General features: G+C 40.7%; 3 protein-coding genes across 5 annotated transcripts; 1 reads left to right on the plus strand and 2 right to left on the minus strand.

The window, feature by feature from the left end:
• The first annotated feature begins 3007 nt into the window (after window positions 1-3007).
• rnf26 (ring finger protein 26) lies at window positions 3008-6958 on the plus strand. The gene has a single exon (XM_066662957.1). The coding sequence runs from the start codon at window positions 3750-3752 to the stop codon at window positions 5070-5072; it is 1323 nt and encodes a 440-aa protein (XP_066519054.1). The 5' UTR covers window positions 3008-3749; the 3' UTR covers window positions 5073-6958.
• A 9182-nt stretch (window positions 6959-16140) lies between these two features.
• On the minus strand, window positions 16141-20636 carry c1qtnf5 (C1q and TNF related 5). 2 transcript variants are annotated; one of them, XM_066686157.1, is made up of 3 exons: window positions 20503-20636; window positions 18095-18344; window positions 16141-17069 (listed from the first exon to the last, which is right to left on the minus strand). In XM_066686157.1, the coding sequence occupies exons 1-3, from the start codon at window positions 20503-20505 to the stop codon at window positions 16549-16551; spliced, it is 774 nt and encodes a 257-aa protein (XP_066542254.1). In that variant the 5' UTR covers window positions 20506-20636; the 3' UTR covers window positions 16141-16548. The 2 variants fall into 2 exon arrangements, with proteins under 2 accessions (XP_066542254.1, XP_066542263.1); XM_066686166.1 differs by having other exon boundaries at window positions 18095-18330; window positions 20503-20619.
• A 4786-nt stretch (window positions 20637-25422) lies between these two features.
• kmt2a (lysine (K)-specific methyltransferase 2A) lies at window positions 25423-60478 on the minus strand. 2 transcript variants are annotated; one of them, XM_066662993.1, is made up of 35 exons: window positions 60085-60478; window positions 50302-50374; window positions 46592-49962; window positions 45990-46167; window positions 45675-45900; window positions 44488-44552; window positions 43907-44392; window positions 43751-43827; window positions 43410-43649; window positions 43027-43173; window positions 41829-41918; window positions 41608-41728; window positions 41415-41528; window positions 41065-41249; window positions 40245-40418; window positions 39959-40069; window positions 39785-39858; window positions 38671-38867; window positions 38478-38578; window positions 38010-38147; window positions 37711-37869; window positions 37490-37607; window positions 37315-37393; window positions 37071-37231; window positions 36826-36969; window positions 32148-36657; window positions 32009-32062; window positions 31837-31919; window positions 31521-31679; window positions 30838-30912; window positions 30544-30718; window positions 30281-30388; window positions 30101-30184; window positions 29862-29991; window positions 25423-29739 (listed from the first exon to the last, which is right to left on the minus strand). In XM_066662993.1, exons 1-35 carry the CDS (start codon window positions 60316-60318, stop codon window positions 29464-29466), a joined length of 12717 nt encoding a protein of 4238 aa, XP_066519090.1. In that variant the 5' UTR covers window positions 60319-60478; the 3' UTR covers window positions 25423-29463. The 2 variants fall into 2 exon arrangements, with proteins under 2 accessions (XP_066519090.1, XP_066519079.1); XM_066662982.1 differs by having other exon boundaries at window positions 41829-41921.
• Between the last annotated feature and the right edge of the window lie 470 nt (window positions 60479-60948).

Below are 60948 nucleotides of genomic sequence, written 5' to 3' on the forward strand. Positions count from 1 at the left end.
AATGTATGAATTTTTTTTATATTAAAGAATTTAACTGTTATAGAGCCTTTATATTAGGTTCCAGGTAATTCATGCTCAAAAAACATTTCTGAAAGGACACTTTTTTAAGAGTGATGTATTATCTTGGTATTTTGGTCTATTTTTAAACTAATGTGACTTTGAATATGCCTTCATTAACTTACTTAAAGGAACAGTTTAATAAAAAAAATGTAATCTGACATAATCTACTCACCACCCCTCACACACACACACACACATTTTATATGTAGTTGATTAGTGAAGAGATGTATGCTTCTTGGTTCTTTGGTTTTGCATTGGAGATACAGTTTAAGTTGTAAACATCTAAGTAAAATTTGTGTGATAATTACACATTTACATGGAACAAGGTGGTGCACCAGGTAGTGAGGAGTTTCGTGTGATCTCCCTGTGTCTGTGTGGGTGTCTTCTGTGTGCTCTGGGTTCCTCCCATGGTCCAAAAACACACGTTGGTAGGTGGATTGGTGATTCAAAAGTGTCCAGATGTGTGCCTTGCACATACTGTTACGCTTTACATGAGCCTCAGAGCCCCAGAAACTTTGGACACTAAATGTGTTTTGGCTGATCAAGTTTGGGGTGAGGGGGGAAGCTGGGTACATTTGAGTTTTGAGGTAAGAATTCCTTTTACAAACAAACCCTACAAGGTTTTTTGTAACAAGAAAAGGTTTCAAGGGTTTATGAGAGTACAATAACACACACACACACCCACACACACAGTGGCTTTGTCTGATTGACCCAGAGATCTGTTCTGTCAGTCTTTGTTTAACAGTGAAGTTTATTTATTGTCCCAAGAGCCTTCGAGTTGAGAATTAGTGTTTGGCTTTAACCCAAGGTTAAAGATGGCGTGATCTGTCAGCACTAAAAAAATGTCAAACATGGAAACAATTGTGTCCCGTCTCATCAGATATGGTGTGTGTGTGTGTGTGTGTATGAGAGAGAGAGAGAGAGAGAGAAAGAGAGAGAGAGAGAACGAACTGGGCTTGATTTTTCCACTGGCAAAAATAAATAATAAACTTTGGAAGCAGCTCAGTATTGGTAGGTAATGCTAGAAGCTAATGCTAATATTCTTTGAAATTTGGCGAATTTCTTTAACTGCCTCAAAATAGCACAATTTTAATGTAACAGCTTTTAAGAGTTTCTTAGACCAACTGTTGTTCACAGACACTCTACATTCATCTTCTCAAACTGACAGCGAAACTTCTGTCAAATTGTTCATTTATTGACTTTTAAGTGAGAAGTTTTCAGGACATTGAAATGTTTGGAATAAAATCTTTTAAGCTTCAGATGCAGTGTTCCTGGAGTAGATTGGCCTCCACATTTTTCCTGTTTTCAAATCAGTTTTGTTTTGTTTATCACTTACGTTTAAACTGGACTAATAGCAAATGGGCAAAGCTTCTACTGAACCAGGGTGGGAACTGCTGTTTCCATACTGTCACTCTCCAAAAGGATACAGGAAAAAGCAAAAATATAATGAATGTTTAATATAGTTTAAGAAACAGCTGATGTGTTCAAGTAGAAAAATTAAAAACTAGACATAACTGAGATGTTTTTTATTTATTTATTTATTTATTTGTTTAATGAGATGATATTTTAAAACAACTATTTCTATCAGAATCATAAAGCAACAAAAATATAATGCTTCACAATAATGACTCCTGCTCCCAAGCAATGCTCTTAATTTAATCATAAAATCTGTAAGTGGTTACTTAGAGAAAGTTTACAATGATGTCTACAATTAAGTCATACATCTTGTGTTGACTGAAATAATTCAAAATAGACTACCAAATTAAATCCAATTATTCATTCATTCTCTGTAACCACTTATCCAATTCAGGGTCGCGGTGAGTCCAGAGCCTACCTGGAATCATTGGGCACAAGGCGGGAATACACCCTGGAGGGGGCACCAGTCCTTCACAGGGCAACACAGAAACACACACACATTCACTCACACACTCACACCTACGGACACTTTTAAGTCGCCAATCCACCAACCAATGTGTGTTTTTGGACTCTGGGAGGAAACCGGAGCACCCGGAGGAAACCCACGCGGACACGGGGAGAAAACACCAACTCCTCACAGAGATTTATACTTGGATTCACATATTTCTAGTGTCGCAGTCACACAGCTCCAGGTTGTGGGTTCGATTCCCTCTCCAGGTGACTGTCTGTGAGGAGTTGGCGTGTTCTCCCTGTGTCTGCGTGGGTTTCCTCTGGGTGCTCCGGTTTCTTCCCACAGTCCAAAAACACACGTTGGTAGGTGGATTGGCGACTTAAAATTGTCCGTAGGTGTAAGTGAATGTGTGTGTGTGTCTGTGTTGCCCTGTGAAAGACTGGCTCCAGGGTGTATTCCCGCCTTGTGCCCAATGATTCCAGGTAGGCTCTGGACCCACCGCGACCCTGAACTGGATAAGCGGTTACAGAGAATGAATGAATGAATGAATGAATCCAATTAAATGCCATTTACTTTAAAGTAACAGGACTGAATAGGTAGTTCTGTCTAAATATGATGTTCAGTATGTTCCATCACGACAATTTTATTCTTAAAACTGTCCTAAAATTACATATATGAAAAGTTCTCAATCTGCCCAAAATAATGAGGATGCATTCGTGACTTGCCACACCTCCGGGTGCTCTGTTTCCTCCCACAGTGCATACAAAATATGTATTAATGCACGAATTGTTCAATTAATTTATTCATTATAAAAAAATGTTAATATTTATACGTGGGGGAAAATAATTTGTGAAGTGTTGAAAAAATATTTTTTATTTACATTTGAAGATAATATAATCGAGTACAAACAGAAATTAATTAACACAAATATTCTGAATATTAATAGAATAATAATAATAAAGTATTTCTAAGTTGTTCAGTGATTTTTCTTTGTATGACGCTTGTTTGACTGGCGATTACCCACAATTCCGCGCTTTGTTTTTTGGTCGGTTCTGCGCAATTGCAGCGCGGCTTTGATCCGTTCTAACATGGCGCTGTGTATCGGGAGCTGAACACTGTTTTAAAGAGAAAGTGAATAATGAGAACGGTTAGGAATTTATCTTGCGCTCATTCAGACGGTGTGTTTGAGCGGGGAGCGGTCATGTCGTGGAGGTTTATCGCTGCGTGTGTGGTGACTTAAAGAGAGACGCTAACCGTGTGCTGACTGTTAGCTCTGTCTGACTGAGCATTTCAAACATAAACATCCGCCGAGCGCCTGCCCCAGAGAAACAGCCTCCCGCTGCTCCGGTCACTTTTACAGACGAGTCCACTTACCTGTCTGAGATTAAAGAGTTGCATGAGCTCTTCAGCACAACCCCTAACACAATGTCTGCTTTAAGCTTTTGGACTTTTCTAAGTTACTTGTTGACACCGCGCAGAGTTCAGTTGTCACAGCGGCTGCTAGTTGTTTAGCACCTGGTCCAGGTTTGGAAATGTCCACTTGATATCTTTGCTGAATAATACAGCTAGAGTGACTATAATACGACTGTTAATGCTATTTTGACGAAGAAATCCACTTAACACGTCCTTTTTCGGGCTTAAGCACTGGACATAATGTAACACAATCTAGAAGCTCTGTAAACCTTAACAGTTAAGCCTTGTTTGTTTGGCTAAATGTCGACTGTCCAGCTGGTTCTAATTTCCTCATCCTACAAGATCTAATAAGACAAAACCACTGATGATAGTTGTCTGACTCTAAGGGGTCAGCAAAGAGATTCTTAGAATGGGTTTGCTGCACTTGCTCTTCAGCTCCATTGGAAAGTGCATTGACTTATTTTGCCTCCTGCTGGACTTAAATTTTGTGATTGTGAACTCCATAGTTCGGTTGTTGGTGGCTGTAGTCTCCTTCATTGGGAGTTTACCCATGTTGCTCACAAGTTCACTGGTGGAGTGTGTGAATGTCACTCTGTTCTGTCTCATCACAATGATGGATGGTGTAACGGTGGTGACCCACAATATGATCGGAGGCTGGATGCAGCTGCTTGGTGGTCTGCTTGAAAGCTGCAAGATGGTGGGCTATCTGTCCTCGCATTTGTTGCTGCGCACAAAAGAGCTCCTGCACCGGGGACTTTTATCGGGACACGGTTTGCTGCGGCAGGCCTGTGAGGGCCTTGGCATTCTGTTCAGCCTTCTGCTGTACTTCATCAACACCATCATCAACCTCCTGCTCATTGGCACACAGAACCTGTACGGCCTGATGGTCAGCATGGTGGAAGCTGTGTCCAGCCCCCTGCAGAAAGCCCTGGAGCTGACCCTGACTGTCTTCACCTTTTTCTACAGCACAATAGTGGGCACCTCCATCCTGCTCTGGACACCGTGCAGACTGGCTATGGAGTTTCTGGGCTCTCTAGCACACATTTTCATCAGTGTCTTCTTACTAAACTCCTATGGGCTCCTGCTCACACTGGTCATAATCGTAAGTGCTACCATCTACCTGAACCCTGCCCTTTCACACAGAGGAGTTCAGTGGATAATAAACTATGTCAACACAGTTCCCACACTACAACGTCTCCAGAGGACCTTACAGCGCCTCTACATACTCGAGAGGAACTTATGGCAGAGGTTTTCCTGGCCCCGCAGCCGTCTCGGCCTCTGGACAACAACTGAAGCGAGGGAAGCTCTAGGGACAGGAGATGGAGATGTTGAGCAGCACAATGGCGAGGAAGAAGCTCATCAGGATGACGAGGCTGGACAAGGAGGAGAAGGAGATGTGGCTGATCGTGAAGATCAACCACAAGCCCTCCCTCCAGTGCCCGATCTGCCACTTCCAAGCTCCAGCACTCAAAGACCTTTGCAGAAGATGCCATCAGAGGAAGATTCCAAAAGCAACCCTGCTGATAATCTTCTGAATCTACTCCAGGAGCAGGAGGAGAGGAAAAAATGTGTCATCTGCCAGGACAGCACCAAGACTGTGGTGCTCCTGCCCTGCCGTCACTTGTGCTTATGTCGGGACTGTACCAACATCCTGCTTCGCCAACCCATCTATCAGCACAACTGCCCACTGTGCCGCCACATGATCTTGCAGACCATGGACGTGTATCTCTAAGGGGGACATGTATCTCAGATGTAATTCTGTGAATCTCAGGTGTAATTAAGCAAGACTGTTTTCTATTGGTGAACTCTCAGCTGTAAAGACTGTAGGTCACCTTTTCGCTGTCAATCTTTTGTCCATTCCACTGTGCTGAAACCTTTGCTACTGTCAAGTGTTAATACTCATTGTCACGCTCTTTTCTACGTTTGAGAGCTGTTCTCAGCTTAAGTCAAGGCTTGCTACTACAGTATCTTTCATATGGTGTTTTTTTTCTATTATAATTGAGCTTTTGTATTGATACACACTAATCTTTTATACCACAGTGTTGATGTGAATGTGAGCTTTACATGTAGTATCAACTACAGAGTTATATTCCTACATTGCAATCCAAAACAATATGCACTATGCAGTGGACTGGCATTGAGATAATATTGGGCACATGTATCTGTGTGATGCAATACTCTAGCCTTACAATGTGAAAGATAAAAATTGCTCGACAAAGGTTAAATGGGAACATTTTGTTGCTATGATTAATAGATTTATTCTTAGTGTTGGCAGTGTTTTGCTTTGCTGGCCTTTAACTCCTTCCATCTGATATGCACACATGATCCTATTTCTAGATTTTAGGGTCTCATATTAAATAGCTCATATGGTTAATCTGCTTTAGAAAGAACAATGATGTTTTGTGATGGTGCTTTCTCTAGCGCTCGTGTCCTCATATAAATGGTATTGATCCCTATTCCTTGAAATCCAAACATTAGGCCTCAGTTCTGCTGCACAATTTTACAATTTGGCTCCAAATTCAATTCAGCAAAGGGTATTACAGTGTATCCTAATGCCCAGTGGCACCAGAGGAAAAACCTTTTAGCAGGCACTTAGAGGATGTTTTAAGAGTTTTTTTATGTGATGCCCTTTTCTCAGCTCCTTAACACACTATGCCAAGGCAGGAACATTCTTCATCACAGTGTTGACTTGGAACTTGTGAACTACAAGTCAGAATCTAGCATTTTCTTTTACAACATTGTAAAAACGAATGCTCTTTCAAATCAGTGCCAAATGAACAAACAGTAACACCAATAACACAATCCTGGTCTGTATTAGAACTGCACAGTTTACATTTAATTAAATGGCTGGTTATTTTTTTTACAAAAGACAATGCAGCACAACATCAGGGAAATAAAATCTCTTTATCCAAAATGTAAAAGTTGCCAAATGTTGTCAACAGCCAATAACATGTTGTGTCAGATAGTTTTAACACAATTACATATTTTTCAGCCCCTCGTTGTTGGGTTATGGATGGTGTATGCATATTGTCTGAGGATGATGATGGATGTGTGCTGGTGTTTGTATTGTTATCTGTATTCTCACTAGTCGGCAGAGATGAGTTTCAGGTGTGAGTATGAAACACAGTAAAAGAATAAATGAGTTTGCTTCTTACTTTGGGCTCCACTTATGTCTGACACCTGTACATCCAACATTCCCCCCCCCCCCCCCACATATTGTTGCTGAAGGAACAGCTTCCTGAGGCTTTAGACTAGATGTCAGCCACAACAATAACAGTGAAATCAGTTTGATGTTGGGTGATGAATCACAAAAGCCACTAAAACTAGAGCATCTGTAGCCCAGTGATAGAGGCCTGATAGTCCACATTTGGCATATTACTACCACCTCTGCTACTACTACAACTAGTATTATTGCTAAGTGTTTTCCTAAGGAGATAATACAAGCTGTGGCAGCACAAATAAATGTTTCTACAGTGAGTGTATTTTAAAATGACTGAAGTCACTAATCTTAAGCGGTGTTTACAAACTTTTGGACATACGGTGTAGTAACAAACTTTTTTTTTTAAAACTGACAACTTTGGCTTTAATTTACATTGTGTTTGGAATGGACCAATAGAAATGATCTGCAATTGTTTAGAATAAAATTGTTACAGTGACATACTCTGATGTATCAAATGTTTTCTTTTTCACATATTAATTGTTATTGTTATAGGTTATATAATCATTGGTTTGGATAAGAGCTAAACTCCTGTAAATTAGGTGCCACAGAGTATAAACAGATATTTTATAGTTTATATCAAAAGCATTGTTTTTGATTCTTCACAATTTAGAAATGCACAATAATCAATTATTTGGGAAGAGTCATCTCAGTACTGGCAAATACCTGTTTAAAATGATATGATCAGCCATAACATTATGACTACTACTTTACTTCTACACTCTTGGTTGTCTTAGTTCTGCTGACCACAGAAGAGCACTGTGCAGTTCTGCAGGGTGAGTCAAAAGTCGCAGGATACCCTTTTATCTGAATACCCCAGCAAGTATTGGGTGAGAGGGCCTAACTTTTAGGCTATGTCCAGAACAATGCTGCCAACTTGAAAGCCATTATATTAGCTTTCCAATTGGAAAGTGTTCATGTAGCATATCTAAGAAATAAAAAGGTGTCCTGCGAATTATGACTAATCTTTGTAGAACACTTGTTCTTCTTTGATTCATCCTTGTAGAACACTCTGCCTTCTTTGTGCACCCCCGTTCACAGTTTTTCCTTTGGCCAGGAACACCGCAAAACAGGTATGATTTGGGTGGTTGATCATTTTCAGCTCTGCAGTGATACTTACGTCGTGCTGGTGTTGCACTGTATGATTGGAGCAGACACAGCAGTGCTGCTGGAGTTTTTAATCTCTGTGTCTACTCTGTTAGACACTTCTACCCCATTGCTCCACCTTGGAGATATAAAGTCAGAGACAGTAGCTCATCTGTTGCTTCACAGTTTGTGTTTGTCGTCCTCCCATCCTTCATCAGCAGACACAGGATGCTGACTGCTGGGTGTTTTTTGGTGGACAATTTTCAGTCCAGCAGTGACACCAAAGATTTTAAAAACTGTTCATAACACTGCAGTGTCTGAACAATGCTTTCATATTTGAATAATTTTAAAAATGTATCTTAAGCAAATTGTTTATAGATGCGAATAACCTCATGGTCCTAGATATATTTTGAAATTGTAACACGAGTGCTAATTCTCATTCTCATATTCATTTCTTGTTTATAATTATTTAAAAAATGATTTATGTTCTTAGTTTCTTGAACACGCGTATGTAATGTTATGAACACTTCTCTTTTGAAGTTAAAGATTAAGAGAAAGGAGGTTTTTGGGGCTTTTTTGCAGAACAATTATACACTATTGTAAAACATGCACAAGCAAAATATAATATATAAAAAAATATGGAAATATAAATAGGCATTTTGAAATTAAACTATCATGTTGTTGCTGTTAGTACAAAAGCAAAAAAGTAAAAATTTCATTTCAGGTGAAGGGAAAAGAAACAATATCAAAATACTTTTTGATATTAAATATGAATTTGCATTGACTTATTTTAAAGATAGGAATGTTTTGTCTGTTGAAACAATGGTGATGATATGTTTGAGAAACCGTAGGGTGTGAATAGGACATCAAAATTGCATGTTTAATCTCCTGGGTTCAGCAGCTGAGAGGGTGGGTGTGGGAGCCGATGATGATGGACTGGAATGGAGTCCATTTCCTTCCATTCCTGATTAGTCCTCAGAGAAATGTGTGACACAGCTGAGTTGGTCCCCATTCTTCAGCTCAATAGCAAATTTTACAGAGGCAAAATCTCTAATGGCTCTCTGCTTCCTGCGTAGGGTCATGACACTGTGGCGTCTACAGCCCAGAAATGCAGACTATGAAGGGAAATTGCCTTCTGTTTTATATATATATATATATAGGAAGACATTTGATACAGAGCTTTTAGAAGGAGACTCCTGTTTGATCGCCACAAAATGGATACTACTTCCATTAAATTGTAAATCCTTTTTCTTGAAACACAACCTTATATCTCCATTTTTGGCATTTTTTTTGTCGGACCGCCTACAATGTTTGAACCATTGGATGCACATGGTCCTCCAGAATGGTTTGGTAGTCCTTGGCAGTGGGCCAAGGGAATGCCATGAAATGGCAGCCCAAACCATCACTGATCCACCCCCATGCCTCACTCTGGGCATGCAACAGTCTGGGTGGTACGCTTCTTTGGGGCTTCTCCACAAACAACAGTAAACAGTAAAGGGGAAAACAGTAAAGGTGGACTGATCAGAGAACAATACATGTTTCACATTGTCCACAGCCCAAGATTTGCGCTCCTTGCACCATTGAAACCGACATTTGTCATAGGCATGAGTGACCAGTGGTTTGGCTATAACAGCCCGGCCGTGTATATCGACCCTGAGGATCTCCCGACGGACAGTTCTGGTGGAAACAGGAGAGTTGAGGTGCACATTTAATTCTGCTGTGATTTGGGCAGCTGTGGTTTTATGTTTTTTGGATACGATCCGGGTTAGCACCCGAACATCCCTTTCAGACAGCTTCCTCTTGCGTCCACAGTTAATCCTGTTGGATGTGTTCTATCCTTCTTGGTGGTATGCTGACATTACCCTGGATACCGTGGCTCTTGATACATCACAAAGACTTGCTGTCTTGGTCACAGATGCGCCAGCAAGACGTGCACCAACAATTTATCCTCTTTTGAACTATGGTATGTCACGCATAATGTTGTGTGCATTGCAATATTTTGAGCAAAACTGTGCTCTTACCCTCTGCTAATTGAACCTTCACACTCTGCTCTTAAAGGTGCAATGTGCAATTAATGAAGATTGGCCACCAGACTGGTCCAATTTAGCCATGAAACCTCCCACACTAAAATGACAGGTGTTTCAGTTTCGTTGTCCAACCCCTGTACCTCACAGAGAGAGGATTGCTGAATTTGTCTTATTTCACATTAGTGTGTGTCTTTGACTGAAATAGTGTAAAAGGAAGTGGTGGGGAGACATTTTTTGACCTTAGTGTGTTTATAAAACTCAGAGCTGCCTCCTTAAACTTCACATGCTTTAATCTCAATATTTGAATAAATAAGTAATTGTAATTCTTAAAATCAACAAAATGCCCTTGGTCTTTGTTCTTTGGTGGTAGATAATCTCATTTTTAAATAAAATGAACAAGAAAAACACTGATGCTATGTTATATGTTATGAACAAAACACCTTTTTTCATTTCTGCATTTATTAGTCCTGCCCTCCATATTTTCTGTAAACACAATCACATAATCAAAGCCACATGAAAACAAAGACATTGATATGAAGCAGCAAACTTCTCCAGATCTTCCAATGACAAGGGAATGGAGAGAGATTAGTCCCAAAATACTTTACAAATGCGTAAATGTTAATACACAAATAAAACACAAGTAACATATGTTTGTTTAAATTTACATAGCATATATTTGTAAAGTCGAAATCTCGAATTTAAAATGTTTTGTGAAGTGTTGAATCTGCATTTGTGGCTCAAGTCACTCACGTGTTTTCAGTGACTAGTATTTGTTAATTTCCTCTCGGGCGTGTTTGAATGTTGAGACTTTCCTTTCGCATTGCACCCGATCCAAATACAAATGCAGCCTGATCCACAAATGTGGCCAGGAGGCGAACAAGCCACTGTTGTTTTAGGACGTGTGGGGCCAACTGAAATGGAGACGCATTTGCGCAACTTTTAATGTGGAAGTTCGAACAAACAGCCGCCCAAGCCGCTGAATTCAGCTAAATATCACAGACAGTTAGGAGTGAGGGATCACTGTGCAACACTTTTGAAGGTGCCCTAAGGAGAGGGGCAAATACCCTACGGCCCCTAAACAGAAATTGCGCTTCTCATTGGTCATCACTTTTATTTAGCCAATCCACAGCCAGAGTTAGCTGTCCATCATTTATGGCAGCAGCCAATGGACTCACAGTCCCGCCTACAGGGGGTTTAGCTGCGGCCCTGAGAGCAACAGATCAGTCCTGAAACAATGGGGGGAGATAACAGTGCCACCTAGCGGTAGATCGTTCTCCTGCTGGCCACATTTGTGGATCAGGCTGCATTTGTATTTGGATCGGATGAAATACGAAAGGAAAGTCTCAAAAACCCGCGAAAGGAAATGAAAAAATACACGTCACGAAAAACACGTGAGTGCCTTAATCCACAAATGCAGATTCTACATTTTACAAATAAATTTTAAATTCGAGACTTTGATTTTATAAATATATTCAATGTAAATTTAAACAAATGTATTTATTTTCGCATAAAAATATGATATATTTATGAAAACCAAAAACATGTATTTATGAATGTAACTATTTGTACAAATTGCCGACCGTGACACATAGATTGAAATGTATTCATTTGTGAATAGTGAAACAGATTTGTGACTTTGTGGATTACATTTACGCACTTATGAAGTATTTTGAGACTAATCTCTCCATATTATTTTGGGCTTTCTTGTATTTGAAACACCTCTGTGACAAAGGCTATATGGCTAATGGCGGTCCAGCTAAACTAGGCTTGCCTAGTTTTCATTTTTCTTGTTTATTATTATTATTATTATTATACAAAATTGAACAGTTCTGCCCCTTACATCGAATAAAATCCTTTACACCTGCCCATCCCTCATTGCTGTAAGAACCATGTATATTCTTATGTGTTATACCTAGAGGTTGGAAAGATACTGTGAAGATTTGTTGGCACTGAGCTGTGGACATGAGAGTGTTCAGGTACCGATGCTGGACGATTGGTACTGGATCACAAACCCCACCCAAAATAATCCCTAAAGCCAGTGAGCGGTACTCCGTCACTCCAAAGAATGCATTTAACTGCTCCACAGCTCAATGCTTTGTGACTTTATACCCTTTCAGCCCAGAATTATTATAGGACATGGTGGTCCGAAGGTTATGTTCAGCTGCTCCAGAGCATCCCAATTCATTTCAGTCTTCTCTATGAAAATTATAAAACTATGTGCATCCCTAATGGATCCTTAAGCCTTGGGTAGTGCACAAAGTGTGAAAATAATGTCTTCTACACCCAATCACTGTGCAGTATGTCTAACACAAACCCATTTATGTTCAGCTGCCACAGTTTTATCACCCATGCCATGCACTATGTAGAAAGTAGAGAGGCATTTGGGACACAGTCTGCTGGTGAGTGCCACTCCTGGATGGAGACCACAGCACTAAGCACATACATACAAGCCATTCACATTGAAATCCAGTCTAGCACCACGTATGAAAGTGACTCATATCTGATTTGAAAGGATCGGATATGACATGTCCACAGAGTCCTGAAAAAATGTGATTTCTGTCAAAATAAGCAAATATAAAAAGAATTCAGATTTCTGTCACTTCAGCCTGGTAATGTGAACATAGTCATGTATAGGTGAGGCTCATTTAGCACTTTGGACAGCTCCTTGTTCCAATATTCCCAGGGTGCTTAGTGGCTAAGCTTTAATTAATTAATGTATAAGAAAAAATGTTTCATCGTGTGATATATCAGAACACATGTGGCTGCATTGTTTTGAAGAGATAAGCAATGCTTTGTTTGTATTAATACTTCAAATGGAATCATTTTCATAAAGGAATGAAATCAAACGTAAAAGCTACAAACACATCGGGAGATTCGCAGTAGTCCACAGTGTCCAGCTGCAGTGAGAACAATAGGTTTAATTATAAGAGTTTTAACTCAGGAAGAAAGCATCATGAAGCAGAGAAAGGAAAGGCTTCCTGTTTGTCAGAGGAAGACTGGAAGAATGATCTTGCAGTCAGTGACACATAATGGGATTTCCCTACATACTCTAGTTCAATAATGTGGATGAAATGGATATTTATAACCACTGTTGTGTATGACTCATGAAATCCATATCAGCACACTAAATGAATTATCTCTCCATAATAAAGTTTAATTAAATTTATGGGCAAAAGCTCTCTGCGGATCTGCAAGACGCGTCCATTCTCGGAAGACTGGGAAATGAACACAGTCTACTTTTTTTTATTTTTGTGTTTACAATCAGTATTCTTTAGCACAGCTACCTACAGTTTCAGTTAGTGTGAATGAAGCAGTATGTTTGAACTCACTCATTTTCTGTAACCACTTCCTCTTGGTCAGGGTCAGGGTCATGGTCCAAATCCTACCTGGAATCAAAGAATTCAAGGCAGGAACACACCCTGGACGAGGTGCCAGTACATCACAGGGCACCACACACTGCCCCAGTGACTCACCCTCTTACACCTATGAATACTTGCGCAGAGCCAAAGCCACTCAGACCCTGGGGAGAACATCAGAGGCAGGGTTTAAACCAGGATCCTGAGAACCCGGAGCCATGTGGTAGTGACACCACCAGCTGTGCCACCTTTTCGCCCTATGTTTGAATCTCCACTCTCAAAGGAGGTCTAAATCAAGGTCACAATATCTATACTGTTTGATTTGCACTTAAAACTCGATAAGAAAATCTATTCTGGTTGAGTCCACAGTCACATCCTAGTCAGGGTGTTGGTTGATTTAAAGTGTTAGGCCTTCAGTTCCGCTCCTGAGGTCCTGACCAATGAGAAATGTCTTGGCTGAATCATTCAAAAAAGTAACCTAATTTTTTTTCAACTTAAACTTAAAAACAAGATTTCATAATTTATTAAACATGCCCTTTATATTTATTTCCACAGAAACGACAAGGTATTGTTTTTGTGCAAAGATTTGTTAAAGGATACTACTGTTAATCAACGTGTTTTTTTCTGTATTTTATGTGTAGTTGATTTTAGCAATTTATTTTATTTATTTATTTTTTTTCTTTTGGGACAGAAGTCCCAGAGCGTCTTTATAGAAAAGACGATGCTTAAGTGATGGATTGATTCCCCCTGCTGGTAGTTTACCAGAGTACAACAGTGCCATCTGTTTTATGTTAACCGTTACTGTATATACACTGATCAGCCATAACATTATGACCTTGCTTCTGCACTCACTGGCCATTCTCTAAGCCCCACTGACCAGACAGAGGCATAATATAGTTCTACTATTACAGTAGTCCACGTGTTGCTCTGCATACTTTTTTGTCTCCTTTCACTTTTTTCTTCAGCAGCGTGACTGTGACTGATCCACTCACACCAACACAAGACACAAGCACCACGTCAGTGTCACGTTATGTTATATATATATATATATATATGCAATAATGTTATTTATTCTAATGTTGGGCCTTATTTGTTGTTTGTTTTATTTGTATTAACACTTACTTCTCATAATCTCTGGTGCCTAAAACTATTGCACAGCACTGTATATATAATGAATTATATATATAATGAATTAATGAATTTTAACACATATATACTTTTTTTAATGTCATTATTTAAAAAGACTAATTTGTTTAATCCCTATCTAAGATCAGCTCATATGTGGACATTAGCTCGACTTTCCTGGGAGTGGTTATAAAGGAAAGCATTGTGGCTTTCTGCATCCCCTAGTGGAATGAGTTATGAAACAGAAAAGCAGTAAAACTAGTCTTCAGTTCATTCCGAAGATTTGTCTCTTTTAACCTGCAGATTTCTCCAAGACTGGCTCTAAACCAGATGAGGCAGAATGAGCAAGCTTATGTACATGAGTTCATTTTGCCAATAAGAAGCTTACATTCTTGCTCCTAGAGAACAAAAGCAAGCAACATGAGTCTCATCCACACACTGATGAGGGAGGTCCACACAGTGACCATGGTCCACCTCCGTGATTACACAATTTACTGAGAACGTAATCTCCCAAATATTCATATAAATCTCAGAGGTCAGACAGGGTAATGTTAAATGGGTCAGTTCCACCTACTGCTGTGCACAATAGACGTCTTCAAAATGAAGAAGAGAAAACAGAAAGGAGTTTCACTATATGTCCTAAAATGTGTAGACACCTCTTATAAGTAGTGAACTCAGCCATACACACACAACTCGTGTAATCTCTACTCAAAATGTCAAATAAAATGGGCTTCACTCAAAGAGTTGCAAACAAGCTTTGGGGCACTATTCTCAGTGCCAGGCTAGAAGGTTAAAAAAGGTCATGGGCTTTGGGCTCTGGAGCAGTCTAAACGTTGTGTGGAGTGATGGCCTGCCGTCCAGTACCTTAGAGTGTTATTCTGTGGTTCAGAACTAATCATCCTGCAACAGTTTCTGGCCTTACTGGAGTTCTGATGTGTGAATGCCATCGACTCCTCTCAGAACTGCTGTAACATCCAGTGTAAAGACTTTCCAGACTGAATGACTTACAATTTGGTGTCATTTTAAATGACAATATTTTCACTTCTCCTCAGGCATGTTTATGAGAAATGAATTTATAATTGTGTGTGTAATACTGAGCAAATATTTCAGTCTGTAAAGGATCTATTTAAAAACGGCTACCCATTGTTGCAGATGCATTACAAATATAGGGGTGATAAAGAAGATGTCATTAAGTTAAATCTATATAAAATCTGAGCCTTATGAGTGTGTCATTATTTTTTTACACATATGATTAGTGTGTCATTTTTCAGGTGACTTCTCATAGCCTCATTCATCTGGTATTTCCCTTACACTACCACATCCATTCTGAAATTTTGGACTAAGAGCAATGACTGGGCAGGTCTGAACATAATGATATTAAGTATTTGAGCTACAGGGTGGGCTCTCAGGCGCCCTACAGCCTGTTATGTCTGTTGGAGCTGGTGGAAGCATTCAGCGTCCATGACCTCATGGAAAGGAGCGAGCGGCTCTAGGGGCCGGGCGAGCTTCACCCATTCCCAGCATCTTTTCAGCAACAACAACAAAAAAATATCAAGAAACACATTCCAGACATGCCCCTGCCAGTGAATGGGGGAAATTTGGAGAGAGGGGGGGTGAGAGAGAGAGAGAGGGGGGGAGAGGGAGAGAGGCAAAGGAAGCACAGAATTTCAAAGAAAGAGAAACAAACAGACAGACAATGTTTGTGTAAGAGAAAGAACATGTGCACCAGAAGAAAAGGGAGACAGTGAGAGAACTGTACACCATACACCAGGTGTCCTGGCTGAGGAGTGTAAGCAGTAATGTTACAGCTTTGAAAATGGTGAAACCATTAGGCCAGGGGACGCCTGTGACTTACCATAAATGAGCCTCCATTCCCTAATCATGGTTTGGGCTCACAACAAGAGCTCTGTCTTTAATTTAATAAGCACTGAATTCCACAAGTGATTTATGAGCCCACACCTAAAACCAGTTCCTAACCAATAACAGAATGCATTTAACAGAAGCATGGTCATATTTTTATTACTGTCAAACCTTCTGCTCTGAAATGACTGTTTCCAGGTTGTAAAAATGTGCTCATGTACCAAAATTCTTCTTCATATTGTTTCTTACATATTCTTTGTTAATGCAAAAGCTGCCAGCTATTTTTTTTTTCCTTTTCATAGTATCAGACATATTTATAATGGTAGAATGACTTAGTGCTGCTCAGCGTATAGCAACTGTGTGTAAAAATAATGATAAAAATACTAGGAAGGCAAAACCCTGATCAACAAGGGCCTTTGTCCTTATCTGTGAGAAAAAAAAAACACAACAGAAAAAAGAATGAGTGGTGTAAAATCCGGCCCTCAGTCTGTTAGCTGGTGTGTATTAGTGTTGTTTTAAGCAGGGTATAGTTGAAATCTAGGCAAAAACAGCTGAGTTTTTCCAGTCTGAGTACACCAGGAAGCCGGTGAATGTGCTGTCTGTCTTGGGGCTGGAGTAGAAGCCGACATACTCGCCCATGGCCATCTGCACCCACACCTGATCACCAGGAATAAGGTGCAGAAGGGTGCCCCCAGACAACGAGGCTGGCTTGGACCAGTTTCCAAAAATCTGGAAATAGGAAGCAACTGTGTGTCCGTTCTTCATCAGGTCGAACTGGAGGCTGGAGCGGTACACGGTGGCATGGACAGCGAAGTAATAAACACCAGGCACTCTGCAAGTGAAGCGTCCCGTCTCCAGGTTATAGTCCCCCTGCTCATTCAGGATAATCTTGTCAAAGCGCACTGCGTCCCCTACAGCTAAGGGTGTGGTGCGAGACTCTGACAGCTTGGCACTAAAGGCAGATTTAGGGGCCACAGCACATTCGCCAGGAGAGCCCCTCTCACCCTTCTCTCCTGTGTCTCCTCTGTCCCCAGTTAGGCCCCTCACACCTGGCTGGCCTGCAGAAGATCAGCACAGTCAGAAAGAAAAGAAAAGTTAGCTGGCAGTACACTACAAGTGACAAAAGAATTGCATAAAACAACTACAGTCAAACACACTACCACACCATTACACTCCTGCTTTGTATGAACTAATAACACTCAGGGGCTAACCATGGTATTGTTTTGCTCCATAAAGTGTTTTTTTTCTGTTAGAAGTATACAGGCAGCTTCAGCCTTTTCTGATTAGTTAGCATCTTTGTTGTACATAATCCTCAGAAAACTCAGTTAATTAACAACACATTTTCTGTAGGATCACTATTTCAGCACGTTTTGTGCCAAGCTACAGGATATGTCTGAGACAGACTCTAATTTGAACACCTTTTTCTAATTAGAAGAACTTTGCAGTAAAAATCTGAACACAGTGCTTGTGTTAAAGGACACTTCAACTGGATTAAAATGAACCCAGAATGTACTCAAAAATCATTTTTATGCATTTTATATTGTTCTCTCAATTAAGCCCATCATATTTGTGTGGCTAATGAACTAAGAATTATGGTAATTCTTTTTTGCATTACCATTTATGGACTACACTTTTGTTTGTTACTAGACTTGCTTCATCACTGTCAGGACTTACCATTGTTTCTCCTTGTTTGATACATTTTTACAAGAAGGAAAAAAGTTAATTTGAAAAGATGATGTAATAAGATTTACACCAGTGGACTATTAGCTTAGCATTTTGTCTCTATGCAACTTCAGGACTTTGGTGAATGTTCCACTGGGCATTGTGACATAATCCTTCCAAAGACTGTAACACAAACTTCTTTTAGAGGTTACAGCGGAAAATAAACATGCCCTGCTTCAACAGATATAAAACCTCAGATTGGTAACTACCAGATATGTTTTTTAGTGTATATATATATATATATATATATATATATATATATATATATATATATATATATATATGATTGAGTTAATACATTTTGAATGTTGAAATAATAACTGGAAAAAATATTGTATGCATAAGGCAAATGTATGTTTACCTGGTTCTCCTCTTTCTCCCCTCTCTCCTTTCTCTCCAAGCTGTCCATCTCGCCCATCTCTTCCATCTCGACCCGGCTGGCCTGGGCTGCCGTGCAACCCAGGAGACCCTGGGATACCCGGGCTGCCAGTACACAGGCTGGGAATCTTATTATCGTCCAGTGAATTTGAGAAATGGACCAGGAAAACAAGGAAGAGGACAAAAGGCCAAGACTGGAGGAGGGTCATTGTTTTGAGTCTGTTGAGAGAGACCTGATAAAGTGTGAACAAACCTGTCTTTGCTCACTGTTGTTTTCAGCATAGTTAGTTAAGGCTTGATGACTTGGTAAATAGCAGTTAATTGGCTGTTTTCACATGTATCAGCCCTGGGAGAAAATTGGCAATACATTTGAGATTAATTCAAAACAAAAAAGAGTAAGTGACAGAGTTAGAAGCCAAATCCATTATAGGTTTTATATTTAAAATGTAGAAATTGGGACTGGGATTAGCATCTCAACTGAATTAAAATTCAGACATTTTAGCATAGTCCAACATTTCCTAAACAATTCCATTGTGCTACAGCACAATAGATACATCAGTTTTCAGTTTGAAATACTTGCCTATTCTAAACTGAATCTGTCCAATGCGTTTATTATTAAGATATTGAAAAATATTTGCCCATATTAATATGAAACCAATTGATTTTGCCCCCTATTGGTAGGTGGAAAGAACTGTGCTGCGTGCTTCAAAGGTAATGTGACAAGCACAAATCTAAGAGCTCTGAGCACCACAGGGAAAACCTATCATTCATATTAATAGCTGAAGTATGAGCTAAGCCGTAAAATTGCACCTTAAAAAAACACATAGAAGTATTAAATGAAAATAGCGGAGTGTATTTTAACAGTCCATTTGCTTCTGATGGATTCTCCAAAAGGGTGAACTGAAGCCTCTCATTAGCATGGAGGAATGAAGAAGCTCCTTTCCTTATTCCACTGGAAAGTGTTTTTGCACGGATTGCAGTGCTTCTGTTGATCTGTACTGACACTAACTGTGAGAAGCACATGGTTGTAGCAGCGATCCACAATCAGGCACTGAAAATGCACTGTCAGCTAAAGTAAGTGTTTAGTGACTGGTGAGTTTTTACATGTCGCCCCAGGCCAGACATTTCCGAGACTTTACGCCTGACCGTAAATCTGTGGGTGTGCTGTTTTTCAAACAGCTGCTTCAAGTAAAAGTTAAGAAACTTGCTGATGACTCATTCTGAGAAAACACAAAAAAAGAGCAACAAGGAATGCTGTAGAGGGCAGCCAGGGCTGTGCAAGTACAAATGTCTTTAATTTAAGAGTGAGAGAGACAGACAGCACATCTGTCTCCACTCCTCTCTCTCCAACAGAAGCTACTGTTACGCTAAGGTCAGTGTTTTTGTGCCGAGGGTTCAGCTCTTTCTTTAAGCCGTATGAAACAGAACAGGAAGCGCACGCGCAAACACCGTCACTCTGCGGCCCCTCGTAGGTCCGTTTTGTTTTCTCTTTTAATATCTGCTTCCTGTATGAGCACGCGGCCAGATTCCCGTACCTGCGTTAGCTTCCTGCACAGACTAGGTTTGCTTTAGTAGATCTGCCACAGAGTTAATAAATGGGTATTAAGTGCCACTAGGACTTGCTCATTTTTCGTATTTGGCAAGGCCATATAGCAAAACGAAACGTAATAATTCTGCAGAAACTACACAAATTATGTTTTCTGTGCAGGTGAAGAGATATTACATCACAACAGCAGTACGGTCTACCGTACAGAAACCGAGTTTAATCACTTCAAAATGAGCTCACTTTGCTGTTGTTGCTCTGTTAGTTTATTATATTTTTATGTAAAAAGAAATTTGGTTTCTAGACATTATCAGAAGTAATATCAGTTGAAAAGTATATTTAGAAAAAAAACTAATAATAACAATCATAACATTTAAATGAGATAATATAAACATTGCCTCTTTTATCATGTTCAAGGGGTAAATTAAGTGTCAGACTGGAACATTTAAGTGAATTATAGCTTTCTGATTTGTGTGTGTGTGTGTGTGTATAACAGTTTGGCAAGGGCACTTTGCTTTACCTGCAAGTACAATATATCAGTAACAGTCTATTCAAATAAAAAACTGTAAACACTGATTTGTTATTCAGATGAAGTAACAAAAAAAAAAAAAATCACTGAACTTGAAATGCAGAATTCTGAAACATGATGCAACGCAACTGACTCAAATACAGCTCTGCATCTGCAATCAGTTCAAAGAATTGCCTTCTAAAATAGTTGAGGTCGACCTAACACCTGGCCCAGAAACTTTCAAATGATATCCCTCTTCTCTACGTCCAGCTGCCAACTACTGCCACACCTGCCAACTAATTAATGATCAAAAACAACAATAAAATCTGGTTTAACTTACCATTTAGTTATTCACTGCGTCACAGGGCAGACAGTGTCCGAGTAGGGAAAAGTGAAAACAACAGAGACTCCTCTTTTCCGAGCGAGGAGAAAGAAGTCTGGGAAAAAGTGAGCACTCTGGGGCTTGAAAGAAAATGGCAATGGAAGCCAATTAGAGAGGAGGGAGAGAGAGAGAGAGAGAGAGAGAGAGAGAGAGAGGGAGTCAGGGAGGGTGAGAGAGGGAGCGTCCAAGGGCCGGAGACAAACTGTTTGAAGCAAATCCAAAGGAAAGGGGGAAAAGAGGACAATGAACTATATAAACACTGAATGATATGGTAGTATCAGAGCACACATGGGAGTTCCAAATGTGTGAGTAATTAGTCTGAGGTTAAGAATGACGGACTGCTGGCTCCATGTGATTGAGGAGGGGATTTCACTAGAATAAATACACATATAATTCAGAACACTCTGGTCGTTGTGGGAAATGTAATCTCCCCATACTGACAATGTCAAACCAACATTTAAACCCAAATGAAGGGCATGAATACAATAAAGCACTCATTCCATTTGAATAAAATGACTTAATCTGCTGTCAGTCTCTCTGTGAATTTCTCATACCATGCTAGCCCCTTCTGCGTCCACTATAATCACTTAAAAAACAGACAGACATTGTCTTTTAATTTCTGTCTGTAAAACATATTTAAACAACTAAATCCACAACAAAAAACTGGCCCAGAAGACAACATTGTTTGCTTGCTAGAGGGCATTTATAGTAATTGGTTAAACATGGTACAAAAAAGGATCAATTGTAACAGGCATTACCGAGAGGAAACATGGAACAAATTCAAAGTGGGGTGTGTGAAATCTCTCAAAGTCTTTTAAGTCAGACTCAGCACGCTGTTGTTGAAGCAAACAAGAAAGACTTAGTCGAATGGCTTACTGCCACATCGAAAACGAATCTCTGAGCTTCAGCCTACACTGTACACCACAAGATTCTGAATGTGAATATCATGGAAAATAAAGACAGATCCAAAACTTTAAATACAAACACCTGACCAGAAAACATGCACACCCCCACTTTATAAACTTCTACAATATAATATCCACTGACAGCAGGAAATGTGGTGTCTAGCCAGCCTTGCAGATGGGTATGTTTTACAAAGATCCTGGTCTCATTTAAAATTCATAATATTATTGGCACTTTTATTCATTCATTTTTAGGAACTGCTTAACCAGTTCAGTGTTGCAGTGGGCCTGGAGTCTACCTGGAGTCACGGGGCTCAAGGCAGTCTGCAAGAGTCTCCAGTCCGTCACAGGGCACCACACACTCACATTGATGGGTATGTATACCTGTCCAGTCCACCTAGGGAAATGCATTTGGGAAAAAAAACTGGGGCACCAGGAGGAAACCTATACTGACACTGGGAGAGCACACCTCAGAGTCACCCGAGGCAGGGCTCAGCCCCACAACCCCAGGACTCTGGAGCAGTGTGATGGAAGAACTACCTGTTGTGCCAATACACTGGATTTCATTAGCACAAAAAATCTATCTGGAGTGATCCTATGAACATCTGGAAGAGAACACAAAGAGATGTTACAGCTATTTAATGCATTTATTAAAAAGTAATATAAAGGTATTTACAATAGATTTCATTCTTATTGTTTTAAATACATTCTTATTGTGGGCACACAAGCATCGTGCAGCAAATGTATATAGTTTGTAGAGAGTATAAAATCTGAAGAGGATAGGACTCCTCTGCTGAGGAAAAAAAGACTCAGCTATGTTTAGACAACTCTGAATGAAAATATTCCATCAGGCCATTACTCAGCTGCTAAAACTAATCCCCAGGTTCGTTCAGTTACTATTAAACAGAGCTCCAAGCCAGGGGAAGAGGAAGAAGAAGAGGAAAAAAAAAAAGCAAAAGTCAAAAACTCAACAATAACAAATACTTAGGGAATATGAATGAAGTATTTATTTTTAGTGGCAAAAACAGACATGAAGATGATTTTTTTTGATAGCTGCAGAACTTTGCTGTGTTTGGAGTACAACCCTTTTCCCATGCTGGTTTGCCAGGGGTACAATATGGTGGGCAGCATGATGAGCAGAGTAATTACATGGTGCTTCTTTCATCAGCCAATCACAACAGTCCATGCCATCACTCTAACAATGACCTAAGAGTGTAGCCCATGGGCATTACTTTTAAACAGAGGAAAGGAAAAATGACTTGCACTGGAGCTGCACAGAACATCAAACAGAAGGTTACACATTTAAGCCCTGGCTTAAAGCATGGAATATTCTATGCTTTACTCTTAAAGGAAACAAACACATAATAAATACACTGACATTTAATTGTTGTGGTGTTTCTAATTTTATCATGTTTTCGGCTATTGATCCTGATGTCTTAGAGCAGTATATATTTATATTACAAAACAGGCTAAATCACCCTATTCATCTAGAACAGGGGTGGGCAATCTTATCCGCAAAGGGCCGGTGTGGCTGCTGGATTTAAGTCCATTCAGGCTCAAGCACACCTGATTTCACTCCTTTAATTAGTTGACTTGAGTAAAACAAATGATCATGTGACCTCCGGGTTGGTTGGAACAAAAACCAGCAGCCACACCGGCCCTTTGCGGATAAGATTGCCCACCCCTGATCTAGAACATGTATTGTGTGTTATCATATCAAATAAAAGGCACATGATATTGAGAGCTCCTCCACTCTTTCTGCACAGAACTGTGTTCTAAGCAGAACTTGTGCTCCTGCTCCAGGGCATTTCTGTCCTCACCCATGGATCAATAGACAGCCTAATTTCCATGATGCTGAGTTTCTTAATGCTCTACAGATTTGGTCTACTTATCAAAATAAATCAGCATTAATGAACATGACTGAGAAAGATAAGAACATTTTAGAAAATTTAAAAAAGATAAGAAGAATCTGACAGACTTCTCACAGATCCTCAGACTCAGTGCAAACAGAATCTGACACATGACCTATACTCTCACACACATCATACAGAGCAACTGACACACAGGTCTCCAGCTGCCCAATACATGTGTTAGGACAACACCAGAAAAAGTCCGGCCTTAATTCTGCTGAGCTCATACGTGAAAGCAGCTTCAGACATATCACACACACACCACACACAACTGTTTTTAATGCTGTATTATAGTTCTGTCAGTTTTACACTTACAGTATTTTGTACTGATTATCCTTTTAAAATGTATTAAATCTTAGACCCACAGGGTCTAAGAACATACTTTTTCTCCTTTCTTTATTTGTTTAATTAATATTATACAATATATATATATTAATATCTTAAATATTATATATAAGCTATGTTTTCACTTGCATTACGCATTAAATGAGGTGCAAATCTAAAATGGACAATTAAATCAGAACAAATCTAAAAAAACTGAGCTTGAAAATGGCCCTTTAAGCATGGGATATGATGCCCTTACATCTGTATAAACACAAGTGGACAGCAGAAATAAAAATAAACTATTTGAAAAATGTAGGAAAAGCATCCCTTAAATAGACTGTAACTTCCTCAAAATTCAACTTGTTTTGGTGGAGCTGTGTGCCGCTCCAATTCTCCTTAAATTTGCCCAATGTAGAGCATGAAATCATCACTGCAAGGCTTGTATTTATACTCAGAAAAAAGACCCAAACCTAAATAAACATCTATTTCCATTTATAATCTGCAAAGAATGTTTTGTATTCTGCAATATTCCAAGCTTTTTTTTGGTCAAACTCAATAGACAATAGTAACGAGCCCTTTTATATCTTGTAATGACTGTAATCATACCTTGTTAATTGTACCCCAGTTTAATCTAATCACTAGTTATAAGCCAACTAATCACCAGATGGAAGAGGTCTTCTGTGGCAGAGCATCATTTCCACACCTGGGTCCTTAACATTGTCTTTAATTCTTTGCCTTTCACAAAATGAATATCAGCAACTAAAACTAAAGAGGTTAGGAATGCAAGAACCCTGCACTGTTAAACAGCATTACCTCAGCAATGGTGCTAGGGGCATCTTGCTGGCTCTGTTCCTTAAGTTTTCAACATGACAAAATATTTACTTACAAGCAAAAACCTAAAAGTTTGGGAGAATATAACAACTAGAGCGGCAGTGGAAGAAAAATGTATGAGTCACCAAACAACAATGCACAGTTAAAAGAACGTCCACGTTTGTAGGGAACTGCATTTCTCTCTGGTTAATTTATGTTCAGAATCTAAATTGTTTTAAGGTGGAAAGTATGAAGTTAAAGGCTGAAGTTTATCTTGTCTGTAAGTATTTATTCAGTTTGTTGAGTTGTTTAATTTTGTAGCACTTTCATTGTGGACTCTTACTGTCATGCAGTTATCTCTCAGGAAATGTTAAGATATTTCCACCTTAAATAATCAGAAACAGGAAAAATAAGTCAATTTCACCCAGAGCTATGGAGCAGGAATAGAGTGAGAAGAATTGTGAATTTTATAAATATGTGTGGTTTTTTTTTTTATAACAATTGGGAATGTTGCTTTTAAGAATAACGCAAAGTCATGCTGAGTAAACGAGACATGTTTATTATTTAAACTATCACTTAAATAAAAAAGTGCATAGAAAATAAACATGATTAGAAATTTTCCTTTTTACAGTTATGTACAATTTTTTTTCCTCATTATACATTCATCCTTAAGTAGTTTGTGGTTTACTATTGTCACTGAATGGTCTTTCCTTCATTTCTATGATATGGGAGAACACTGATTGGGCAATTGATAACAAAGTAAAATAGTCAGCATAAACAAATGGGTCTCTCAGAGAGCTAAAGAGAAAGAGGAAGTGTGCATAAGACAAAAGGGCAAAGGCCTCAGAAGAGGAGGTGCAAGGGGGCAGCAACTTAACCTCTGTCTCTCCAGCTCAACATTTCACCACACAAAGCACAGCCCATCTCTACTATTGATAATACAGTTTGGTACAAAGGGTCGAAGCATAAAATTATAGACAGAGGTGCATTTCCCCTTTTCTTCGTCGGGGGCTGGGGGGGGTACATTACCTTATTTCCTGAATAAACAGTTGTTTAAACAGTTGCACAAAATAAATAAATAAGATGCTTATCATTACTGTTACACATTACAGAAGATCACATTTAAATTCAACTTAAGTTCAGACAAGAGAAAGAGGTATGGATAACACAATCGGGTAAAAGAAATTTCAATTGCTGTTTTCCTGACGTCCACAAACTCTGTTAAAAAATGTACAAAGAGTAAAATAAAAACTACAGCATTGAAACAAACAAATGGCTAACCTCAAAGTTTACAACCACTTTTTACAATTCCTCTTTTCTTTATATAAATATCACCCATCTCCTCCCTCCTGCTCAAACTCGCCACTCATCCCCTCCAACCACTCCCCAAAAAATTTATTAGAAAAAAAAAAAAAGACCCAAAAGAAAATCATAACTGCCATGCTCCATAGTAAGAGCACACACAGGCACATGAAAACTGGTACATAATGTCAATATTCAAAATGTTGCACATTACTCTAAACTGTATCTGTAACACAAAACCATTATAGATTACATTGAACATTGCTATTTACCATTATGAAACTGTTGTTTGCTACTGTAACTAAGTTGTCTGTCCATTCCGTATACTGTGTAGATATTGAAGTACATGTTACTATCCATACATATGTTTAGTTAAATATATTCATAATTTATGTAAGTATACATATATACTGAGCATAACAGGAGAAGGTGTGATACCACTGGTGTGGCATGGAAGAGTAAAGTCCATGAAACAACGGAACCGTCTGCTTCTGATAACACAGACTGAACACTTTACGTCACCAGGTTGTTGAGCATCTGAAGTCACACTGACATGATCATGTGGAGGAAAGTCTTTTACAAAGCCCTTAGGTTTAGTAATTAAATTACTAAAATCGTATTTTGTCAGACTGATGGAATGAAGGTTTGTTTTTTTTTCTTTTCTTTTTTTTTTTTTTTTTTAAACAAAGATTGCCATTTCAGTACAATCCTCGCCCACTGAAAATAAACATAAAGCTGTCCTGTAATGTCCCAGCCTTTCATGTTGGAACAATCGAAAAAAGAAAATGTGATAAAAATCAATCAAATTCAGAAATACATTCAACAAAGGCCTAGCTGCAGAGTTCAACCCGACCCTGTGCCGCACCCAGAGAGCCGGACTAAGAGGAACTCTATCCCTGAATTGATGGCAAGACCCACACTGCGAGGAGCCTAGCAAGAAGCTCCCAGCAAGTAGCTGCGGCAATTCCATCAAACCCATTAATGTATAAAATGATATCTGGAGAAGAGTAGCCAGTTGGGAATGATGTAAATCAAAACAAGTATTTCTCACTGGATCATCAGTGCCTTTGTCACACGTGACATGCTGAGTCTGATAAGGGTCTGGCTTTGGGGAGTCTGCAACTGCCTTAAAAGATAACAGAGTTAACATTATTAGACAACTCTACACAGAAAAAACTGGCCTTTTAGTGGCTCATTCTGAAAACAAGAGCCAGAGGTGCACACAGCAGCAAATTGAGAGTTTTGTCAGGAGGTATATACGCATCCCTAGCCTTCCTGCGATACCAATATGCTCAATCACACAATATCCCTTTAATACAACAACTCTATCCTAAATGAAAGATGATATTGCTTCATTAAGAAACCAATTCAAATAAAAACACATCAGGGTCAAATATTTATCCAATTATTAAAATCTTCTCAAGATATGCATTACAAATTTTTGCAGTATACTCCAGAGTAGCTATGACTCCTTCCTAAAAAAAGGCCACAGTACTGGCTATGCTCCCAAAGCATGTATCTTATAGTCTGTATCATTGATGACAAGTAATAGACAGGATGGAGTTTATCCATGAATAAAAAGATGGAACAAAAAAAAAATAAAAATTTCAAAAGAAGGCACCACACCTCTGTTATACAGATCTACAGGACAGGCAACTGTGGGAGGTCCCAATGTATCATAGCCATACATGTAACTATTCGGAAGTGTTGCTCTATGTGTGTGTGTACGCGCATATATATAAAGGAAAGACATTTACATTTTGCCCTAGGGGATGATAGGGAGGACTAAAACTGCTGAAAAAAGAAATGGTACAAATGAGCACATCATGTGCTTTGAATGGCTAGCTGGAACGTCCATGCAGTGCCAAGGCAACATGTGTCAAGCTGGGAAGAAGACTGATGTTCAGTGCACAAGATAGGGAGAATGAGGGCCTTCCTCCATTCCTCCAGATATAGTGCTTTAGAAAAAAGTTATCAAGGGCTAGCCTCCGTGGCAAATTCCTTGGGATAAACTGATATCTATGAAAATATTTTTACAATAATAAAATAGATGGAGTAAACTTTGGGACTTTCCAGTTGCTTAAATGAAAATTACTTCAGGCATCTTTTTTTAATATTCCTTTTTCTCCCCTTGAAACAGTTGCACTTTACTCAATAAATATCAAAGAGGGGCTTTTTGGGGGAAAAAGTACCATGTTCCTGTGTGTGATTTTAAGGCTGGCAATGGGGTTGGGGGACATGCCTTTTTAACAGATGAGCACATGGTTACAGCTTACTCTGAATATATAAAAAGACAGTGATTGGCAATGAGAGCTACTGGTGGACTGCACTCTATGGGATCAGCTACGGCTTCAGTCTTTGGATTATAAAAGAAAATAGAATGAATAAGAAAAAAGGAAATGAAGTCTACAAAAACACAGGAAAAACGAAAATGCAGCCCTATAAAAATGACCAAGCATTAGTGTTGTAAACCACTATCTCCTACAAAATGTTGGTAAAATAAATACAATGTCTTATTAAAAATATAAATACCATCATTAAGTGCTATTCACTAGTGAGTGCTTTTCAGTTTTTGTATAGAAAAATATACATATTATTTACATATCAAAAGAAATAATGACATTACCTGTCTACAAGAAAAAGACAGGAAAAAGCAAAAATTTTCAAATGACTCATCCCTAACAATGAGACAATATTTCCAAATCAACAAAGCATTTGGATGCCCTTGAGTTTAGTAAATCCTAACACCTTTCAACAGGCCTTAGAGCATGCACATACTAAGTTTCCTTAATACAACAGATTTCACTACAGTCAATCTAAATCACTATAAAAATGGATAGAAAATAAGCAATCCCACCCACCCTTAAATTTCTCTAGTCCCTTGGCTGTCAGTCCACCAGGGTCTCAACCCAGCCAGCCTCCAATCATCACTGCCCCAGGGGTTATTATTACTTCTTAACACAGCTTAGGTACAGTATACTCATAGTCCTGCTCATCTTTGTTCCAACAAAAACTGAAATATTTCTTTCGGTACAACGACTGCTCCCTCTAGTGTTCCATCAATCTAGGGACTCACAAAAATATATGTACAGTGTTTAAAATACATAGATACATCCCTCACATAACTAGAGGGACAAGGCTTTGATGTACATTCAGAAAGGGAGATGAGACTGTGCAGGTCAATCTAAGAAAAGGAGAATTATGGATCACTTGCAATTCGTCTATCAGAAAAAAAAACAGTGTATCTTTCCCTTAGAAAAATTGCACTTTGGTGTCAAATGAAACAATGTTGCAATTCCATCCAACTTCTTTCCCTCACATTCCATAGGCATGGGCAAGAAAGAATTGATATTACAAATTAGTCATTTTTTATAATAATCATTATGAAGAGAAAATGGAGCACAAAATTTGAAAGCAAGCAATGACACATTACTTTTTTCACTGGTAATTTGAGGGGTTATATTCACTGAAGGCAGACCTTTTCTTCATTGTTACTGCTCTTGACACCTTTCCTGAATCAACTTAGAGGCACAGTGCCATTATCCCACTGAAAACCTGAGGCTGTTTCAATAAATAACCATATCACTCAAAATAAACAATGTCAACTTTACATGAAAGATAGTTTCATTTGGGAGGAGAGGGTTCAGGCAAAAATATACATAAGAGAGGTGTTAATTGAGGAACTTGCGACACTTTTTGGCCCCACAGTTGCAAGGCAGCTTATTGCCTGGTTCCTCAATAGGGAACTTGTAATCATAGGTGAGTTCCTCGCCCCTGTAGATTTTCCGCACAGCAAAGATGACGATGTGCTTCTTGCCATCAATATTGACCACGCGGGAATAGCAGTTAGGCTCACAGGAGTGGTTGATAAACCGCGCTGCATTGCCATGCATGGTGGCATCTACCACCTCATAGTCATCGATACGAAACATGTAGCAGCCAATGCCCTGTTAATTGAAAATAATAATAAAATAATTACATTTTAAAAACTGCTGTCAGTAATTTTATATTCATAATACATTTGTTTTTTGTAAATATTACATGCAGTGTTTGACAGGAAGTTCTTTACCTTGCCATCATAGAATTTCTCCCGTTTATCAGTGAGGACAGAGCGAATAACATTACCGGAATACTCGATCACCATCTCACCAGCATCGATGTTCCTTTTGCAAAACAAACCTCGGCCATGTATGGCTGATCTATGAACAATAACAGAAGGGAACGATCTGAAAAAACTGCACCTGAACAAAACAGTACAGGACATATCACATTTAAAGAGTCAAAAAAGAAGCAAACCATGGTTTGTACCTATAGACGCCTACAGTCTCTCTAGATGATTTTCTCAAATTCTTCAGTCGTGCAGCCAGAGGCAGGTCCATGCAAGTTGCCCGTCTGTAATGGTAAAACAAGGAATATTGGAGGCTGAAGAACACTAAAATAATAAACAAAAAAAAGTCTAATTAAGGCAAATTGAGCCCAAAGACACACCGAGCAGATTTGAGTTGTATCTCTTCTTCATTATCCTCTCGAGGGTTGTATTCAGGAGATTGCCGATGCTTAGATGCCAGGAAATTGAACATATCCAACATTGACCGCCTTTACGAAAACATGATATAAAAATAATGAAATACATCAATAAAATTTGAACAAACTTTTGCATCCACTCAAAAGAACTGTTTTAAATAAAAGTTGTATTTCAACATGACTACATATACATTATAAAAGAAGGCCATGAAACTAGTATTGTTTACCTGTGGTGGACCTCAGCACGAGCAGATCCATGAGGATTAATAGGAGGTTCATCCAACTCCTCTGGCTTATGGAAGCGGAACCTGTAGTTTCTGCAGTACTTGGCACCATGTAGCTGCTCCAACAGAAAAACCACAGCATCATGGACAATTCCCAGCATTCGTAGCCCATTCACTCCTAAAAGAACAACAACAACAAAGAACAGAAACAATGTTTTGTAGGCACATACTTTGTACATGTAATACAGGCTGGAACATATTTTGTGAAATTTTAATGCTGTGTTCATGTGTCCTCACCATCAAAAGACAGCTCCTTGAGTTTAGCATTAGAGCGTGCCTCTTGGACTTTATCTGTCAGAGATTTCCAGGCCTCTGAAAACAGGCAACAAACATTTTATTAGGTTCAATAATATTTTGGATTCATTAAATTATTTAAAAAATCTTCATGAAAGTGGGTCCTATGGACTTAACTATCAAATGATTTGCTAACTGCTACTATAATCAAGTTGCCTGCCTTTATTCTAATAACTAATGACCCCATATGATTAACAATATATTTTTGTTAAATCCCACATGAGGGCGGCACGGTGGCACGACAGGTAGTGTTGCAGTCACACAGCTCCAGGGGCCTGGAGGTTGTGGGTTCGATACCCGCTCTGGGTGACTGTCTGTGAGGAGTTGGTGTGTTCTCCAGTGTCCGCGTGGGTTTCCTCCGGGTGCTCCGGTTTCCTCCCACAGTCCAAAAACACGCGTTGGTAGGTGGATTGGCAACTCAAAAGTGTCCATAGGTGTGAGTGAATGTGTGTGTGTTGCCCTGTGAAGGACTGGCGCCCCCTTTCAGGGTGTATTCCTGCCTTGCGACCAGTGATTCCAGGTAGGCTCTGGACCCACCACGACCCTGAACTGGATAAACGGTTACAGATAATGAATGAATGAATGAAAATCCCATATGACATCACTTCATGATTAATACATCATACCTTCAATGCTTTCACAACAGATCTTGAAGCCATCATCACTGCAGATTTCAAACAGGAGTCCTTTTTTGGGCTTGTAGTCTGATGAAGAGTTTTGCCCACCGTCCTTTTGATCAGGAGATGCCAACATAAGAGCAGTGGCTTCCTTCCCAATGCTCTGGCCTGTAAATAAAAGTGAACAGAAAATTAATGCTACCTCATGAAATTTAAATACCGGTACTCAAAAATCAAGAGTTCTGAGCACAAAAAAGTGAAAACACAATTAACGGAAAATAACGGAAAAATAAGTTTGTTGCCAAAAACTACAGCTACAACTCACCAGCAGTCTTGGGTTTTTCATCATGGGGTTCGATAGCCTTTTGTCTAAGAGCAGGTGAGTCACATGTTCTGGCAATAGAGTCACTGAAGTCAAGAAAAATTTTGTTTAGTTCAGATGACCACCATTAACATGAGATCGTAAGTTTCAGTTATAACACAATGAATGTGGGTACCTCTTTCTTGAACCCTTTTCATTAGGCATCCCTGTGTCCATCGGTTCAGGTTCTCTGGATAGACAGATCAGCAAAATTTTTATCTTTTTTTTTTGTTAACAAGTCACAAAACAAGATCGAAAAATGTTTGTGAGCGTACCGTGCTAAAGAAGACTGATCTCCAGAGCCGAGAACACACTTTGATTCTGGCAAAGTTTCAGGTGGCTGACCTTTGTGTTTTTTTCCACCATTTTTGTCTATACTTGGAAGAGTTCTCTTTGCTTTTTGCTTCCCTTTCCCAACGGCTGTGGACCCTGTGGGAGACTTCACAGCGTGTTGCTGGCTTAAGGGTCGTGATATAGGTGTAGTCCGAGAGCTCTGGTTGAGAACTCCAACCACATGAGTCTTATTTGTGTCTTGTGTGATGGGACTGGGGGCAAGAGTCACTTGGCCAGATGTGCTGGTGCTGGGATTGTCTGCCTTATCTGCCACACCTCTGCCAACTGGACTCTGAAGATGAAGGTTGCCTTCTTTATCAACTTGCTGGCTTACAGACATGCTCAGGGCTTGATTAGTTGGAAGAACACAGATACTACTAGCTATGGAAGTCTGGGCAGGATTGGTAATCTGAGACATCACAGGTGTTCCTGAATGAAGAACCATCTGCTGCTCCTGAAGGCCCAGATTATGTGGACTGGCTTTAAAGAGAAGGTTACTTAGGGATCCTGTGATTTCAGTAGAGCTAATGAGCCCTGGAGTGCTTAAAGATACTGAATTTGCTCCCAGTATGTTCCCAGTTGCTGTAGGAGGCATTGAAACCACATTCAGCACAGACTGAGTGGGGTTAAGTCCTGACACAGTGCAAGGTAGCAGGTGAGTTGAGGAATCATGCCCAATGATACCAGACTGAGCACTAGGTGAAACTGGCATTGTCTGTGGAAGGAAAGCAGGCTCAAAGTACATTACTCCAGATTTGGATCTTTTTATAATGTTTGGCATTTTGCGGTGTGATGTCGCAGTTGCAGTGGTTATGGCGCCAAGTTCAACTAGTCCTGACTGAGTAGGGATTCCAGTAGCAATCTGTGGAGAGGACAGGTTAATAAGGGTCATGTTAGTCCCAACTTCTGAAGGAGCCAGTGTGGGTTGGCTCCGGGATCGTGCCAACTTCTTGTTTTTACGGGGTTGGAGGCGAGAAATAGGACGCTTCTTGCCTTGTCCAGTAGAGAGCACTGCAGGAGGTGGGGAAATTGATGACGCACTGGATACCATGGCAACACTGGGAGCAAGATCATGTCTATGCCCAGCTTCAGATGCAACAATCTGGGGATCATGGGAAGGAACTCCAATCAAGAGGCCAGATGTGGTGCTAGGAATAACAGGCTGGAACCCTGTCTGAGTGGTGCTTGTGAAAGCATGAAGCTGAGTATGGTGAGGAACAGGAACTAAACCTTTGCCACCAGGGAAAAGAGACTGGGATGTAGAAATCCCAGTATTGATGCCTGTTAACACAGGTGCACTTGTGTTCATGACACCTGTTGCACTGACAGATGGCGCAATCTGTATCTTCTGAGTTACACCATTGGGGAGAGTCTGCAATACATAGAGAGGTTGCAAATGCTGATTAAGAACTATCAGTTTCTCTGGACCAGGTTTCAAATGAGAATTGGCTGACTGAACAGCAGAGCTAGAAATCTGAGAAGGACCCGTACTAACTGTGGCAGCAGGAATAAACTTTTGACCCTGGAGAGCTAAAGTAGGTGAACTAGGCAGGCCTGGTGTTCCAGATGCCCTGGTCATATCTTGATTACCTGCCTCTGACACCTGGCTTATCCCAGGACTTGAAATGTGGTCTCCTTCAATACGAGTAGGAATGAAATGTTCAGGGGTCATATGACCTTCCGTCACCTGTGAATCGCCACCACTATCACGAGGGCTCTTGCTGGATACAGCACCACTTGTTCTCTGCTTGTCCCCACTTTTTTCATCTCCTGATTCCTCTGTAGCCAAGGCAAGTATTGTACGATCAGAGCTCTCAGAGATGAGAGAGCTATGATTCTGATTATTTACAGATGGACTACGAGTGGTAAGTACAGAGAGATCAGATGGCAACTCCAAAGGAAGGCCATAGGGTTCCTCTACTGAGATTGAAGTGTTCACTCCACCCTCTACAGGTTCTGTGCTGGTCAATGGCTGGGGGAAGTCTTCAAAGAGAATATCCTTCCTTCGATTTACGTCCACCCCATAACCCTCATCCAGGGAAAATGGTTCGGTCGAGGGAGTCTCGGACTGCTGTCCTAAAGTCTGCATCGAAGGAGTATTGAGCACAAATTCCATAATATCAGAAGGCAAGATGTTACCACAGTCATCACTATTATTATTATCTGAGTCAGACTTTAGGAGATCAGTGCTGAGAGATAGCTGGGTTTCAAGAGGATCTTGTCCTTGTGATTTCACACTTCCTAATGGCAGGCAGTTATCCTTTTGATTTTTACGACCATCACGACTGTGGCTACCTCCTCCAGCTGTAGTATTATCACTCTCTTTTCCTGAGTCAATATTTGTTTTTTCAGCACGACCATCAGCCCGCCCCCTTTTCTTGGTCGAGCTTTTATGTGTAGACGAAGTTGTAGCAGTTGTTGTGCTACTGGTGCTTACGCTGGCATCACTTTCCGATCCATCATCCACTCCATCTAACTGGCCAATATGTTGGCACTCCAAATTCTTGGTTACAGTTATTTCATCACTTTCAACATCATTTCCCTTTGTACCATCCCTCAAGAACCTGTGTATCTGTGACCCTCTTCCCAAGCACTGGTCAATGCCTTCAATAGTAGGAAGACTAGAGCTAGGGTTTATGATGGTTCGTGTAAAATTGTAGTAGTATGAATCCTTACTTGAACCAAAGCCACCCTCCTCATCTTCTCCGCTGTCTGCGGAAGAAGATGTGCTCATATCATCAGCCCCATCTACTTGTCCTTCTGCTGAACGCTTGCTGCTGCCTGAGCGCTTCCTCAAAGAGATGTCCCCACTACTGTAGAAGGGAAGGTCTTCTTCACCATAGGACCGGACACCATAGAAGGGAGTAAGTCCAAAGAACATATTGGATCGAGCACGAGCACTTCGTCTTGGGTATCTCCGTTTTGCTGAGCCAGCTGACCCATCGCTGTCTTCCTCATGGTGTTTGTCTACAGAGCTTTCATCTTCCAAATGACGGTCTTCCCCATCGCCATCATCCTCAGCAGAGTGGTGATCCATTAGGTGCTCTTCACAGTCTTCTGGGTGAGTGTGACTCTCTGATTCTGAACTTTCAGAGCTTGCAGAAGGGGAAAACAGTGCAACACAGGAAGACCTCTTCTGTGGACCATGGCTGACTGGGGAGATGGAAGTGGATGTGTTAGTATCAGAACATGTGCTGAGAGTTTTGGTCCCATTAGGATCGATTTTTTGAGATATCAAAGACAGCCGCTCTGTCTGCTTCTTCTCCAGTGGTGTAAGTTCTTTACTGGATTTAAGGTGAACCTGTGGAGGTCTTAAACTTCGCTCCGAACCTGCTTTTGCCTGAAATGTTTCCAATACAGAACTGTGCTTTTTCTCAATACTAAATCTCTCCCCAGACTTGAATGGCCTTTCACCTCCCTGACTGTTTGTTTTATTCATTTCTGCATTGCCTGAGGCTTTGTTACTGCTGAGAGCAGCAGTATTAGTATTATTCTGGATAGCTGGGACTTGCCCATGTGTTTTGATATTACTGCCTTTTGAGTTGCTGTTGAGAATCTGTGCCTTACTGTTCTGAGGCATCTCTTTCCTGTCTTTTGAAATATCCCTGCCCACTGTTAATTTAGCTTTGGATTGCTTCTCTTTGGTGCTAGAGGTTCCATGACTAGTTGTCACAGAAGAGCTTGCTTGGGATCCTCGTTTTATATCCTCTTCTCCTGCCTTCCCTCCAGATGACCACTGAGGTTTGATAGCTGCAGCAGGGGATGGCCCTGAGATACAGTCATGAGACTTCCTACCTCCACCTTTTTGGTAAAGTGGTTGGGAAGAGCCAGATTTTCCAATATCTTTTGAGTCTGGTATAGGTGTTAAGATCCCCTCTTTCCCTGGAATGGGTTTATCTTTGAAAAGACTAAGTGGATGACAGGGCAAAAGAGTGACTCCAGCTGGTAGGTCAGTGTCTTTTGTGGCCTGTTTCCCCCTTTCTGTTCGCAAACTATTGCTGCCCCTCTGATGTCCAGTCAAAACTGCAGTTCCAAGAGGAGGGGAAACTTGGGCCACTCCAGTCAATACTGCAGGGAGGGTTGATTTTAAACTCTCCCCTTCTGGCTTCTTCCTTGCAGCTTCTCTTCCACTGTCGACTCTCTCACCCAAACCATAACTGGGTTTCCCTTGAGATCCCATGCTAACAGCAATGTTCTCATGACACTGAGATCTTTCGCTGCTCTGTGCTTTCACCTTCCCAGAGCAGGTTGAGTTTATGATTGAGGCAGATGTAGGAGAGCCTATGTGGCTTGATAAACTGCTTCCATGTGAAGAGGAGAAAACTCTTGGTTTGTCCGGCTGAGGTGAGATGGAGGAAGTGCTATGGCAATGGGACCCAGTACTTGAGAGGCCAGAATTCAGCAGAGGGTCGCCAATGGCTACAATCTCATGTGCTGAACTAGTGACACCCCCTAGGACAGAAACAGCCAGAAACATAGTGTGAACAAAAATGTTATTAACTGAAAACATATAAAAGTTAAATAAGGGCACCCCTTAAACATTGTCGGGTGTAAATGTGTATAAGAGTGACTAATAGAACACAGCATTTATTTTTACAATTTCCAATTTAACATGGATACCTGTAGAAGGAAGAAGTCTGGAAAGTGAACGATGGCAAGGTGGGTAACTGGGCTGTCTGTTTCTAAAGTAAACCCTTCGCTTTGGTGTAATGGCCATGATGTTGTCACTGGAAACTGAATCAGCTAAAGCAGATGGGTCCACTTCTGTTGTAAGCAGAGATAATTCAGAGCATTTCTGAATAAGCTATAAAGTTAAAAAAAAAAAAAAAAAAAAAAAAAAAACCTACCAAATAATTAAGGCTCACCTGAGATTGATGGTGGGCTATGGGCAATGGTCCGATTATCCTCTTGTGGGCCTGTGATGTTACTGATGCTGTCTGCCACAAGAGGGCGGCAAGCCAGAATTCTACAGGTGTAAACACACCGTTTGCGTGCATCCAGAGTACTCCAGTAAACCCTTGAGCATCTTAATATAAAATATAAAATGACTTTAAAGCATTTTGAATTCAAATGCACATAATCTCCTTAGTTTTGCAATGGGTTACTTACTGATATCCGACCGGGAAAAGCTTTCTCTCACAATCTGAGAGCTCTGTCAGCATACCAAGGCAGTCAATTGTCATGGAACCTGCATTCAGAAACAAAAAAGGGAAAAAATTCACCTAATCACCTAAAAATTCTAAATAAAATTGAGAAAATGTTCTCAAATAAAGTGAACTCCGACCTATCATCATGTGGACATTATCTGGCTCAAGGCCATTGAAAAACTTTCTTCTCAAGCTGATGCCCTCAAAGTCCACTATAATTCTCCGGGTTACTTCAAAGCCTGTGTCTGACAGCACCTAAAAAGCAATTCCAAAATTTTTCACAAGGATCTTGTCAACATCACTAAAACTAAATCTTCACTATTTTTTAATAATGGGAAAAAAATATATAGTTCCTTACTTCACCCTTGATGAGGTCTCTGTGGCGTTGGCAATACACCTTCTTGTCCTCCAGAAAGACACAGTTACGCTGACGTGCACACATGAAGTGAAAGTTACACATGCAGGAGGTAAGGCAGCAACCCACAGTGGCTCCAGGTCTTTGACAATGCTCACATTGCTGTAATAAAACAAAGTATTTATAAAGTGATTTTTATTATTGAGAAGTCGATCCATGGATAAATGATATTAGACCCTAATAAGAAAATCTGAAAACAGACTCAACAAACTATGCACAGCATATGTTTAACATAGTCTTACCAGCTGTCTGCCCCGACTCACTGCCATATGGACATTTTTGAGAGAGCCATCATCATCTTCAAACACTTCTGCTGACCACAATGCACAGTTCACATGGACCCATTCGTTCTGGCCAATGTAGAGTAATCTTCCACACTCCTAAGAACAAATGAATAAAAAGGGTACTAAAAGAAACACTAGGTAAGGTTTTTTGTTTTTTGCTCCTGAGGCTCTCCCTAGTTTAATTCATGTGTACAGCACATGAATTAGGGGCTCTTTTCTCCCTATTACAGGTCAGCGATTAACAATGATATTGAAACTGCAATTTTGAGTTTAAAATATTATATAGCGTGCCAATACAAATGTAAGATTGTTCACAAAAGAAGCATTGTTCATGTTCCCGTATGCAACAGCATTTTGAATGATATTATTCGGGTGGTGCATGTTAAAAAAAAAAAAAAAAAAAAAGGTTTTAGTGGGCTCACTTACATTACACTTCTCATCCCCATAGTTTAGACAAAGCACACACTGTCTGTTGTCACTAACACCAGGAGGAGGGGGAAGATCAGGGCTGTCCTCTCGACTGAGATCTGCATGAATTGAGAGCAACAAACAAAAGAAAATCAGATCTCTCAAATTACACTTTGTTAACTGGCTTCGGATTTTATGTCCTTTGCCTCACCATGTATAGGCTGTGGAGCTGGAAGTGGTGTTGCTGGGGCTACTGGGGAGTCAGGTTCTCCAGGAGCTTTAGGACAAGGAGCAGGAATGATCTTCATAAGCAGAGGTTGCTCAGCACGTGCTATCTCTTCACGTTCCTGTCGCTGAGCATAATTGTGATCCAGAGAAGGGGGCAGTACAGCATTAGGAAGTAAACCGCTACAGCAGGAGGAAAAAAGAGAATAACTGAGAATTAAGATAAACAGACATACAGATACACGTACAGCTACACATAAATACAGTCAAATAAGATTCTTTAAAAATGTTCATCATATTTTGTTTCACATATACAGTTAAAAGAACACTGGTACCTGACTGTTTAGTGAAGTCTTGCTATATTATAGATTTATTAAATTGCATAAGCAGTATATAATCCACCTACAATGTTAAGTATAAATGAGCCAAACTAGATTAACATCTTAACTGTCCTACCTGGGCCCTGTCAAGAAACATCTGACCATTGTAAAATACTTGACTTTTTCAAGGACATTAATCTGCATTTATGAATTAAACCCAGAATCCAGCTTTATTTACCAGGTTTTACTAGACAAAGTTAAAAAGAACATAATCACTCTCTCTCTCATTTTTGCAATGCCATTTGAGATTCATTTGTATTCACCATGTAATAAGGAGAAATGAAAACTGTGCTGTCTGTTATCACCGAAGGATAATTCTAGTGCTAGGATATTAAAAAGCAATGCTTTGTGGACTCCTGAATAATGCATGCTAACAAATGAAGTCTACCAACTGACTAACCACAGGGTGACCGCATGACTTGTCAAAGCACCTATGTGAAACATGACCCTACAGTCTGGCCTCAAACAATGGAACTAGACCATGCAGACGACATTCCCTATGGAAAGCTGATATTTCTGCTCTAAAGGAGAGCAAAGAATAGACAGACGCCCAGCTGACAAGCTGTTTTATCTTCTCATCATGTCAATGCCATTGAAACGTCTGATTGCAAAAGGATGTTTTTCAACATATTGCGGGTATATGCGTCAATAAACATCAAGGCAACATACCAAAGCAGAAAATAGACATCTTACATACCCAAATAGAAAAGAAACACTCACTTGGAAGAGACTTTGTGTGTCTCCCAGTATTTGGACTCCTTGACCTTGAACCATGGAAAAACCCTTTCCATTTGCTGTAACAAACAAAAAATATTTTAGTGTGTCACAGACCGCAGTGTTCTAGGCCTGAAGTGAAATCTCTAAACACTGTGCTTGCTCTGGCTCAATACTTACCCGGATAAAGAAGGACTTGACCATGCTGTTGGCTTTCCTGCTCTCTGGCTGCCCTGCTTCTGAACTGATAGCTGTCTGGATGATTCTCACAATGTCATCATTGAACTCCAGCTGAAAGACATGAACATATCACAGCATCGCTCAGCTGTCAGACTGACCTCCTTCTAAACCCTCCCATGAGAATCAAAAAGTTATTGCTTATCTTGTATAAGCTCAGAAATATGCCATTGCTTAAAGTTATGAGGGATATGCATACATTTTAAGTAAAGATTTTCTGATCAGTTACCACAGATTTATAGTGCCCTGAATCCATCCTCTTCTCCACAGACTCTAAGTCAAGGGGAGTGTCAGTGGGCAAAGAAACCTCTGTAAGGACTGGGGGGTCAGGACCTTCAGGCGAGCGCCGTGAAGGGAGACTCTCTTCTGTCTCTGGATTCAGCTCTGGGGGCTTCATCACAGCCTGGGACAGAACAAGGTTTTTGAGGGCAACATAATCACCAATACTGATGACAAAAAAAAAAAAAAAAAAAAAAAAAAAAAAAAGAAGAAGAAAAGTGTTTCATCTGTGTATTAGGCCTCCTTTTCCAATTTAAAAAGTACACATGCTGTTTAAAAAAAAAACAAAAAAAACCTCTATTCTCACTGCTAAGACTGGACAAGCAAGCAGTGTTACTGAATAATGGAAATGTTTGATATAACTTTTATGATAAAACTTTTACACACACACACACATGGTCCTCAGGTTACGTCAGTCCACGGTTACGATGTTTCGTGGTTACGACACATCTCCCATTTACTGTATAAAGCCTTTTTTCGACTTAAGTGGTTTTGCGCCGTGAATGTCAAAATGTTTGGTGTGCGCAGCAGAAGAATACACGGTTACGCGGCTCGGGACCGAGGAGGATAGGTGTTAGGATAGGATAAGTGCTTACAGTATGTTATTTACGTACAGTACGTATGTTCTGACTTACACCGAAAATCACTTTACATCGCAACGTAGGAACGGATCAACGTCGTAAGTCGAGGACCCCTTGTACATATAATTATATAATTATAAATATATGCACTACAGCAGACTAATAAAAGGTGTGACAGGATTGGCTTACCTGTCTGTAGCGGAGTAAATGAGTGGAAGTTCGTGAATTGAGGAGTGCAGTAAGAACTTGACGCACAGAGCTTTGAATCTGTTTCTCTAAAGAGGTACGCCACTCAGGCTGATGGTGCTCAGTACAGTTGATGCAGGTGTATGCCACGCTTTCAGGGAGGTTAGACAAAAGTTCATACATCTCATCTAAAATGAAGGGAGAAAAAAAATGTAATAAAAAGGATTACACTGATCTGTGGTTTTTTTGTGTGGTCACTCTCCAAGCACAAATGCATAAGGTGATACAGAATAAAGGAGGTTAGAATTTCACTCAAAATACAAACATGAAAATAGAACAAACACTTCCCTCACCTGTTAGATTTTCACATTTGGCATGGACCCAGCGATCACACTTCCCACACTGAATCGTCTTGCCCTCATTATCATTGTCATCATAGCACTTATCGCAGAGAGGGCAGAAGTTGCCTACAAAATTACAATACATATTAGTGTACATGCTAAGTATACATACAAAAACATGCTAGCAACTGAGTCCAATACAAACCTTTAGCAAAAAGGTTGGCACAGTCATGACATAAGGAGAAGTCATGTGACCACTGGGCATCCCAGGCTTTTCCTGGTTTGGTGGCCCCACAACTTTTACAGCAAACACACTTGGTGCAAATCTGTGAAGATGAAAATCTCAGGTAAGCATCTGAAAGCAAGCATTTGAAACAGGGATTACTGATATCTGTTTATATGTCCAAGGATTAAGTGTGTAGGTACCCAAATTCTTTTCTTTGTGGGTCGTGTAGGATGGTTGGGTCCCAGGCACTCAGGGTGAAAGCTGTTTCGGCACTTATCACACTCCAGCAGCTGCTGCGTGAAGGTAAATAGAAGAAAGAGCTCTAAATCAATAAAATCTTGTCTTCAGACCTGAAAACACACTGAATCTAAACCCTCTTGACATTTAGAGCATTATTCTGCCCTCTACATAACTTGCATATATGCTACATAATAGTAAATCGTTAATAACAGACATTAAGGAATATTTCGCAAGATTAATAACTGAATAATAAGCCTAGAAATCCAGGGTTTAATTCAGTAAAAGACTTGAATGGTCTTGAAAGGTCTCAAAGGTCTAGAATGGGAGGCCAGTCTCAAGATATTATGCATCACTTATGGACATAAACATTTCCTACTCGCACAATTCCATAATTCCAGATTAATGCCATGTATGGGCTGATCATAGGGAGTATCACATCAACCCAGCACTAAGTATCCCAAGAATTGACTTAAGAGGTGCTCTTCCTCACCTAGGTTGCAGTAAACCACCAGACTAGAGTATAATCCTTTTTTTTTTAAACTCTCTTTAATGTTCATTTATTCATGAATTAACTTTAAATAATAGGAATAATTTAAATAATGTATTTTCTTTGATTGTTACACTGTTTACCCTTTAATATTTTATCATTTTTGTATTAAGAATCTCTGTAAAGCTCTTTGAGCTGTATTTTGTATAAAGATGCTATACAAAAAAAAAAAAAAAGAGATTAATATTATCATTACTGAATAAGAACTGAGTTAATTATGTTATGAATAACAAAAATGTCAAATTTTGATGAGATTCTATCATTCACCACACTTTCCACATTGCAATTATAGTTTAGAGAACCTTCCTCTTTATTTTGTATGTCTGAAGTGGTAAACCAACTAGCCAACTGAAACAGATGTGGTACACGTATTCCTGTAAAATCTGTTAATCCTTTCCTGTAAAGTAAGAGCTCCTGCTGTTGTTGGAACTCCAAATTAAAGTCTAACATAATTTGTCATCCCAACTTCACAGAGTAGTTTAATCGATAAAAAGAAAACATGGTTCAAAATTTATTCAGGAAACAAACAGTTCTCAACAAAACAAGCATACTTACACTGGGGATAACACTACACACACATACATGATCTTAACAACAAAAACATAACCCACCTTAGTTTTCTGGTGCCGGCGGCCACAGACATGGCAGAAGCGACACCAGCGGCAGCACCAGTTCTCCCATTCCTCATTGTGTGGCCTTTCCATCTCCCCCAAGCAAAAGAGATGGAAGGGCTCACAGCATACCTGGCAGAACACAAACTGTGGAGAAGATATAGAGTTAGCAAAATAGCCATTTTTTTTACATGAATGAAAGAAAAGAAGCCAGTGTCAATAAACCTCTTTGGGAAAACTCCTCAAGGAAAACCTAGTATTTTTGAAGAATAGAAAACACAATATAAAGCAATAAAATATTGCTATAAATATATAAGTCTTCTCCCCCATATCATGCAGCCCTTGGCGAATAGATTTTTACAATGTGAGGGAAGTTTGTTTACCTCCACATTACCACTGCTGGCACAGAGAAAGCAGACCACCCGTGGGGTGATTGGCACAGAGGTGAGGATGCTGAGGCCACCCATCTCCCACACCTTTTCAATGTCATAGTCCTCCTTAAAATCCACTCTGATTCGATGCACTCCGTCGCAGGGTGCTTTCTGCTGGGCGGTGCCCCCAGTCGAGGGAGTGCTCAGGAAGTTTAAAGTATTGTGCATGGGTTTGGTGGCCATCTGTTTCTCCTGTAAACAACAGATCAGGTGGGCGGTGGAAGCCAAGAAGTACATGAAAAAAAATACAAGTATAAAGAAAGGCAAAAAGCTACTCAGCAAGAAGGCCTCACCTTTTCTTTTGATTTTGACTTTGGTGGTGGAGCACAACGAGCTGTTTGCTTCTTTATTTGCTTTGCTTCTGCTTGTGCTGCAAGATCATGCAAGATAACACGTAAAGTGAATTCATATAAAACTAAAGCTGGCAAGATGGTAAAAACATCTCCTACCTGAGTGTGTAAGAGAAGGCTGGCTCTGCTGCTGGGGCTTCTTTTTGGGCTCACTAGAAGGTGACTTCATGGGTCCTTCCTTTTTTGCTGGCGCATGGCTTTGTTGCTGCATGGGTTGATGGGACAGTGCTGGTGGGGACGATGGAGTGGCATGTGGAGAGCTGGATGAAGGGCTGGTCTGCGGTTGCTTTCGCTCCTTCCTAGAGCCAGAGCTCACAGAGTTTAAGGGTTGTCTTTGATCATCTGGGCCAGGAAGTGGAGAGGGGTCAGCTGGGGAAGAGCTGGGTGGTGGAGGGGATGGAGGCCGCTGTTGCTTTTGTTTATCCTCTCCCGGTGCTGAGGATGGAGTTTCAGTTTTCTTTGCTGGAGGGTCATCCTTTGAAGGAGGAGGGGCTGGTTTGGGGCTCACCTCGGAACATTGAGATTTGCTGGAGTGATGTGCATCCTTTTTTTCCGGTAATTTGGTTTTCTTCTTATCTTTTTTACCTGAGTCAAGAAAGACATCAGTTATATAGCATACAGCGCTTTGCAAGACATGACTTTGTCTTACTGCATTCTTGGTGTGTCAGCAGGGAACTAACCTTTTGCTTGCTTCTGAAGAAACACCTTTGATGGCATCCACTGCAAATTCTGACACTTCCTTACCCTGTGACAATGTACAGATAAAAATCAGTTACACCACAACATACTCAAGCTATGCAATCATTTCAAAAAAAGAATAAACAAGTGAATTATTAAAACTGCAATTACTACTTGGGGGAAAAAAACCCAGAACCCTTTTACTTCAACAAATAATGTGCATGCAGACATTTGTGCACATACACTTGCCATGCAGTGTTCATATAAATAAAACGGAGATGTTATCATATTACATAGTATTTATGGTTTTGGACCCAGCGCACGGACAAGAAACATGACAAACCTGATAAACGTGTCAGGACACACAAATGTTGAGATACAACACATACTTCGCTTTTATGATCATTCTATATTTAACTCCCAAAATCCATCAGTCATCAGCCATCAGAGTGGCGCTTAAGAAACTAGGCCATTATTGCTGAAATGATAGGATCAGCGCCTATACATCTCTGGCTGTAGTTTTAGCATAAACATTACATACATTTATTCATTGTTTGTAACTGATTTTCCAGTTCAGGGTCATGGTAGTTCCTGAGTGCACGGTGGCAATTAAACATTACATTTGCATATTTTTTGCATTGAGCAGATGTGAAAACTGAGAAAGATTTTTGTAAGATTGAATTAAGAATGAAAAACACTTTGTGAGCATGTACATGAATATCTAACATAGAGAATGCTGCTAAGTGTTTTTTCTGAAAGGAACCCAAGTGTTTTGCACATTCAAATTTGTGAAATCCGTGCTCACTCAGAGCATCATTGTCTTCTCCAAACGTATTATTCATCTCTCAAAGAATTTGGTCAAAGTTCATATTCAAATAAGCAGGCTGACAGGCTAGACACCTCACGGCCACCTTAGTACCATTATTGTTTTAAGAAAGCTTGCAATTTCAAACTGTTTTATTCAACTGTTATGCATGACTATTTTAATTGTCATTTTACAATTTCAGTACCACACACAAAAAAGAATCTATGTTACTGATATTAAGAAAGGTCTGTTTGTACGCATTAAAGAATTCACAGCTAAGAGAACAGGCTGAATAGAAAGCAAGTGTCAGGATGCCTTTTTCAACCTTATTTTATACAAACAAATTCATGAAATTAATTCTTTAGTCCATTAACTCATACTTACTTGCAGCATTGTTTTTTGATGTTCCGTCCCCCGAATTTGGGTTTATCCAAACAGTTGGTGCAAACCCCACAGTCATCTGGGACCTGGCAGCCAGAACACTGCCCACAGCGGCGTGAGCGCCGGCCCTTTCTGGGTGGGGCCTCTTGGACTGTTTTGTGCCTTGTAACTGGCTTAATGGGAGGGGTGGATGGCTCTGCTTCTTCTGACCCTGCCACTGAAGATTTGTCTACAAGAAAATCAAAAACAACTATGAAAGCATGCCCACAGGGCAGGAAATTAAGGAAACATTCTTAATCATTGAGAAAAGATTGTCACCATCATTTCCCATGGAAGACAGGATCTTTTCTCTCTCCTCCCATGGCAAGGCACTAAGGGTGGGCATGTCATCTGGAAACACAGCACGGTTTCGACCCAATGCTACAGCGGCACGACGGCACACATGCTTGATTCGTGGACCACGGACTGAAGTTTCAGAAGAATCACTCTCCTGACCCTATGCACACATTAATAGATGATCCTGACTGATTTTCAGTGCAAACACTGTAAAATCATCCTTTATTAAACATCCATGTTGGTTACAAATACTGTAAAAATGGGCAAAAACAGCTTACACAGACGAAACAGTGGTAAAATCCTGAAATTTGCCTATACTTTTGTAAACGTCCATGAATTACCTAATTGGCTCCGTAATGACGTTATTCAACATCAATGCTAATGCTGATCAAACTGTCATTACTTTTTACTATCATGAGCCTGAATAACCAAAAAGAGGTAAACCTCAGTATTGCATAGATCTAATAAAATTATCAAAATATCACTTGGTATATTAAAATGTAATTTACTAAAAATGTGATTCAAAATTACTGTTTACTGCCAAAATTAAATTAGTATACACACCGAAAATCAAAGATACTAACCTGCACTTTAGGCTGATCCACTGTTTTCAATGATTTGCTCTTCTCTATCTTGTAAAGCTGGGCTTTAGCCTTTTTCAGCAAGCCTGCCACACGCCTATCTGTGACTGGCTGTTTTTCAGCATGAGCCAGCATGGAACCTAATGATGCTGTGCTAGGAGGTTTTCCGGACTGCCCTGCCTGGATGGGTACAACTGATCTCTCCTTGTTCTTGTCCTTCTCTACTCCCTCATTTTCCACACTTTTCTCAGATAATCTGCCTTTTTTGGACTGGCGTCCCTTTGACAACAACAACCCCACTGACTGCAACACACTTGCGTCACCTGGAGAGGCCTCAGCCCCCAAGTCATCAGAAACAGGTTTCTTCTGCCCAGGAGTCTTTTTCTGAGTGAAAGATTCCTCAGCATCTTTACCATCTACAGCAAATAGACTTGCAGTGGAATTGGTAGTACTTTCTGAGGCAAGACTCTTCCCTCTTCTTTCCCAGTCTTTTTTCCCTTCTCTTTTATTTTCCTTTTCACGCTCCCTACTTTTCTCTGTTTCTGATTCTTTCTCCTTGGGATAAGTGTCCCTTGAAGCAGAGACATTTCGCTCTCTCCCAGATTTTCCTGCGCTCCCGCTTGGATTTTGGGGACTGGAAGCGAAACGAGGGAAGAGCTGTGAAGAGGAAGATGTTGAACTCCCACTAACACCGAGGCACCCGGCTGCTCTTCGACCATCAGAGGCTCCATGTGTAATGGGGCCAAGGGATCCTGGCGAGAAGGTGCTGAAAGGGGCTTGAGTTAAGGCACTTGGAGCTATCGGACTTACTGCTACCCCAGGTAAAGGGCTGGAGTTGCCAGTTACACTTGTGGGTACAGAGCTGGTCAGTGTGGAGAGTTCAGATGAGCTTTTTCCAGACTGGGATCCTGACTGACCACTCCTCGTGGTCATGGAGTGTGAGGGTGACCTGGGTTGTCCACGCGATGGCCCAAACGGTCTCCTCTTCTTGCGTCGTGGCGTCTTGTTTGATGGCGATGTGGCTTGGAGAGGAGAGAGAGAGCCAGGGCTGCTCCCTGAGGAAGATGGGAGAGTGACAGATTCAAAAATTCGGGAGTGGGCTGCACTAGGTGTGAAACGAGGGGCACGTAGCAGCGGGCTGCGTTTATGGAGTGGTGGCTCAAAACGAGATGAAGGATGTTGGTGGTGATGATGCAGAGGGGAAAACAGCCTAGTGCCTGCCCCAGCTGCCCCACCTGATGCAGGGAAATTTTGGGCCGTACCACCTCCCCCGGGGCCAGGAGGCATCAACCCCACGTCCTCCGCTGTGAGTGGTGGAGGGCGAAAGTTATCGAAGATGGGCTTTCGAATAAGGCCCTCCTTCGCATATTTTGCAGAGGAGAAATATTGCTGCTCTGTGCGAGACAAAGACGTCCAGCGGAATGTGGGCTCCCGGAGTATGGCGCGTCGTTTGTCATGAGAACCAGGGAGTATTGAAGGAGACGTGAGGAATGGAGGAATGGGATGAGGCATGATCCACGCAGAGTGGGGATGATGTTCACTCATAGCAGGTGCATTGGATGAAGCTGACTGAGGAGGCTGGGGTGGAGTGAGAAGTGGGGGTGGTGGTGGAGAGGAAGAAGAGGAGGCTGTAGAAGAAGCTTGTTGAGATCCTGCCTGAGAAGAAGGCATCAAAACACCTGTGGCAGGGCTGATGATAGACTTTTTTCTTTCGCTTATTAGATTGCCACGACCACGTGCCACAAGGTTGCCTCCCCTGGGGCCTTGACCTCTACGTCCTCGTCGGGTGGACTCCAATAACATCATGTGCTCAGTCTCAGGCTCAGTTGGAGGGAACAGAGGATGTGAGGCATGGTGCATACTGGCTTCCCTCTCTCCCTGAGAGGAAGGGGAATGATCAGGCTCCTCAGAGAGAGCCTGAGTACCATCAGAAACCTGTGAGTCGCAGGAGGAGTCATCCAGACTAGGGCTGCTGGAGCGGGAAGACTCTCCAGAGGACAGCTGGGAGGAATGTTGAGACACTGCACTGGAGCCACAAGATGCTGCGCTGCTACTAAAGCGGCCATTGCTGTTGTTGCACGTACTGTTATTTAGGAGACTTGCTGCTGAAACCACAGTGGAACTTGCAGTGGGGGCGGGGGTAGGGGGAGGAGGAAGAGCATCAGCAGCAGGTCCCGCTCCAGGAATGGCTGTTGTACCAGTAGTTGCTGTAGGAGTGGAAACAACAGTGGGTGATGATGATGATGATGATAAGGTCTGGGGTGGTGGAGCTGGTGTTGTAGGGTCCAATCGTGCAATTTTCATGTGTGGTGGGGGTGTACCAAAGCTGGCTTCATCCTCAATGAAACGCTTTGGGGTCTTAATAATCCGCAAAGACACTGTACTCACTACAGGCATGATGAACTGCCGAATGTTTTTCAGTTGTGTTCTTCTTCTCCTCCTAATGCCAGCCTCTATACCTGTTGCTCCCTGGGTACCTACGGTCTCCTTCTCTAACAGTTTCTTTTTCTGTGCCCCTTTCTTAGCCCGCTGCAATAACTGCTTTGCAATAGTGGCATCAGTGCGTTTCGAAGGTGGGACAATGCGAACAGGCTTGATATGGCGAGGGCTTTGCCGTAAACCTAAAGGCCTTCCATGTTTGGAAGGTGTGGCTGGGTCTGTTGCTGAGGAATCATGGAGGTCTGGGCTAGTGCATTCATCAGCAGGATGAGAGGCCCTGAGCTTGAGATGTTGTGGAGTGCAGAGGTCGAAATCTCGTTCTGGGCGAACCTTGAAGGCCTTTTGTTTGGCAGTGCCAGCCTCTGCGATTGACATTTCTTGGACTGAGGAAGCAGCAGCAGCAGCTTCAGCTTTGATGCGCTCGGAAGCAGGTGGTCTTCCACGCCTCCGCCTTGGCACAACAGGGACTGGTATACCTTTTAAGAGTCCAGACTTGAGGGGGCTAAGCTTGACATCCCGCAGTCGCTTCAGTTTGGTCACCTTGGAATCGTGGCCCATTCTGGGCAGCTTGGCCTCAGATCCCTGCTGCTGCACAGACCCAAGAGGAGTTCGCTTTGTGGGCTTTCTCTCCCTGTCATCCTCCACCATGTCCTTGCAAAGTGCTGTACTTGAGCTATGCTCTGATGCAGCATCCCTACTTTCATTAGGTAATACATGGCCACTTTGTGGCCAGCTTCTCTGGCTGGCTGATGCAGGAGGACGGCCTCTTCTTTTTTCACCAGAACCAGGGGGCCTACCTGGTGGCCGTTTCACTTTCTCTGTAGGGGGAACTGTGATGACAGACAGAGGCTTAGGTTCAACACTAGCAACCAATTTCTGTACAGTTGTTGCTCTTGGGGGACGGCCTCGGGGCTTCTTCTCCGGTGTCAGATTAACTAACACAAACAGAAAGCATTTAATTCAGAATCTGAAAATAAAATCTCTCTTATCTGGAAAACTTATGTACAGGCCTTAGGATAAAGTTTACCTCACAAACTATATGACTTCCATCAGGACTAAGAATTAAAACTTCTGTCAGATTATCACGTCATCAAGCATCTATATACCCTCCATAAAGTGCATTTAAAACATTTATCAATGTGTAAATAATACATATTTCTATCAGGCGCAATAGACTGAAGCACATTAAAAGGAAATTACAATAATGACATCTCACTACTGTAAATTATAGATACTGAAATAAATTATTCAAAAGAGACAATTCACAACTTCACCTTGCGAGGTCCATCCTGAACTCTGTATTCTTCCATTTTCACTCTGTGTACCAAAGCCTCCAAAAACTTCCTCCTATAAAAATCAATATAGAGATGCAAACAGCTGGATTAATTTATCTTTGGTATTTCGGTAGGTCAATGCATTTATTGATGGATTTTTGGTGCATTCTTGAGTCATCCTCTGAGTCAGTAAGTTCTCAAGAAGCAGTCTGGATTTCATTTGCTGAAATTTTCAATTTTCCGATTCTTTTCTTCATGGTGTGCTATAGGAGACAGATCCGGGCTGCAGACAGGCCAGTAAAGCAAATGCACTCTGTGTATGAAGGGTGCTTGTGCAAAATGAGGCCTGGCATTGCCTTGCTGAAATAACCATGGATGTCACAGGAGAAAAAAAAAAAGCAAAAAATTATAAACTTCCATATCATCTCTATTATCACATATAGGCAAGTCAAGGATATTCTATACCCTGATACCATGACAGATGTCCGGTTGCATTTCTTAAAGCAGCAACAGACTGTTAGGTTACAACCATTTTCTGAAGTACTCTAAAGCCCACCTGTCTAAAATTTACCAGAAAAGAAAGATGATTTCTCATGCAGTGCAATCTGAAGTATCAAAGGTCAGATTCATTCAACAGTGATGGCCAGTCTTGCCCCGTTTGACAACTCTCTCATGAAATTTGGCATAAAGTGGTGAACCCTGGCCCTTCTTTGCTTGCAAAGGCTGATGCTTTATTGGATTTTACTCTTATTTTATGTACTTGCAGATTGTCAAAACTGAGTCATTTGAATTTTCTATAATCAATTTTGCCCCACCCCAACTTTTTGGAGTGTGCTGAAAGTATTACGTTTCTAAAGTAACCAATATTTACACATTACCACCAAATTCATTCATTCATTATCTGTAACCGCTTATTCAGTTCAGGGTCGCGGTGGGTCCAGAGCCTACCTGGAAACATTGGGTGCAAGGCGGGAATACATCCTGGAGGGGGCGCCAGTCCTTCACAGGGCAACACACACACATTCACTCACACCTACAGAGTGACACCTTTGAGTCGCCAATCCACCTACCAATGTGTGTTTTTGGACTGTCGGAGGAAACCGGAGCACCCACGCGGACACGGGGAGAACACACCAACTCCTCACAGACAGTCACCCGGAGCGGGAATCAAACCCATAACTTCTAGGTCCCTGGAGCTGTGTGGCTGCGACACTACCTGCTGCGCCACCGTGCCGCCCAACATCAAATTGATCAGTGGAAATGTAATTTTGTAAATAGCTACTTACAACCCTGAATCTAACATGTCTATACAGCTTGAACATATAAGCAGGCAAGTAACATTTATTTATGTTTTTAATACACCTAGCTGGTCCACATCTGCAGGAATCAAATCTACTGAAAATAATGCCATTATTCAAAAGCAGAAGACTGGATTTTACAGCACTACAAGACCATATTTTACAGCATGCCCCCACCTACCACAAGGGATAGTGGGAGTAACACTTATTAGAAAAGCCATTTATAGTCCTTTTGATCTAATTCTGTCACAACAGTTTAGGTAGGTCACAATTCCAAACCTATTTTAGAAGCAATGTAACTGTTCCACTGAAGTGCACACTATCAGATTTCTCTCTGGGTGTACACTGTAGAAGATGACTATAATTAATTCAAACTCACAGATTGGTCAAGAAAAACCTCACAAAAGGATTAATAAGACATTCTATAGTTATGAAAATGGTCACCTTGGAAAACACCATGGTGACGTGCTGATTTTACCATGAATATATATGAAAATGTTTTAGACATGTGTACTCACTATCATTCACTGCTAAATTTATAACAAAATGCTTCTTACATAATAATGAATTAAGAAGAAATTAGTCAAGCAGGTGTTATAGCTGGATCCACAATGTAATCCACAAAACTGAATTTATGCTTTACTTTTTCAACAGGATTATTAATGTTTCTGTCTTCGATGCACAGCTTTTTGTGTTGATTCTAAAGTCTTGCGGGGCATTTCATTTCATAATGTTTATTTATAGCAGCATGTAGAGCTGCAGACAAATTTGTTTGCTACCATCTGAGGCAAGTCTGCTAGGTGCTGAGCAGTGAACTAAAATGTGAAATCTTTGATTAATATAGACATCAGGTAGTGATCAAATCTGATCCAGCACTGGACATCAGTATTAAGCTGATACCAGCAGAAAAGCTGGAATTGATATAGGATGGACTTTAAATAAATAAATAAATAAATAAATAAATAAAAAATACCCAATAACAGAGTGCCTACCATAGAGAATATAAAATGTAAATTTATGTTACACAACACTCCAATAAAGAAAGTAACAAAGAGTAAAAAGTAAAATGCAAAAGTGACTCTAAAGCTAGAGCAATGAAACATTTCTTTGTTACACAAATCTATATTTGGGTAAACGGATGTAGCTTGTGTCCATCAGTATTGCTGTGTTATAATGGCAGAAATAAGAAATAATTTCTGCAAACGAACCAGTCAGAAAATTGCTAGAGTCAGAGTAAGAATGGCTGAGGGCTGCAAGCGAAATAATCTTTGCCATTCTTTTAAAGAAAATGTCACAAAACATCAAGTTTCTCTGACATCAAGGTAGCACAGTGGTTCTCAATCCTGGCTCTGTTGGTCCCCCTGCTTTAGAGATTCCTCTCTTCCCAACACACCTGATACAACTAATGAACTTATTAACATCCCTTTTCAAAGTAGAAGTCGGTGAGATGGGGCAAGGATAAAACTACAGCATCCAGGGGAGTGGCCCACCAGGACCTGGATTAAGACTGACTCAGGTGGGATATGATTGACTAACAGCTCACAAGGGCTGTCTTGGGTATACTTAAGGTGGAACTGATGCTAAATCTGGGAGAACGTTAACTGCATGAAAGTAAATAGAATGAAAACTTAAGAAATCGAGGTGCAAAATAATTTCTGTGGGAATTCAAACAGGGAATAAACACTTACAGATACGTTCAAATTCAGCCCCATTCAAACATCTCCCCGTTCCACCTTAAACGACACTTAACTTCCAAACGTAAACAAACCAGAGAGAACAGTGTTTCCCCACAATCATAGATGTCATCTTTAAAGTAGCTTCAATGTAGTTACCTACTTATACCCAGTAGCTTGTAATGCAATAGTGTAGCAACAAATTCTTGAGAGAGTAGCTTGGCTGTAGTTCAGCTACTTTAAAAAATGAGTAGCATTTAGCTCATGGAAATTACTCATTTTGGACCATATATGTGTATAATTAATTATCCAATCAATAAATATTAAATCATACTAGCCTATAAAAATGAAAAAAATTGTCTAAATCTAAAGAAAACAACAGAGTTAAAAGAGACAGTGCCATGCTCATGAACATTAAGCTGAAAAAGTTGACTATAAACATTTGACCAGAATCTGTAAATAACATGATGCTACAACAGGATTACAAATTAAGTGGAACCCCTATTTTTGCAACTAACCAGGGAAGGTAAAACAGTATTGTAATTAACATGCAAATAATTCTCAAATGTGCTGGTAGTATTGGAAGGTTAAAGACAAACTGCAACTCAGAGTCACTATGACAGCTTGAGTAGCTCTCAATGACAGTGCTACTCTGCCTCCAGCACACACTCTTAACTTTCACTCACACTAAACACCCCCCAACACACACACACACACACTTCATGGCACACAGTTCAAGATGTAAACAACATCCAGTGACAAGAGAGAGGGAAGGAGGAGGAGTAGAAGTGGAAAAGGGAAAGAACAGAGAGAAGGGCTGGGCATGGCACTGCTTTGACCACACAGCAGCACTAGCTACAGCAAATTCAGGGAGATGAAAAAGGCTCAGTGGCTGACAAGTACACATGAAAAGCTAATCTAAACAACACCGCCCACGCACTACAAGTTCCTGTCTCTCCGCTACAGGCAGGGCTGCTCAATCAACGCCCACGGGCAAGGCAGACGGGGAGATCGGAGATACTGGGCTCGAGAAAGCGACACCCCGCACGGCCAACACACAGACACCTGCTCCGAGTGTGTGCGGGGGCAAGGGACAACATTCAGCAGCAAATGGGCAAGACCAAACTAGAAACGCTTGTAATGCTTTCTCAATTTCTTCTTAGAATGTCTATGCCTGACATGAAAAGGACTTTAAGTAATCCCTAATAGACCTGAAGAACACCATGGCTCATTGGACCAGTGAAGTAGAATTTTTTTTTTGTCTGTTTATGTTATTTTGATTTTACAAGCTTTGTTTTTACAAGTTTTATACCTGTATAATCTGATCACAAATTAAAAATACAATTGGTGTTGTAATGGATATTTATATATAACTATTTTAAGCTGACATTTCATTATTTCGTTTTTTAATGAATTAAGAAAATAATGTTTAAATGTTGCTGAGGCACTTTTTTATTTTACTAAAATCTTTATTTTTAGTTTAAATGAAGCCTGTTTCTATTTTTATAAATCTTTAAGTGTAACCATCAGCAGATATTTTGAAATAATATTAGATATCAGCATCAACACACAACTGCCACCCTGTTCTACCTCTAAATATGTTCACTCAGTTTTTCCAAACCTTGTTTACATATGATTCTGATTTTGTTTCTTTTTTTCCATTTGTTCACAAACATTAGAAAACAAATTTTCTAATTTGTAAATAATATATAAATACAATAATTTATTATCATTTTAATACACATGGACCATTTTTACAAAATAAATATCTCAGGCATTAGCATGGCAAAACATTACTTGACCAAAAGTGAACAGCTTATAAATTAAGAGTCTGACCACCATTCTTAGACTAAAAAGGGCAGCACAGAGCTACTCTACATATCACATTTAAAATGACCACACAAACAACTTTTGGGCCATCTGTCAGCTTTAGTTAACAAAAGGTTAACAAGCAGGCGATTTGTTTACATGCAGTCATGAAGCATCTCATCCTGAGCAGATGGTCACAAACCCAGTAAAGTTCAACACGGCAGTTAACTCAAGAACTAGGCATAAACTGGCAAGCACAGTGAAACCTGGCAACTATCTCTCTCCAGAATGGGGCATAATTATACTACTGTGTGTGGCCAACGATACTAAACATACACAAACCCCTATAATCACAGTAGACCCACATATCCACATCAAGTAACATAACTGATCATTAGCTGTAAGACCCAGGATATTTGATAGCAACGGCTAAGGCTAATTTACTGAGCCAATTTTCTCTAAAGGATCTGGAGTTTTGACAGCTGCAGGCCAAAACTTTCAAATAAAACTTGGGCAAAAACACCTATAACATCAGCGTTTGCATTACAGCCTCTAAAATGATAACTGATTTAAAAAAATAAAACTGTAAAGTATATACATAAGCTAAGCCAGGCCTAGGTTCTAACCCAGAAGAGCCTAAAAAAGAAAGAAAGAGCACACCAGGTTATATGAAACATTTACTTGGGTTGTTTCACCACCCCCAGCCTATCACTATTAAAAAAGGGAAATTCCTTGCAAACTTCAATCTCCATCTTAGCACTCTTAAAAAAATCCCTTTTCTTTATGCAAATAAAACTCCCCTGTGCCTCTCATTTTCAAACATGTACTGTGTGCTCTGAACTGAGACTGCACAGACACCATTTTCCAACACTTAACACCCACACAACTGGGGAGCTGTGGCTTTAAGACAGAGGAGTGATAAAAACAAAGACGCGCCTCCTGCGAGGTGTAATGAGGGACATAAAAATGGTAAAGAACAGCTCCACATACTCAACGGCTGCCGTCTCCCCCTACAACAAACCCCTAAAAAGTGAGAGAAAGTCCTCTGACTGCCCGCCTACCAAAAAAATAAAAAGGGGAGAATAAAGCCATGGATGGGAGGGCTTGAGTCCAATTCCCTCCCAGTGCTGTCCCTGGGGGAGGAGGGCCCGCTCTTCACCCTTTGATATCCGCGCCTGTGCTCTTTCAGCCGCCTGCGCTTCTTAAAGACTGGAATAAAAGCAGACACAAAGCTTCCTGCTATGATCCACACGCTGTCTGGGGGGGACAGGGCCCTCTCCACATAAATAGGCCAAACACCTGCTGGACCTTTTCCCTCTATATAAGCTACACCATTCATTTGAAACCAGTGGAGCAAAGCATTCATTTGCTGTATCTATTCAGCTACACTTTTGTATGAGGCCTTGATAGTGATCCTCATTCTACTTTGGTAAGCAGGACTTACTCAGGACACCAAAAGGCAAGCCAAATGGCGTCTTTTAAAAGAAAAAAGAAAAGAAAAAAATCCAGACATAAGTGGGCATAGGTCCTTTATGTCTCCTTGCTTGACAGATTATAAGGTTTTGCCATTTTTATGCACATTAAACACAAGGCAGGTCCATTTTTACACCTTAAGGAATATAACTGTGGCTGGGCAGACACTTTGGCGCCATTAGTGACCCACGCAAGTTGATTAAGCAGTCTAAAAAGGCATCCATAACAAGTGAATTCCTTTTGAGACCAAGCAGACCAAAGCAGCAGGATTTGGGTTTAATACGAAGGAGGGGCTCAGTGTCCTTCTGTTTACTGAGTATATGCTGGCCTCGGGCTGCTCTGTGAGCTCAGCAGGCTGTGATGAGCCAGAACAATCCTGGCCAGGCGCAACATCCCCTCTGAATGAAATCACAATGCTGTGTCCGCAACTTCCATGAGCCGCAAGTTCCACTGGGATTTTGCCCGTCTGTCTGCCTTGTATAGCACTTATGCATTTTACATAGTGCTCTTATTTTACTCATATGCACTTTCAAAAACCAGATGGAACAGATGGGTATGCAAAGCATGTTGTGCTAGTTTTCCCCTGCCTTATCCCAATGATAAAGGTGCAAGAAGGCTGAAAGCACAAATTTTAGAATAACTACAAAAAACGTTATTACAATAAATAGTTTTCATGTATGCATCTTCTTTTGAATATTTTTATATTTCTGCTAATTAAATCCTACTATTTACAGTTGTCACATAATGCTTAGTTTTATGCTTAATCAAGGCTGTGGGGAAGAAATGTGCAATCAAATTCTTGGTCTTCAAACTAGCTACAAATTATTAGACTAATAGATTTCAACTAATTTTTCCAGTGTTATTGGTTGAATGTACCCAATGCCATTTATTTTAATTATTAATATTATTAGCATTGTCAGAACAGTGTTCTTGTTTGAGATTATTTTAAAAAGGTTCTTAAACATATTTTACTACTATTCTTTGGCAGGGTGACATTTAAGGTGTAATGTCTAAAGCTACCAAGGGCGTTTCTTCGATATTTATTTATTTAAAACAGCAAAAGAGATAGAAACCTCAGGGACGTTTTGTACTGATTGGCTGAGGTTTGTGCTGGGAGTTAGATCCACAGCAGCTCAGTCACTCCCACCCTCTGCTTCTCTCCTCGTAAACGTGCTGCTCATCACCCAAAAAAAGCAAGAAGATGGTAGCTGCTGGGTCTCAGCAGTACACACCCCCATACATACAAACACACACGGAATCAAAAAAGCGCGTTATTGTAGCTTTTTAGCCGTTCTCACAGTTATATATTCTTTCATACAGACTCAATCACAGCACAGTATCTTGTTGTTAACTGTATAAAATCATTTTTGCACTATTTGCAGCTCATCTCGGTACTACGCCATATGTGCTGAGAAAAAAAACATGTCCACCTCCCATTTTCCTGTGCATCATCAGCAGCAATAGTAGCTAACACGCTAGCATTAAATCCTAAATAACGAATGGGCATATCAGTGTATGTGCTAGATTCCACTATATGTTTTTAAATATAAAATATATAAAACAAACACCTAAACACTGCCCGTCTGACAGCTTAGATACTCGCAGGTAAAAAAAAAAATGACGAGGCTGAAATTTGCTTGTCGTTCGAATTAATACTTCCACCTTAAATGGTGCAGCTGTAGGGCACCAGCAAGTATCTGTCTACTACCCTATTTAAGGTGGAATGGAAAATTCCTAAAAGAAGACAACTTAGGCTTCATCATGAAAAAAATAATGGCAGCTATGCTGTTGTGGCTCATCTCTGCCTAACGTTAGCGTTATCGACAAACACTTGATGCTAAGAACTGCCAAAATAACACTTCAGAGTTGTGAATAACGAGAACTAGCGGAATTAACATACACTGCAAAAAAATGAAAGAAAAAAAACCCCAACACACCACCAGGTGATTATACTGCGCAGACACTAACGCTACTTTAAACGTTATTTCAGAAGTACGTTATGAACGCTGTCAGTTCAGAGATGAGCTTCAGGGACTCTCACGGACATACTAGAGTCTCCCTAGTTCATAATGTGCCTTGTTGTAGCCAGAGAGACGATGCATACCGGCTATGCAATGTAAACTATTGTGTGAAGTGTGTACAAATCTTGGGTTTAATGCTCCGACCGAGGTTTAATTATTTTCAGCTCGTTTGTTTTCAGATCCCCTGTATTGATTTGAGTTTATAAAAACAAAGCTGCAAGTATAGTAGTTACTTTTGAAACTCAAGTTAGAAAACCTGCCCCCAACTTCTAAATTAGGTACAAGGCCGAAGCGAAATAATTTAATACGTTTATCCACTCGTAACAATTTCAATTAATGCTAGGTGGCTAACAAGATTGGCTCTGATTAGCATTGGGTTGCGTTCAGAACAGCGCACTTCTTCACTACAACACAGTGCACTGGTGAACGCGCTCCTAATTGTGACGTACTGTTTTTCCACACACTTTGTAGTGCGCTAGTGTGTTGTTGTGGACGCAGCCCTGCTGTCCTACGATGTTTTTTCTCTCTACATATATACGTTTTCCTTGTGTATGCTTAAATTTGCAGCTGGCTGAAGTGTACGGTTTGAGTCTGGGATATTAGATGCAAAGTAATCTTAAAACCTAGCTGTTATTTTTGGTATCAAGTTAGCCAAACCGTTGCTAAGTGGCGAGCGCAGCGTTAACCATCACTAGGACATTTTAAACTACGAAATTCTGTCAAAACACGGGCTCTGAATTCACAAGGATCAGCCTTCACTGTAAGAGCACTTTTAGACAACCAACAAACAAACATCGAAAGCAGCTGGACAGTTAGTTTGCTCGCAAAACCTACAAATGGACTATCTGCTCAGGCTGTCACTACTCTCAAGTCTATTGGGGGCTGAATCTCAAACAGATTTTTACTTCCTACGTAGTGCACTACGATTATGTTAAAATAATGACTCCTGCACTTTAACCTAGGCCATAATATGTCTAAAAAATATAACATTAGGATTGTGCACAGGGCATACAACCCACTATGTTATTGTATGAGCCAATTCTTCAACTCACAGAGTGTCCTACCTAGTGAGTAGGGAGCCATTAGAGATTCAGTCCTAGCTCGCTAATCGCTAGCTAGCGAAGTCAGAGAGGAGAAAACAGCACATGGATGGAGGCATGTGTATCTGCGCGAAGCAAAGTAACTGGCTCGGAAGCGCAGCGACTCAGTGTAACTCGAATGTGCGAGCTGGAGCCAATTTTCTGCCTCTGAACTCTCCGTGCTTGGGTCTGAATCGAGTGCACTAAGCGGACTGTACTGGAGGAAGGACGGTCCCGCGCATCGTCCTCTCTCCTCCCCGTTCTGGAGCCTTTAGTTCACTCGATGCAACCCAGAGCAGAGGAAGAAAACTGGAACTTGCAGCACCGAGTTCTGGGCAGCTTTCTGCCTCTCGCTGCTCCGTTACTGAAAGAACAAACGCGTTGGGCGTCTCTAGTGGAGAGAAGACGGTCCCGCGGATGGGTCTCTCACCTCCCCGCTGCTAGAGCCGCTCGACTCCCCCAAAACATCCCGAAATTTCTGCAGGTTGCCGCCGATCGCAGCGGACACTTGCAGCGCTGCGTCGAAGCCCGGACCGAGCGGATGAGTCGCGGAGCCGCTTCGCAGTGTCGCGGTGACCCGCAGGCGGCCCGCCTTCCTCCCCGCGCCCGAGCCGCTGCTCCCTCCGGGCCGAGCAGGGAATCGCCACCGACAGCTGTGCGCCATTTTACACTCTGCCTGCCTGCTTGCCTGCCCTCGGATCAGCGAGCTCGGTGGGCGTAGCCCCGAAACCAGCGATTTCAGCGCGCCGCCACTGCCGGTGAGCGGCCACACTCATTTATCCATGTTTCGGGGCGGCGCAAACATGGACCCCTACTTCGCATTTTACAACATAACATCCCAGTACCACAATAATTATGTCAATACGCAGGTTCACTGTTAAAACCCAAGAGAAAACTACATAAAACAATAAACAAGACAGATCAAAAACACCTCCAATTACACGAATAAAGGTGTTCCATAAAGGCAAGAAGGTGAGCTGATTCAAAACATGCTTCTAACTGGAACACTTAACAGAGTTCCAAGTTGGGAAAGCCAAGTTACTGTTATTCGTTTTAAACTTAATACTGCTTTATCTGGGCTAAAAATCCTCCTGGCGCTTTCAGAATTATCCAGTTGTAGAGCTTTTACCAGAGTAGTGTTTTTTTGTTGTTGTTGTTTGTTTTGTTTAATTTTGTTGTTTACTAATCTCTCAAACAAATTTTCTTGTGGGACTGAATGGTGAAGATCTCAGAAAACTAAACTGCCACAAATGATACTGACTCAAATACATACTATTATAGCAACCACCTGGAA

The sequence above is a fragment of the Hoplias malabaricus genome, chromosome 1 (assembly GCF_029633855.1).
Source record: "Hoplias malabaricus isolate fHopMal1 chromosome 1, fHopMal1.hap1, whole genome shotgun sequence".
Taxonomy (NCBI): domain Eukaryota; kingdom Metazoa; phylum Chordata; class Actinopteri; order Characiformes; family Erythrinidae; genus Hoplias; species Hoplias malabaricus.

Coding starts and splice junctions, on each gene's coding strand:
- rnf26 (XM_066662957.1), top strand. CDS start 3,750: ATGGGTTTGCTGCACTTGCTCTTCAGCTCCATTGGAAAGTGCATTGAC.
- kmt2a (XM_066662982.1), bottom strand. CDS start 60,318: ATGGCGCACAGCTGTCGGTGGCGATTCCCTGCTCGGCCCGGAGGGAGC. Junction 49,963..50,301: donor TTCAGGATGGACCTCGCAAG/GTGAAGTTGTGA, acceptor TGTTTGTGTTAG/TTAATCTGACACCGGAGAAG. Junction 41,529..41,607: donor TGCCAACCTTTTTGCTAAAG/GTTTGTATTGGA, acceptor GTAATTTTGTAG/GCAACTTCTGCCCTCTCTGC.
- c1qtnf5 (XM_066686157.1), bottom strand. Junction 17,070..18,094: donor GGGAGAAAGAGGAGAACCAG/GTAAACATACAT, acceptor GATCTTCTGCAG/GCCAGCCAGGTGTGAGGGGC.